Raw genomic sequence first — 72,089 nt, forward strand, 5'->3', positions numbered from 1 at the left:
AATTGAATTGACCGATTGGTTTGAGTATATTTGTTCTCTTCCTCCCATTTCAAATTTGTATGTAATAATTTCAAGCTTTGATGGCTCTCCTTCAACTTCTAGTAATATTATAAAAATTTCTGATTTAGAGTGCATATTAACCATAATGAAGTGGCCTCAACCATATATGATAAATTGTTATATCTAGTACACACCTCTTACAATGTTAATGATAATCATACTAATGAACCATTTTCATAAAGCTTGCAAGAATTTGATAAACAACTACAAGAATAAATCAATAACAAACTTGAAGGACCATCTGCCACGAAATATGAAAATCACTATGAATTAAATTCAGAAAATTAGATTATAAATCAGCAAGTATATGAAAAAATTGAAATTTTCAATAATATGCAATCTACTGCAGAAATGTTTGAATTCTTTTATGCTGATCAAATACAAAATTCAGGACAGCCAGAGAACGTTCTTCGAGAAAGCACAATTAGCCAAGTAAATGATCTAGAATCTAAAATTTGCAATGGAAATAATTTACAAGAATCTGCAAATAGAGATATTTTTAAATTCATTGCTTCTAATTCTCATTTTCACTTCTATCCTCATATTTTTGCTGATAGCAATTTATCCCTTTTTTCTTTAATGTTATTTCAGAAAACAGAGAGGCTAATATAAATGAATTTCCTATTAGTTATTATCAATACAGAGAGATAATTATTGGTCATTCTTCTGGCATTAATGAATATGTTCTCCAAATTCCTTCTTGTTTTAATATATCAGATAGGAATAAAGAGAATACTAGTGAATGTTGTGAAGTCATTTATGATAATGACTTTGACATTGAGGATATTGTTCCTTCACTTATTTTGTTTGATTTCAAATTTGTTTTATGTTTTCATTTTTCAGTTTTTAGATATATTATACTGGCATATTGAGCGGTTTAGTATTGAATACTTAAGGAGATTCATTCCCAATTTCGTTGAGATTTTGAAGATGATTACTAATATGTTGAAGAAAGAAAGTGAAATTAAGTGGAAAACCTCAGCCAAAGAATATTTTGAAGGAATTAAAAATGCTCTAACTCAGGCCCCTATCCTAGTTAGCCCAAACTTTTCAAAAGAATTTTTAGTTTTTTCTTTTGCTTCTAATCATACAATTTCAGGAATTTTACTTCAAAATAATGCAGATGGTTATGAACATCCCATATCTCTTTTTAGCAAGGCACACAGAGACTCCAAGCTAAAGTATGACATAATAGAGAAACAAACTTATGCATTGGTGAAAGCATTAAAGGATTTCTGAGTCTATGTCTTACATTCTCATATTATTGCTTATGTGCCCAACAATATAGTAAAACATATTCTAAGTCATCCTGACAATGATGGAAGAAGGTGGAATTGGATAACTAAATTTTTAGAATATGACTTGGAAATAAAGCCAACTAAGTTGATCAAAGGTCAAGGATTGGCCAAACTCATGACTGAAACAAATTGTGACACTCTTGGAATAAACTTTGTTTTAGAGCTCCCAGATGATGTTGATGATAGAACAAATTTTCCAGTATCTGAATAGTTCAAAAATTCTTCATGGTATAGTGATGTTGTTAATGTATTTCAGAATTTACAAGCCCCACCTGGAACTAGTAAAACTTGAGCCATATTTTTAAAACTTAAGGTTGTAAAATTTTGTATTCTTAGGGGGTATTTGTTTTGGAAGGACCCAGAAGGTATACTTTTGAATTCTTTACTTTAAGATGAAGCAAAACAAATGATGAAGGCGTTCCATCAAGGTATGTGTGGAGATCATCATTATTGGAAGGCCACTATTAATAAGATTCTAAGAGTAGGATTTTATTTTCCTACAGTTTTTTCAGATATTTGAAAGGAGGTTGCATTCTGTCACAAATGTCATATCTTTGAAGGAAAATCCAAAATATTATCTTTACCTTTAAAACCCATTTCTGTAGAGGCACCATTTCAGTAGTGGGGCCTTTATTTTATTCAATAAATTCATCCAACATCTTCAGGACAACATAAATGGAGTCTGATAGGGAAATTTTATTTTACAAAGTGGATTGAAGCTATGCCAACCATGTAAGCTACTGATCTTGTTGGTATTCATTTTCTATAAAATATTCTTTCTAGATTTGGTACCCCAAGGAGAATCATAATTTATGATGTACAAGATTTCAAATCTAAGAGAATGATTCAGCTTTGTGATGATTATAATATAGCCCTCAGTCATTCTAGAACATATTACACTCAAGGTAATAGACTGGCAGCATCTTCAAATAAGAATTTAGTCAGGATAGTCAAGAAATTTCTTGAGGACAACAAGCAAGCTTGGCATGCAAAACTGAAAAATTTGCATTATGGGCAGACAGGATCAACACTAAAAGATCGATTAGGAATACACCTTTCCAACTAGTGTATGGTATAGAAGAAACTTTTCTAGTTTCAATGGGGATACGAGTCATGAAGTATTTGTAGGAAAAATAAGAAGAACCCAGCCATATTCAAAGAAGGATAAATCAGCCTTTTGAGGTTCAGGAAATAAGAGGGAAGGTCTATGATTAGGCTCAGATTTTTCAGGAGAAGATGAAAAAGGTTTTGATTAAAAAAACCCAAGGAGGATAATTTTCAAGTTCTTGACAAAGTTATAAAATGGGATGCTAGGATTAAGGATAAAGGAAAAAATGGTAAATTCGATCATATCTAGAAGTGTCCTTATCGAATTGTTTCATGTCATATCAAAAACACCTTCATTCTTCAAGACTTAAAAGGAGAATTTCTACCTAGAGGTCTAGTAAATGGACGTTTTCTTAAACATTATCTCTCTTGAAAAGATGATAATTCACCATTTCATTGTATATAGTTGTTTCCTTTGAGAAGTTTGAAATTTTGGACAACACTTTGAAGGATTTGAAGCCCGAGGTGAAGGCCATAATATTCTGATAAGTGGTTTTCATGGTTTGAAAAGATTTCAATCTCATTTAGTTGAGTTCAGTTGTTTAGTCTTAGAATATGTCTATTTTTCAATAAGAAAACAAAGATATTTCAACACTTTGAAGTAGTTTTAAAAGTACATATTTAGTCCAATGGATCAGGCACATGTTCAGTGAGTTATTTGTTGCCTCATAGAGAGGACAACATCCCCATTCGAGCCAGTTGTTATTAGTATATTTGTACTTTCAAAAATGGTTAAAATGATTTGAAGAGCAATTAACTCTCTCATTTTATTGTAATGTTTTAAGTATTATTTTGTTGGAAAAGGAAAAGAGTTAAGTGTTGGAAAACATAATATATTTTTTTTGTAAAAAAATAACATAAATTTTAGGACATATCAAAGGGTTTATTAAACAATCCCTAAGCTCATAACCAAGTTTTGGAGCCAATCACATCAAGTTTATTGAATAAAGATAACGCTACAAAAATATTTTGTAGCGCCTATAGGTGGCTCTATGAAAATATTTTCTAGTGCCTACAGGTCGCGCAACAAAAATATTTCGTAGCACCTACATGATGTTTTGAAAACAAATTTTCTAACTGCCACATCAGTGATTTTAAACTCTTAAGCACCTTTTGGAGTAACTTAAGTCATATTGCAAGTTGATGTGATGTGAAGGAGGGTTTCCAAGTGTTTTAAGAGGGTTTTAGAGATAAACCTAAAATATAAACCTGCGCACAAAGTGGCATTTCCAGCAAACCCAAAAAACTTGTTTTGCAACAAATAGTCGATTTTTTTGCTATTTTTGTAATGCAGTGTGGGAAAGAAACCATGTTATCATTTGAAGTATGGGAAAATCTAGGCATATCAGGAATTTTGAACCTGATGGCACTAAATGGTTTCAAACATATGAATATTTAATCCATGTTTTCATAAATGCAAGATGGGAGACATTTTTTCTACATTTCAATGGTTACAATTTGAGTTGGCGCCACGATTTCTTCAATTATTTTAATGAAAGCATAGCTAAGGTAAGATATTTAAAATTTCCAGTCACTAAGGAGTCTATTGCAAAAGCCAAATGATTACCAACTGAAGGGGGGAAATGGTTTAAGAAATAGATGGTACAGGGCATGGATTTGAATTTCTTCTTGAAAGAAGACTCTCAAAACCCTCACTGGAGTGTTGGAATATCCTGGAGCCTGCTAAAGCCCGAATGGAGAAATGATGTAAGGGCACTCCAATTTTTTTTTACTTGTCAAGGAAGGTACTCTAAAATATACCTATATCATTTCAAATTCGTTTTTCATTTGGTTGGTTTTAGTAAGATGAATTTACCATACTTTTTCCATCAAAGCTTGTTAAAAATGACCACAAAGGCCAGAAATAGGAGAGAATTGTATCCTCATGATATTTTTCATCATGGTTTAATTAAGTTATTGTACACCCATGAATTAAGTAAGCACATAGAATAGTTAAGAAAAATAACATGGAATAGCCATGTACCTATAAGACAGAGGAAAGGAAAAACAAAGGACCTTGTTGAAACCCTAGTTACAGAGGTAGAATTTGAGTCCAACCATCAAGATCCTATTGAAAAAAGCACAAAACCCTGCTACATAGATAGATATTAGGGTTTATAAGAGACAAAAGAAGAAACAACAAGAACATGAACAAGAGGGTAAAGAATCAGAACACATGGAGGTAGAAAACAAGAATGGAAAGCATCCAAGCAGTAAAATAGGATAAATTAGCCAAAAGACAGATGAGAAGATACAATACTTTAGAAACCCACATACTATGCCTATAAATAAGCTAATATTGGATTTTATGGAAAATTTTGATCCTAAATTAAAAGAACCCATCATTATTGATGAGAAGAAGAGTGTAGGACCTTCCAAAAACAAGAAAAGCTTTTCAAAAAAGGTGAAAACAAAGTCTTCAAAAAGGACAGAAAATAAAATGATAGCAGCTGAAAGAATCATTCGACAAGAGAGCAAGAGGGTTACAAGGTCCATGTCATGTTAGGATGCGTTAAATATGATTGCACAAGTAGCTCAAATAATGGAGGTTTGAGCAGGTCTACACTTTTCTTTTTGCAAACATTGTATTAATCTAGAAAGAGGGGTGGTTCACTTGTTCTGCAAACCCTAATTTCTTGTCATATACCATGAGACACATCATTGGATAATTTTGACAGTCTCAAGAACAAGTTAGTAAATAGGATTATAAAGACCTTTTTTGTGGTTTAGTCACATAGATGAAGTTTTTGTGGTTTTTCATACAAAGTTAACAAGATAAAGATGCCTTCATAAGTGGAGACAATTGTGATTTCAGTTGCATCATTAGAGGAAATTTTGCAGGTTCATGTATCTCATATACAATAGTAGATGAGGTATACATATTGCAATGATAGTGCACCATGCCTAGAATCCAGTAAGAAGTTTCCAGATCAAAGTTTTCAATGATTTGACTCCAAACTATTTTCTAGAAAAGAAGCAGATATCTTGTGACCAATTTCCATAAATATTTTCTTTTTATGTCTATATTCAAAATTTTAATTCGAATAGAATTATTAGTAGGGATTAAACTTATTTTTTAATGTAAACTATGAAAAGATTCTAATATTTTATAGCTAGCTTTTCCAAATATTGTGGATATCATATTGTGTATATTTTCCTATATAATATATGAAAAAGGAAGGTTGTGGGTTGTAATTTTTTGGATAAACCTTGTGTATTGTAAATACCTTTTGATATTAATAGAACCTGTTGTAAGCAGTGTTACATGTGCAATTTCCAGAGATTCATGTGTGAAATTTTTCCTGTCAGTTTTCTACTATGCTTATTTTCTGCTTAGTTAAAATTTGATCAGTAAATATTCAGTGTTTGAATAAATCATTTATGAATTAGAATTATTAGAAAATTCTCAGATTCATGTTATTCAGATTCATTTTATTTAAATTACTTGTGTTTTTTAGCTTAGATGTCACTTACAAAATTCATATGGTTCCTCTCTTTTTTATGTTTATGTTGGAAACAAATGATAATACTGAGAGGGGTGGTGAATCAGTATTAAGAATAATTTTAAAAATTTTATGCCAATTTACTTTTCTGATTCAAAATTGGCAACCATCCATATAATGAGTAGCAATATGAAATCAACATACAAGCATGCACACCATGAGCATCATACACATGAGACAAAAGGTTTTACGAGGAAACCCTTTCGGGAAAAAACCACCAAGATTGTTTTTGTTATTGATCTAAAATCAGTGCACCTACTTTATTACATCAATCTGTTTTATGAGCACCCACTCACAGGAAGAACCAACTCCCTTTGATTGTTTGCTAGCACTGAATAGCAGGAAGTACCAACTCCCTCTTTTTGTAGGTTCCTGCCCATCTTACCAAGCACCATGTGAGGCACCAACCTCATGGATTTTTTGCAAGCACCAACTTACAGCTCCTTGGATTTTTGAAAGCCAACTTGCAGGAGGCACCAACCCCCAATCTTTGTCAAGCACCCACTAGATATGGAAGCACCAAATTCCTATATGCAAGCACCAACCCACACTCAAATAGGAACTATATGTCCTTTGTAATTTGGCAGCCACTCTGCCTGATATCAACTCACACTGCTCACTCTGTAGCAACCCACTAATCTTCTCAACAATAGTCACTCATCATAGTCCTCAGAGCTCTGTTCTCTACTCTTCATTAGCAGTCACTCAGCTCTCGACCTTTTTCTGTCCAAGGCACACACACAACTCTCGGCCTTCTTTCTCTACACAACACAGGCTCATCTCTCGAGCTTCTTTCTTTTCACAGGAACCTTTGGCCTTTCTCGTAGCACAGGCACTTTGTCTTTTCTTACACAACACAGACGACTTCATCCTTTCTCACAGCATCACAAGAAACTACGCCTTTCACACAATGCATAGGCAACTTTCGACCTTACTCACAACAGCGTAGGTCTTAGGGTCTCTTACCTTTGCATAGGCACTCTCAACCTTTCTCTGCAGAACAAACTCTCTCTCCACCTTACATAGAAGTGAACTCACGCAGAGCTTTTTCCACTTAGATCTCTAGAAACTATAGTTCTTCACCCCCATGTTGCTCATCTGAGCACCTGGGTTTTATTCCTCTGTTGCCCCCCGATCTATGTTGCCACTCTGTCCTGCATTCACACTACTAGAGTGTACCTCAGCATGGCCCTTCATTCTGTTGTTGCCTCTAACTTGGTCACTACCAGTACAATAACAATGAGAATGGGAACTTTGCTAGTTTCTCCATACTGAGAATGAATTCTCAGTCCATCTGTACATTCCATTAGGCACTATCCTCTTTGTGAGAACTCTCCTATCACTAAGGTTATCCATGCTTATTCATGGTTTCACAGTACTTCTTGGATATACTTCAACATGGCTTCTATGTGGACCATTGTCCTTACTTCCTTGTATCAGAGTTTTATGTTGATCTTTGGCAATCACCATTTATTCCAGCGACCAACTCCTATGCGCTCATTTACTCTTAAATTGTCGACTCATCCAACTTTCAATACTCTTTTGTTCTACTGTATCAGAGCTTTTACACCACAGTGCAATATTGGAGCCCAAACATCTCGTAACTCTATTAAGGAATGTTATGATATTACAATATTCTTTTTGGCCTTTAGCCCCTTCTTCTTATCTCCTTGTCGCATCTCCACCATAGTACCACTGCATGTGACCGTCAGTATAGCACTTAGGTGCTAATTCCTTTACTGTTAGGTAAACTTGACTCAGGATAGAGTCAAAGTTGACCAGGTTAAATAGTGATGGTTTTGGGGCACATGGTATTGTGCACCCATAGTATTCTGCCCGTGGTATTATATGTAATGGAGCTTATAAAAAGCTGGAAGGACTTCATTGTAATGCAAGACCTGGAGGTGAGTGGTGAAGGCTCACTTGGTCAGATTGGCCAGGGTTTTGGCCAATGCTAATAAGATCTTATTAGGTTGGGTTTTTCCTCGGATTTGGGGTTTTCTGGATAAACATTTGTGTTTATGTGTTTATGGTTGTTGCTAGCTATTTTTATATTTATTCCTCTTAGTAATTATTTATGTTATGCAGTAAATTTCTTAACAACTGGTATCGGAGCCAGATATTGGCTTCAAAGGGATTCTTTGATGCTAGGGGTTTATAGTGCCTAATGAGATCAATGCAGCCTTTCTTTTACAGATCTAGGTCTGAAAATAATGGTGGAACAATCTTACGCAGAAGAACCTCAAGGAGAATGTGCAGAAGATAGTGCCGGCTAGGGATCGCAGTGCATTTGCGATATTTAATCTACGAGGGCTCGCAGTTGGAGCAGTTTGATAGAAGTTTTTTAGCACATCAAATTGAGAGAGGATGGATCAGAATCGTAGTAGCAATAAACAAAAAAAATTGGTTAATGAAGTCAAAATTATTGCATGTAAATGGGCATACTACTGTAAGACCTGGTAAGGCATGTGTACCCCTCGGTGATCACCGATAAAGTCTGGGTTAGACCTAGGTGATAGGGGGGATGTTAGATTAACAATACCCCGAGTAAAAACTTTGAGGGGGGTAAGAGCTAAAGTGAGCGGGATTGTCTCACTTAGCAAGTTTCGCTAGAGTTAGTCAAGGAACCTCAAGTCAAGTTTAAGGGGGGAATTGTTAGGTAAACTTGACTCAAGATAGAGTCAAAGTTGACCATGTTAAACAGTGATGGTTTTGGGGCACATGGTATTGTGCACCCATAGTATTCTGCCCGTGGTATTATATGTAATGGAGCTTATAAAAAGCTGGAAGGACTTCATTGTAATGCAAGACCTGAAGATGAGTGGTGAAGGTTCACCTGGTCGGATTGGCCAGGGTTTTGGCCAATGCTAATAAGATCTTATTAGGTTGGGTTTTTCCTCGGATTTGGGGTTTTCCGAATAAACATTTGTGTTTATGTGTTTATGGTTGTTTCTGGCTATTTTTATATTTATTCCTCTTAGTAGTTATTTATGTTATGCAGTAAATTTCTTAACATTAGCATCCTGTAGGGGTCTTTCTCCTCATGTTATTTCTCCACGCCCTTGGTTTTCTGGGCTTCGCAACCAAACGCCAACAACATTGGAAGCTATTCTTATTGGAACTTTTTCAATAACTCATTTTAAGCAGAGTTCTGAAATCTCTAACCTCTTATATGCTCCACAGCACTTAGGTGCTATGCCTCGCTCTACGCCCTTGTCTCGCTTAGTTTCTTCTTGACCATGCACTAGCCAAATATCGGAGCCCCTCTCATCGGAAGTTTTTGATCGAGGATTTAAATTTGGAGTTGAGATATTTTCAATCCTTCATTCGCCGACTTCCAATATAACGTCATCACTGCCATGTGGTGACTCCTTTGAGGTGACATGTGCCTCCTGCTTATGGCCCATTAGACCACCCAATATGATTGAATATTCCTACCACGTGTCCTACAGTACTGCCACGTCATGTGGATGTCAACTACCACTGTACCTTATTGGATCCAACCAGACACTGCCATGTGTCCTTATCGAAGCCAATCCCATGATGCCATGTGTCATTATTAAAGCCAATCATATCCTGTCATCTGTCCTACAAGAGGAAAGAGAAAAAGGGTGCACTGACCTTTAGTTTTGTGATGAAATCCTTTGTTAATCCTTACCGACGCTCCCCGATGGTTTTTAATGCTATCAGAACTTTTAACAATATCGCAAATTTTTAAAGGTTTGCACTTCGAGAAGTTCCGATCCTACGATCATCAATGTTTCATCTCCTCCAATATGAGATCGTCAATATCTCTGATGCTTTGACGTTGTGATCGTTGATATTCTTGATGATCTGATGTGCGATCGTCAATATGCCTTATGCTCCAATGTCCAATCGTCAATATTCCTGATGTCATTGGACCTCCAGTATGTGATCTCCAATATTTCGGACCTTCTATATTCCTTCCTAAGGCTTCAGTTCTCGTACCTCAACAGGCCATAACTTTTGAACTAAGAGTCCATTTTTGGACTTTCGTATATTGCTGGAAAGCTCTTCCAGAGGACTTTCCAATGGCGAGTGTATGATGTAGTCTTTCAGCCCATCTACTACCTCTAATATGGCTCCAGGCTCTCTGACATTATTCTGCTCTTTAACTCTCCGGACAGTTGGAATCACACCCACCATGGTGGTCCTTTGCATGAATCCTACAACTATCATGTACTTCCATCTAGTCCATCACTGTAATCATCATTTTATGGTTTTTACAATAATCCTTCTACTCTAGTGATTTTCTACATGAAGCTTGTAGCTACCATGAGATTCCTCCTGGCCAACAAAGTAGTCATCATTTTAAGACTTTTCGACTAAACCTGTTGCTATGATGATTCTATACCTAAAGATTGCAGCTATCATAGGAATCCTTCTCAACCATGAACAACCATGAGATTCCTCCTTGGCCATCACTGCCAATATCTGCTGTGACAAGCATCCAAGCTAGTCAACATCTACTGCGACAAGCATCCAATCTATTTAGGTTGACATCAGTGCCAATAGTTAGGCAATTCCAACTGGCCAATACATCTCCCCAACATGATTGTTGATATCAATGCCAACACACTTGTAGATGCCTTCGCTGGGCCACTGGACATCCAGATAATACCAACTATCCAATAATCTCCCCCTTTGGCATTGGTGGCAACACTCCATCCTTCTCTTCATGTGATGGCCAAACCTCATGATACTTCCACACATCTCATTGCATGAGACACCAATGAACTGGTTTCTTCTACACAGACCATCACACCTTCTCCACAACTTCTCTCCCCCTTTGATATCAATGGAAATGGGCTACAAGCTTACTTTCTCTCCCCATGCAATCACTTGGCTGTGAAGACCAGAGTCTAGTTGTTGAGATGTGCATTCTGGCTCGCAGACATCTCTTCCTGGACTGCCACTATTGCTACTCCATAAAATAGCCATTTGTGATATGCTCCCCCTAAAATTATATTTCCTCTAATTTGAATGCCTCCAGTTTTGGACACCTTATGGCTATTGGATGACCACTCTCTCCACTAATGCATCTTTTGTATCAAACAAATTGATACCCATTAAACTACTCATGGTATTATTGTTGCAGCAAATACCAATTAATGATGATGCATTTTGGTTTTTTCTTATTCATTTTTGTTGCTTCATCTTCTATGCTCACTTCTCCTGAGCATATTTATATTCAACACTGCTCCCCCAGAGTTAAAGCCTCAAAAATATGGACCATTGATTTAAACAATACCAATCGTACCCAAAAAGATATAAATGGAACAATGTACTAGACAAACTATAGTACTTCTTTCTCAAAAAGAAATGTCCATATGCACACAAGGTTACTCAACATGAGCCCAACACAACCAATTGACATAGAAATACCAATTGAGGGTTAAGGGACATGAAAATCTTACACCAATTGTGTTTCATGAACACGAGGTTGTTATGCATAATCAAACTCACAACTTAAATTAAATAAGGGTATTTCACAAAACATGCAAACCTTTCATTTGCTCAACAATCTCTCTTTCTAAGGCTTCCCATTGTTGATTGCTACTTCTTATCAAAGAAATTCCCCCTAAGCCAATGTTCCTTTATCTCCTGCAACAACTTTCTTGCCTCTGTGTGGGGACTGATCCTGTGGACCTGACTTGAATGTGAACTTATTTTCATTCCACACTTCCATTGCAACCTATCTTCTTCCCACAACATAAGATATTGTTGTGTACTCCTCATGTTGGCTGCACTCCACCTTTTCAATGATGATACTTTCAAAATAAACCAATTTATTCTTGTAATCAACAAGAAAACAAAGCCATACCTTCATCATGTAGGTTTTAACCCCGTACAGAAATTACCTTCATATGAATTCTAAAACACAGAAAATAAATAATGCGAGAGCAGAACACATAAAACACATATACACAGAGATTTCCCCTGGATCCCAAAACCGGGACTACCAGCTTGATTTTTCATTATGTTCCTTTCAATGTTATAATACATATTTATACATGTCGAAGCATCCAATGGCATGGACTAAAAAACATCGCGTCCAATACCATGGACCGAAAACTATCACATACAAAAAACATGTGCGAAAATCATGCACAAAACCATAGGTGGGCCCACCCAACCTAACATAGGGTCCAAAAACAAAAAAATTTGGGGCGCTGCCTCAGACCCCATAAAGTGAGGTTACGGGTGCCCCTCAAACCCCCTGTTAACTACATGGAAAGAATATAACACAACCCAACATTCTCCCACTTGTTTTTTTCTTTCCACGGGGGGCCACAAGAGAGCGTAGTCATTTTTTTAGCCCTGAAATGCCCATTGTCTCTCTACACCAAGAGAAATTCTCAGAGCTCACAGATTTTGTCAATGCATCTGTAGTATTCTTCAAAGTGTCCACCTTTACCAGCAACACCTTTTTGTCTTCTAACATATCCCTCACAAAGTGATATTAAACATCAATGTTCTTTGTCTTTGAATTATATGCGGGGTTCTTTCCCAAGAAAATTGGACTTTGGCTGTCACAATATATCCTTATAGCTTCCTGTAATAACCCCATACTTGAACACAATCTCGACAACCAAACTGTTTCCTTGCTTGCATGAGTGGTTGTCATGTATTTTGCCTCTGTAGTTGACAGTGCCACTACAGATTGTTTCTTACTCATCCAACTAACCTCACCTCCAAATAGGTTAAACACATACCCACTTGTAGATCTTCTCTGATCCAAATCTCCAGCCCAGTCTGCATCAACAAAGCCATGAATATCCAACACTCTGTCCAATCCTTGTCTTCCTTGGTAGCACAAACCATAATCACTAATGCCACGCAAATACCTAAAAACCCGCTTCACTGTTGTCCAATGCTCCTTCCTTGGTTTTGACATAAACCTGCTCAATACTCCCACTGCATGTGCAATGTCTGGTCTAGTACAGACCATTGCATACATCAGGCTATCGACTGCACTTACATATGGAACACGGGACATGTCCTCTTCCTCTTCTTGTGTCTTGGGACACTGTTTAGCAGATAACCTCACACCTACAGGAATAGGAACCTTCACCAGTTTACTATCCTGCATATTAAACCTCTACAATATTGTCTCGACATACTTCCTCCGATTTAACCAGAGCTTCCTCTTTGCCCAATCTCTTTTAATTTCCATGCCCAAAATATAGTTTGCAGCACCAAGATCTTTCATGTCGAATTCGGAGGACAATTGGGTCTTCAAATCCTAGATAACTTCTTTGTCATTTCCAACCAACAACATATCATCCACATAAAAGACTAGATAAATAGCACGTCACCAATTAATTTAAAATACACACAGTGATCTGCTTTGCTTCTGGTGAAGCCAAGTCCCCGTATAAATGTATCAAATTTCTGATACCACATCCTTGGTGACTGTTTTAACCCATATAGATACTTCTTTAACTTACATACCAGTTCTTTCTTACCCTTCACCGCAAAGCCTTCAGGTTTCTTCATGTAGATCTCCTCTTACAGATCCCCGTGAAGAAATGTTGTCTTCACATCAATCTATTCTACCTCAAAATCAAAAGTAGCAGCAATAGATAAAATTAATCCAATAGAAGTTACCTTGGCAATAGGAGAAAAAATATCACCAAAATCAATTCCGGCACCTGGGAATAACCTTTTGCTACCAACCGAGCTTTGTATTTCTCCACTTTTCCTTCTGCATTTGTCTTCTTTTTGAACACCCATTTGTTGCCAATGGGTTTCCTTCCAGCTGGCAACTCCACCAGATCCCAAGCCTCATTTTTGTGCAAAGATGCGATTTCATCAACCATGACCTCTTTCTAGAGTTTTCCATCCTCTGAATCCACTACTTCCTTCACAGTTCTAGGATCATCATCAGTAACAGACAAAGCAAAATTTGAATAGAAAGTAGATGGAATATACCTTTCTGGTTGCCTTCTTTCTCGAACTGATCTTCTCACAGCCGGAGTTTGTGGCTCTTCATCTTCTGATTCCTCCTCTGTTGTAGAGTTTGATTCTTCCTCCTTTGGCTCAAACTCTATCTTCTCAGGTTCCTTTGGTTGGACTTGGTGTGTAATAACATCTTTCACCTCTCTGAACAGCACATCTCAGCTGTACATAACCTTCCTTATTACTGGGTTCCAAAGCTTATAACGCTTTAAACCATCCTTATACCCAATAAAGATGCACTTTTCAGATTTACTATCCAACTTTGTTCTTTTCTCCTTTGGAACATGTACATATGCATCAGATCCAAATATCCTCAGATGTGAAAGAGAGGGTTTCTTACCAGTCCATACCTCTTGTGGAGTCTTATCCTCCAATGCTGATGAAGGTGACCTGTTGACCAGGTAACATGCAGTATCCATCGCCTCGGCCCAAAATTCCTGTCCTAACTCGGCACCACTGAGCATGCTTCTTGCCCTTTCCATCAACATCTTGTTCATTCTTCCTACAACTCCATTTTGCTAAGGTGTATATGGAGTAGTCTTCTGTCATGCTATACCACACTTCTTGCAGAAATCTTCAAATTCCTTACTACAAAACTCTCCACCATTATCTGTCACTCAGCACCTTTATCTTCTTCTCTATCTGGTTTTCCACTAGAGCCTTAAATTCTTTAAACCTATCAAAGACTTTAGATTTCTTCTTAAGGAAACATATCCTTGTATTCCTTGAGAAGTCATCTATAAATGATACATAGTACACAGACTTACCCAGTGATGGAACCTTCACAGGTCCAAACACATCACTGTGCACAAGCTATAATATATGTTTCACCCTCTTACCACCAGAGGGGAAACTCACCCGATTCTGCTTCCTGTATACACAATTTTCATAGAAATCAAAATCCCAAGAGATATTACTCATACCTTCTACCATACCTTTACCATGAAGTATTCGAAGGCCCTTCTCTCCAATATGTCCAAGCCTTTAATGGCACAGCATGGTCTTTTCTCCAGAGACCACTGGATTTTCTACTCCACTTTCAGGAACCACGGAATTGTTGCACCCATCAACAACAGTGCTACCTTGTAGCTTGTACAAAGTTCCAATCCGAACTCCCTGCATCAATACTAGTGCTCCCCAAACCATCTTGCAGGTATCCTTCTTGAACACTATTTTTACACCTGCATCATCCAGCTTACTAACAGAAATCAAATTTTTGGCTAAAGCAGGAATATGCAGAACACCCGGAAGTGTTCTAACCCTTCCACCTTGCAGCTCCACGACCAATTATTCTAGCCTTCCTGTCATCCCCCAAGAAGACATCACCACCATCATATTTCTCATACTCACAGAACCACTCTCTATGGGGAGTGAAGTGAAAGGATGCACCCGAGTCAATCAACCATGCCTCATGATCTACATGTGTACTTGAAGAAGACAAGTACACATCCCCACCTTCATCTGAGGTGGTTTTCGCCTCTGTAGAAAGAGCCTCATTAGATCCCTTTCCTTTGTCAGGAGCTTTAGATTTACAATCCCTTTTGAAGTGGCCTTCCTTTCTACATTTCCAGCACACCACCTTTACAGGTTTTCCTGGAGATTTAGATCTCTCTCTAGATTTAGATCTCCCACTCGATGACTTATTTTTGTTTCTGTTCTGGGACCGTCCTCGTACAGACAAGGCATCACCATTTTGGCTCTCCATATTTTTCCGTCTCATCTCCTCTATCAGCAAGGTTGATACTATTTCATCAAACTACAAGGCAGTTGCATTGCTACCTATTGCAATAACCAGACTACACGACAAATCTGGTAGAGAACACAACAAACTGATGCACTTATCTTCATCTGAAATTTTAATATCAACAGATGCCAATTGACTTACCACAGTATTAAATGCATTCAAATGCTCTGTCACCGAGTCTCCATCTTTCATCCTCAGGTTATACAGCTTTTTCCGCAAGAACAGTTTATTCACCAGAGACTTAGATTGGTACAAAGTCCCTAACTTGTCCCAAAAAACCTTTGTTTTGGCTTCCCCTGATACATTCAGCAATACTAAATCTGAGACACACAATCGTATTGTGCTCTTTGCCTTTCGATCCAAATTCTTCCATTCTTCATCGGACACTCCCATTGGTTTAGTACCCAGATCTACCGCAATCCACTGATCTTTATCCACCAACAGATCCTCCATCTTGAGTTTCCACAACTCAAAACTTTGACCATTAAATTTCTCGATCTCTATCTTTCCACTACTCGCCATCTTCTTTCACCACCAGAATTGATCTCGCAGATCTCCCACTGAACAGGGTCTACCACAGGCCCGAGTGAAACCCCTTAGCAACAAAGGCATCCCCTTGAATCCAAATCTGCTCTGATACCAAATGTAGGTTTTAACCCCATACAGAAATTACCTGCATACGAATTCTAAAACACAGAAAATAGATAATGCGAGAGCAGAACACATAAAACACATATACACATAGATTTTCCCCTGGATCCCAAAACCGGGGCTACCAGCTTGATTTTTCATTATGTTCCTCTCAATGTTATAATACATATTTATACATGTCGAAGGATCCAATACCATGGACCGAAAAACCATCGCATCCAATACCATGGACCGAAAACCATCGTGTCCAAAAAACATGTGTAAAATCATGCACAAAACCATAGGTGGGTCTGCCCAGCCTAACATAGGGTCCAAAACCAAAATTTTCTGGGGCGCTACTCCGGACCCCATAAAGTGGGGTTACGAGTGCCCCTCAAACCCCCTGTTAACTACATGGAAAGAATATAACACAACCCAACACATCAATCAGACGCACCTCTCTATTTTTCCTTCTTGGCTTCCTGCATCTGACTTATTCAGCCTCCCTTGAATCCATTCTCTTCCTTCACTGAAGAAAAATAGAGGATATACTCCCCCTGAGTATATCATCCTCCTTCTTCCTCCAAACCTTCAATGTTCAAGTCCTGACAGAAGCATTGCTCTCCAACTTCTTCTTTGCTCCTGTTTTGGCTTCTTCTCGACTTCACATGGGTAGAGGAAACTTCCACTTTACCCCCTATTTCTTCACCCAAATCCTTTTGATGCCTGTCTGCCTTACATAGAGGTCCATCACACGAGTAAGAGGTTCATTCTTCTTATTTCTTCCTCCTATTTTCATCTTTCCCTTTTGACACAGAGCATTGAAGACAAACTTGTATTCATTTTCTATTTTCTCCCTTTTTGTCTTCAAATCCTAAGCTACTACATTTGCATGCATATGCTAAGGACCCTTACTTTTCTTCTCATTTCTAGAACAAGCTCTCTTGTCCCAAAATTTGCCACAATTGTAGCATTTTATTTGGCCTAAGAACGGGCCAAAGGAGTTACTATTTTTGACAATGTTTTTGTCAAAACTCCTATCGTGGCCAACATGCCTTCTTCTAGCCTTTTTATGTATTCTTGGGTTGCTGCTACCCAGCACATCTTATTTCCTTGCATGCCATCTATAGTCTATGGATTTATGCCCAAAATTATTGCAAGAAAAACAATATTCATGAAAAGGCTTTTGATGACAGAGGTTACCTTTTCTTTGTAGGCTTTGTCCTTGAGTAGGAAAGGACCTATGTTGGTTGTTCATGTGCCTTCCATAGTAGTTTTCATTATTGCCTTGCACTTTTCCTTTCGTCTTCCCTACCCTCTTTTTTTGTACTACTGGTTGTTGCTTCTTAGCCTTCTACTGCACTACTTGTTGTTGTTTCTTAGCCTTCTATTGTTGCCTTTCCTTCTCTCATTATTGTTGCATTCCATGCTGATGCTATTTTCCAACAACCTTTATTTATTTTTTGTTATTGGAATCTTTAACTCCCTTTACATGAGAAGTCGACCCTTCAACCTTCACAATCTTGTAGCTTAGTTTTTCCTTGAAACTCAAACTAACCTTGATAAGTTGGGATCTTCTCTTAACAAGAGTCTCATCCAAGGTCTTTGTGCTCCCCTCAAGATTTTGATATTGAGACAATGTTTTGTTTGAATTTTCTAAGTCATGTCTCAATCAGATTGCTTCATTTTGTAGTCTCTCAAAGTAAGCTTCCTTCTCACCCAACTAATTGGTTAACTTTCCATTCAGTCTGCTAGCCTCCTCTTATTGAGCATTTAGATCAACTAATATTTTTCTCAACCTTTCATTCTCAAGCTCATAAATTTTCAGTTGCTCCTCTTCCTTGAGATTTTCCTTTGATAGGTCCTTGATCTCCTTTAGAGCAGAGATCAACCTCTTTCTAAAAAATATCCTTTCATTTAGGTTTATTTCTTCACTATCAGAGGTGCTAGTTGAGTTATCATAGAGACCTAAGCCCATTTCTGTGTCCATGGAGTCTTCCATAGGTCTAAGGTGATACCCCTATTCTCTCCATGGGATATAATCTCTTCTCCTTCAGGGGATCCCTTATTTTATATTGTTACTAAAATAGATCTATCTTCATTACAACTACTAGATGCATGGCTATCTCTATCTTCAAGTGATTCACATTAACATCTAGATAATGAATGAATTATTTCTTTACATTTTTCAAAAATAAATAGCATACCTTCTTAGCAGCGTGGTCTCTCCTTTGAGACATCTTCATCATCAACATGAGTGTGATAAGCAACAGCTTATCCATCTTCTAGTTCATTGTTATAGTAGCAGGGCTCCTGAGACTTTTCTTGACCCACATGGCTATCTCCAGCATACAAACATTGGACACTGCCTTTATTGACTGAAAATGCCTCACTTTATCAGCATTTGTCTATATATCCCTTTCATGATGACCTCCTTGGATTTTTCATTATGCTTATTCTTTTCTCTATACGCCACAGAGAAACACATCTCAGTGTCCACATACATCAAATAGGCTTCCATTCTAACCTTCTAGATTTCATACCAGAGCTCATGGCCTGATCTGTATAGAAATGGAACTCCTTATGTTGTTAGACAAGGTCAATTATCCATTATTTCCCTTTGATCTAACTTCTAGCAATTAATCTATTCCTGAAGGAACTTGGCTCTAATACTAATTGTTGGAAACAAATGATAATACTAAAAAGGGGGGTGAATTAGTATTAAGGCTAATTTTAAACTTTTTATTCCAATTAACATTTCTGATTCAAACTTGGAAACCATCCATATAATGAGAAGCAATATGAAATCAACATACAAGCATACACACCATGAGAATCATACACATGAGACACAAAGTCTTACATGGAAACCCTTTCGGGAAAAAAATACCAAGCTTGTTGTTGTTATTGATGTAAAATAATAGTACCTACTTTATTACATCAATATATTTTGTGAGCACCCACTCACAAAAAGCACCAACTCCCTTTTATTGTTTGATAGCACCAACTAGCAAGAAGCACCAACTCCCTCTTTTTGTAGACACCTATCCTTCTTATCAGAAGCACCATGTGATGAACCAACCTCACTAATTTTTTGCAAGTACCAACTTGCAGGAGGCACCAACCCCCAATATTTCTCAAGATCCCACTAGAGATGGAAGCGCCAACTTCCTATATGCAAGCTCCAACCCACACTCAAATAGGAACTATATGTTCTCTGTAATTTGGCAACCACTTTGGCTAATATCAACTCTATTCTCTCTACTCACATTGCTCACTCTACAGCAAGGCACTGATCTGCTCAACAATAGTCACTCATCGTAGTCCTCACAACTCTATTCTCTACTCTTCATCAGCAATCATTATGCTCTCGACCTTTTTCTCTCCAAGGAACGCACACAGCTTTCAAACTTCTTTCTCTGTACAGCACAAGCTCAACTCTCTGCACAAGCACCTTCAACCTTTCTCATAGCATAGACACTTTCAACCTTTCTTACACATCACAAGAGACTTCAGCCTTGCTCACAACAGCACATGCAACTACGCCTTTCACACAATGCACAAGAAAATTTTTCCCTTACTCATAGCAACGCAGGTCTTGATGTCTCTTACCTCTTCATAAGCAGTCTTAGCCTTTCTCTATAGAACAGGTTATCTCTCAACCTTACATAGTAGTGCACTCACAGAGAGATTTTTCCACTTATCTTTTTATAAACTATACTACTTTCCCCCCACATTTCTCATCTCAGCTCCTGGGTTTTGTTCCTCTACTGCCCCCAGATCTATCCTGTCACTTTGTCCTACATTCACACTATGTGAGTGTACCTCGACATGGCCCTTCATTCTACTGGTGCGTCCGACTTGGACACTACCACTACATTAACCATGATAATGGGAACTTTGACAGTTTCCCCATGCTGAGAATGAATTCTCAATCCACCTGCACATTCCATCAGCAACAATCCTCTCTATGATCAACTCACCTATCACTTAGGCTCTCCATGCTTATTCATGGTTTCACAGTACTGCCTGGATGTATTTTGGCATGGCTTCTCTAAGGACCATTATCCTTGTTGCCGTGTATCATAGTTTTCTGTTGATCTTTAACAGTCGCCATTTATTCCAACGACCAACTCCTCTGCACTCATTTACTCTTCAGTTATCAACTCATCCAACCTTCAATACTCCTATGTGCTACTATATCAGAGCTTTTACACCATAGTGCAATATCAGAGCCCAAACATCTCATAACTCTATTAAGAATATGTTATGATATTACAATATTTTGATTGGCCTTTAGCCCCTTCTTCTTAGCTCCTTATCGCATCTGTTAGAAAATTATATATTACAGAGCAACGGAACACATAAAATATTGTAGAAAAATAAGCACATAAAACACATAAAAAAAGGGAGACACAGATATTCATGGTTCGCCCAATTTGGGCTTCTTCCACGGAGAAACAACCAGTCCTTCCTTTTATATTATCCAGGAAAATGAAGAGATACAACCTACAACAGATCCGTTGAAATTCCCTCTTCACTCTCACACAATCTCCTCTCTCTTTCTCGCTCCTAATATAGATCTACATAGACGCAATACAATTCCCTCATATATAGCGAGAGGTTGCCTTCTAGGGAAAAAAACCTTAAATTAAACATAATTTCTATATTCATACTTCCACCTAATGAACGTCCCAGATTGACTATGAAATTACAACATTTTACAAGGCAATTTTACATCTATTTTTAGCTTCAGGGGTGCTGCCCCTGATCCCCCACTGAGGGGGCTCCAAATAATCATCGTCACCCCCCCTGGACCCCCTTGGCGATGCACATAGATGAGCAACGTTTCCACCACATTACAAAATGGGGTCGAATGTGTCGATGCCTCTGAATAAAGAAGATAATCAGGCTCCACACCCAACAACATTTCCACCATAGGACCGTTGCCTTTGTCCATCGGTATAACACTTAGGTGCTAAGTCCTTTAGCATCCTGTCATAGGGCTTTCTCCTTGTGTTATTGCTCTGCGCCCTTGGTTTTCTGGGGTCCATGACGAAGCACCAACAACATCGAAAGCTTTTCTTATTGGAACTCTTTCAATAACTCATTTAAGGCAGAGTTCCAAAATCTACAACTTCCAATCTACTCCACAACACTTAGGTGCTAAGCCTCACTCTACGCCCTTGGCTCTATTAGTTTCTTCTTGACCATGTGCTAGCCAAATATCAAAGCCCCTCTCATCGAAAGTTTAAGATCAGAGATTTAGCTTTGGAGTTGTGATATTTTCAATCCTTCGATCATCGACTTCCAATATGACGCCATCACTGCCACATTGCGAATCCTTAGAGATGACACGTGTCATCCAGTTATAGCCCATTAGACCACCTAATATGATTGAATATGTCTGCACGTGTCCTACCATACTACCACATCATGTTGATGTCAACTGCCACTTTACCTTATCAAAACCAACCAGATGTTTCCATTTCTCCTTATCGGAGTCAATCACATGTTCCCATGTGTCCTTATGAGAGACAATCATATCCTTCCATGTGTCCTACTAGAGGAGATAAAAAAAGGGCTCGCCCACCTTTGGTTTTGCGATGAAATCCTTTGTTAATCCTTATCTGCGCTCCCTGACAATTTTTAACATTATTGGAACTTTTAACAATATCACAACCTTTTAAAGGTTTTCACTTCTAGAAGTTCCGATCCTCCGATAGCTAATGTTTCGATCTCCTCTGATATGCAATCGTCAATATCTCTGATGCTCTGATGTTGTGATCGCTAATATGCTTGATGCTCCGATGTGCAATCGTCGATATGTCTGATGCTCCGATGTGTGATCGCCGATATGCCTGATGTTACTGGACCTCCAATGTTGCCAGACCTCCGATATGCGATCTCTGATATATCAAACCTCTGATATTCCTTCCTATGGCTTCAGCCATTGGACTTCATCATGCCATAACTTTTGAACTAGGAGTCAATTTTTGGAATTCCACATATCGTTAGAAAGATCTTCCAGAGAAATTTCCAATGGAGAGGGTCTGATGTAGTCTTTGAGCCCATCGCTACCTCTAATATGCTTCCAATATATCTAACATTATTCTGCTCCTTAACTCTCCAGACAACTGGAATCACACCCACCATGGTGGTCCTTTGCATGAAGCCTGCAACTATCATGTACTTCCATCTGTTCCATCACTATAATCAACATTTTATCGCTTCTCCAATAATCCTGCTACTGTGATGATTTCCTACATGAAGCTTTTAGCTACCATGAGATTCCTCTTGGCCAACATAGTATTCATCATTTTTATGGATTTTCCACTAAGCCTGATGCTATGATGGTTCTCTACCTAAATCTTGCAACTATCATAGGAATCCTTCTAAGCCATGAACATCCATAGGATTCCTCCTAGGACATCATTGCCAACATCTGATGCTACAAGCATCCAAGCTAGTCAACATCTATTGCGACAAGCTTCCAATCTATTCAACATCTGTTGTGACAAGTTTCTAAGCTAGTCTGATTAACATCAATGCCAACACTCCTACCAACATTTAGGAAATGCCCACTTCCCAACACATCTCCACAGCATGACTATTGACATCAATGACAACACACTTGTAGATGCCTTCACTAGGCCACCATCCATCCAGATAATGGCAACTATCCAATAGTTTACTCTCTACTATATTCTATAATATCTTAGTTATGATTTTTCTAAGAAACCTAAAGTTAACTTTCCTCTGTCAAATGTGTTCATACAACTTGTAGTTAGGATATTTTTATGTCAAAAACTCAATGTCCAATGGTCCCTTACATTTCTTTCCAAACCAAATCTGGCCAATGAGCTTAATGACCTACTACTAGAGGGACCTTGAGTGGTAGAGTTAAGGAAAAATCCCTCTCAAGATTGAAGGGCCAACTTTTAATCTCGAAGTTGTCTGGAGGTTTCCTCAGTGAGTTTCCTTTCACAACCAAGGAAAACTTTTGAGTGATAACAGGGCCCTCTAGCAGTAAAGGTGGCCATGTCAATAGCCACAGTGTCGCACCACCTCCTAGCAAAGAGTGCAACCAGTGATGTCCGATCAGCGTACTTCCATGGGGAACCTCGTTCCTGATGAAAAATATTATTATGAGCCTTGCCCAATTGTTTGGGAACTTAACCCTCCAAAGCACTCATCAGGCAAAGCACTACTCTCAAGGTAGTTTTCTATGTAGCCACTAGACAATGTCTTAGTTCTTTTTAGGTTCCTTTCCCTTTGATTTTTTATGTAATGATGAAAATATTTTCTACATCTAGTTTCCCTTTTTTAGGAAAATGTTTCCTCCTATGTTTTCACTTTCTTGACTTAGTTGGGCCTCAGAGCTCCCCTACATGTAATTTTTGTACAAGTGTATTACAAAGGCTTATAACTTAGCAAAAAAAGGTATTAACATTTTTTCATAATATATTTTTAAATATTTTAATAATTATTATTAACATCTAATATATGGAAACCATCCATATAATGAGAAGAATTATGAAATCAACATACAAGCATACACACCATGAGAATCATATACATGAGACACAAAGTCTTACATGGAAACCCTTTCGGGAAAAAACTACCAAGCTTGTTATTGTTATTGATGTAAAATAAGAGTACCTACTTTATTACATCAATCTATTTTGTGAGCACCCACTCACAAAAAGCACCAACTCCCTTTTATTGTTTAATAGTATCGACTAGCAGGAAGCACCAACTCCCTCTTTTTGTAGACACCTGTCCTTCTTATTAGAAGCACCATGTGACGAACCAACCTCACTGATTTTTTGCAAGTACCAACTTGTAGCTCCTTAGATTTTTTCAAACCAACTTGCAGGAGGCACCAACCCCCAATATTTCTCAAGATCCCACTAGAGATGGAAGCGCCAACTTCCTATATGCAAGCACCAACCCACACTCAAATAGGAACTATATGTTCTCTGTAATTTGGCAGCCACTCTGCCTAATATCAACTTTGTTCTCTCTGCTCACATTGCTCACTCTGCAGCAGCCCACTGATCTGCTCAACAACAGTCACTCATCGCAGTCCTCACAACTCTGTTCTCTTCTCTTCATAAGAAATCATTAAGCTCTCGGCCTTTTTCTCTCCAAGGAACACACACAACTCTCGAACTTCTTTCTCTGTACAACACAGGCTCAACTCTCTGCACAAGCACCTTCGGCCTTTCTCACAGCACAAACACTTTCGACCTTTCTTACACATCACAAGTGACTTCAACCTTACTCACAGCAGCACATGCAACTACACCTTTCACACAACGCACAAGAAAAAAATTTCCTTACTCACAGCAACGCAGGTCTTGATGTCTCTTACCTCTTCATAAGCACTCTCAGCCTTTCTCTATAGAATAGGTTATCTCTCAACCTTACTCAGTAGTGCACTCACATAGAGATTTTTCCACTTATCTCTTTATAAACTATACTACTTTCCCCCCACATTTCTCATCTCAGCTCTTGGGTTTTGTTCCTCTACTACCCCCAAATCTATCCTGTCACTTTGTCCTACATTCACACTATGTGAGTGTACCTTGACATGGCCCTTCATTCTACTATTGCGTCTGACTTGGATACTACCACTACATTAACCATGAGAATGGGCACTTTGACAGTTTCCCCATACTAAGAATGAATTCTCACTCCACCTACACATTCCATCAACAACAATCCTCTCTGTGAGCAACTCTCCTATCACTTAGGCTCTCCATGCTTATTCATGGTTTCACAGTACTGCCTGGTTGTAATTTGGCATGGCTTCTCTGTGGACCATTGTCCTTGTTGCCTTGTATCATAGTTTTCTGTTGATCTTTGACAGTCGCCATTTATTCCAGCGACCAACTCCTTTGCACTCATTTACTCTTCAGTTGTCAACTCATCCAACCTTCAATACTCCTTTGTGCTACTATATCAGAGCTTTTACACCATAGTGCAATATCGGAGCCCAAACATCTCGTAACTCTATTAAGAAGATGTTACGATATTACAATATTCTGATTGCCCTTTAGCCCCTTCTTCTTAGCTCCTTATTGCATCTGTTAGAAAATTATATATTACAGAGCAATGGAAAACATAAAATATTGTAGTAAAATAAGCACATAAAAAAAGAGAGACACAGATATACGTGGTTCGCCCAATTTGGGCTTCTTCCACGGAGAAACAGCCAATCCTTCCTTTTATATTATCCAGCAAAATGAAGAGATACAACCTACAGCAGATCCGTTGTAATTCCCTCTTCGCTCTCACACAATCTCCTCTCTCTTTCTCACTCCTAATACAGATCTACATGGATGCAATACAATTCCCTCATATATAGCAAGAGGTTGCCTTCTAGGGCAAAAAACTTAAATTAAACATAATTTCTATGGTCAGATTTCCACCTAATGAACGGCCCATATTGACTATGAAATTACAACATTTTACAAGGAAATTTTACATTTATTTTTAGCTTCAGGGGCGCTGCGCCTGATCCCCCATCGGGGGGGCTCCAAATAATTATCATCACCCCCCTGGACCCCCTTGGCGGTGCACACAGATGAGTGACGTTTCCACCACATTACGAAATTGGGTCCAACATGGTGATACCTCTGAATAAAGAAGATAATCAGGCTCCACACCCAACAACATCTCCACCATAGGACCGTTGCCTTTGTCCGTCGATATAACACTTAGGTGCTAAGTCCTTTAGCATCCTGTCGGAGGGCTTTCTCCTTGTGTTATTGCTTTGCGCCCTTGGTTTTCTGGGGTTCATGACGAAGCACCAACAACATCGGAAGCTTTTCTTATTGGAACTCTTTCAATAACTCATTTAAGGCAGAGTTCCAAAATCTACAACCTCCAATATGCTCCACAACACTTAGGTGCTAAGCCTTGCTCTACGCCCTTGGCTCTATTAGTTTCTTCATGACCATGTGCTAGCCAAATATCAGAGCCCCTCTCATCGAAAGTTAAAGATCGGGGATTTAGCTTTGGAGTTCTGATATTTTCAATCCTTCGATCGTCGACTTCCAATATCACGTCATCACTGCCACATTGCGACTCCTTAGAGATGACACGTGTCACCTAGTTATAGTCCATTAGACCACCCAATATGGTTGAATATGTTTGCACGTGTCCTACCATACTACCACATCATGTTGACGTCAACTGCCACTTACCTTATCAGAACCAACTAGACGTTTCCATTTCTCCTTATCAGAGCCAATCACATGTTGCCATGTGTCCTGATCAGAGCCAATCATATCCTTCCATGTGTCCTACTAGAGGAGATAAAAAAAAGGGCTCGCCCACCTTTTTTTTGCGATGAAATCCTTTGTTAATCCTTATCGGTGCTCCCCGGCAGTTTTTAACACTATTGGAACTTTTAACAATATCACAACTTTTTAAAGGTTTTCACTTCTAGAAGTTTTGATCCTCCGATGGCTGATGTTTCGATCTCCTCTGATATGCAATCATCGATATCTCTAATGCTCTGATGTTGCAATTGCTAATATGCTTGATTCTCCGATGTGCGATCGTCGATATGCCTGATGCTCCGATGTGTGATCACCAATATGCCCGATGTTGTCGGACCTCCGATGTCGCCGGACCTCCGATATGCAATCTCCATATATCAGACCTCTGATATTCCTTCCTAAGGCTTCAGCCATTGGACTTCATCATGCCATAACTTTTGAACCAGGAGTCCATTTTTGGAATTCCACATATCGTTAGAAAGCTCTTCCAGAGAAATTTCCAATGGAGAGGGTCTGATGTAGTCTTTGAGCCCATTTGCCTCCTCTAATATTCCTCCAATATATCTGACATTATTTTGCTCCTTGACTCTCCAGACAACTGGAATCACACCCACCATGGTGGTCCTTTGCATGAAGCCTGCAACTATCATGTACTTCCATCTGTTCCATCACTCTAATCATCATTTTATCGCTTCTCCAATAATCCTGCTACTGTGATGATTTCCTACATGAAGCTTGCAGCTACCATGAGATTCCTCCTAGCTAACACAGTAGTCATCATTTTATGGATTTTCCACTAAGTCTGATGCTATGATGGTTCTCTACCTAAATCTTGCAGCTATCATAGGAATCCTTCTAAGCCATCAACATCCATAGGATTCCTCCTAGGACATCACTGCCAACATCTGTTGCTACAAGCATACAAGCTAGTCAACATCTGTTGCGACAAGCTTCCAATCTATTCAACATCTGCTGCGACAAGCTTCCAAGCTAGTCTGATTGAAATCAATGCCAACACTCCTGCCAACATTTAGGAAATTCCCACTTCCCAAAACATCTCCCCATCATGACTATTGACATCAATGACAACACACTTGCAGATGCCTTCACTAGGCCACCGTCCATCCAGATAATGGCAACTATCCAATAGTTTACTCTCTACTATATTCTACAATATCTTAGTTATGATTGGTCTAAGAAACCTAAAGTTATCTTTCCTCTATCAAATGTGTTCATACAACTTGTAGTTAGGATATTTTTATGTCAAAAACTCCATGTCGAATGGTCCCTTACATTTCTTTCCAAACCAAATCTGGCCAATGAGCTTAATGAACTACTGCTAGCGGGACCTTGAGTGGCAGAGTTAAGGAAAAATCCCTCTCAAGATTGAAGGGCCAAATTTTAATCTCGAAGCGGTCTGGAGGTTTCCTCAGTGAGTTTCATTTCACAACCAAGGGAAACTTTTGAGTGATAACAGGTCCCTCAAGTAGTAAAGGTGGCTATGTCAATAGCCATAGTGTCGCACCACCTCCCAGCAAAGAGTGCAACCAGTGATGTCCGATCAGCATACTTCCATGGGGAACCTCCTTCTTGATGAAAAATATTATTATGAGCCTTTCCCAATTGTTTGGGAACTTAACCCTCCAAAGCATTCGTCAAGCAAAGCACTACTCTCAGGTAGTTTTATATGTAGCCACCAGAGAGTGTCTTAGTTCTCTTTAGGTTCCTTTCCCTTTGATTTTGTATGTAATGATGCAAATATTTTCTACATCTGGTTTCCCCTTTTTAGGAAAATGTTTCCTCCTATGTTTTCACTTTCTTGACTTAGTTGGGCCTCAGAGCTCCCCTGCATGTAATTTTTGTACAAGTGTATTACAAAGGCTTATAACTTAGCAAAAAAAGGTATTAACATTTTTTCATAATATATTTTTAAATATTTTAATAATTATTATTAACATCTATTAAAATAAGAGGTTTATCAAATTTTAAAAAATATTTAAAGTAACTATTTCGACTTTCTAAAAAAAATCGCGTGCATGAAAAATATTGAGAAAATGGTTTTAATGTCACTATAATTTTGATGACTTATAAGATTATGAAGGTTAATATTGTGACACATATTTTGAAATTTTGATTTACTTTAAGTTCCCCCAAGAAACTTTAAAAGTGAAACCTTCTCATCTTCAACCCTCTTAATATCACAAAAAGGACATATTCTTTCATCTCAAGATATTTTGAGAATTTTACAATGTTGATTTTTGTTATGCAACTTGTGAGAGTTTATTATTATTTTAGCAATATTGATCCACTTCTTTGGGCTAGTCAAACCTGAGATATACTTTTGATTTTCTATATTAGTGTTGACCAATTGATGCAAGCCAATATTATAAATTATATGTATGTGGTTGTTTTAATTGTTAAACCCAACGTTGGCTCCTTAGTCTTATTCCTTCAGACCGAGTCTAAAACCCCCAAATTATAGGCCTGAATTATGTTTCGCTTGGCAGCTTCGGTGCTATCCCTAACTCTGGTGGGACAAGCATATGACTCAGGCTTACGTCCACATGCTCAAATCTTGGTCTTAGCCTTTTCTAACAAGACAACCCTTGCAACCTTTAAAATTTCACGACACCGATATTCGAGATACATATTTCAATCAACGAAAATTAATTCTAGTTATCGCCCTATCAACTAACGAGTCTCATCCTTTTCAAACCCTTGAGCTGGAGATTCAATTTACAACAATTGTTTGGATTGGGTCTGTCTTAGCCTCCAGTAAGAAATTATTTCATCCTTTTTCCTCGATCATTTTCTTCTTTTTTTTCAGAGAAAATTTCACAGGGGATTACGAGAATTAGATAAGAAACACAGGTCATGCTGCAAATGTTAATGACCCACAAAATACAACCTTCATTAACACTCAAATCTAACATAAACACATACTTGGGTTTGTTCATATCCATGGAAACTCGATCGAATGGCCCCATTTTGGCTTTAAGATTGAATTCTTTGAGACTTTTCAAACTCATTAACAAAAATGATTAAAACTTAATTTTATTCCTCATAATATACACACAACAAAATGAGAAAATTGGGCAACCAACACCTCTTGTAAAGATTCTTTTGACTTCCTAGAAATCTAAGTAAAAATTTGATTGATGCCCCTACATCACTGCATCTTTTTATTATCTTAATTTATTTAATCCTCTAATATTTTCTAGCATAATAGATTTTCTTCAGTTAGATATAATAAAATATTTTTAATACTATTGGTATCATACGAAATGACACCTTCTTACATTCCCTAATGATTTAGGGGAGATTTAGTATCCTTGTATTATACTCTGAGTTATTGGTGATTTTGACTAGAGTTTAAAGCAATTTTGGAGAGCTTCTTGTTTTCCATGTTGTTTACCTTGCTCTTGTAAAATAAGCACCTAAGCATAGTTGTGATCTCAATGGTGGAAATGTTTTTTTTATGAGGATATGAGAAAGTGTATTGACTTTAATTTTGGGGTTATTACGTTATAAAAAAATTTTGAAACTCTTTCATTTTTCCCATGATTTTCTAGAAATATTGTAATCTGGATTGGATCACTACATTGTTTTTCATCCATATTGATGCTTTTAGAGTGGAAAAAGTGGTGGAATTAGCTCATAGGACCGTTTTTACCAACGGGACCCAGTGTGGAAAATTGGGGTATGAAACCTTTCGGCAACATTTTGAGGCATCAAACGACATTTTTTGGGGGTAAAAATTTCCCAATTTAGTGCCACACCTTTTTCTCATAATCTACACACATAGACCTTTCCAACAATGAAATAATCACATCAATTGAGTATGTACACAAAAGTTATGTCACTCAGAGGTTGACCTTCTTGTTTTCACCACCATAACTAGAGAGGATGTCATGTCAGCCCCCCTTATTCATGAAAAAAGGGCTAGTCACATGATTATGATGTAGAAGAATCTATATTGTAGCTTTAGTTAAGAGTTTAGGTAGTCAAAACTAACCACTACTAGGCTATTGGGTTGTGTTATAACTAGGCCACTATGAAGAAAAAAGGTTCCATTATTTCGAGTGCATTTTTTCCATAGCTGAGTAAAACTAGTCAAGAGGGAAAGGAGATAGAGCACATAGAAAGGATTTATGTATTCTAGTAGCCCACAGGCCACATGCCATGCTTATTTGTACTCAAAAATTTTATACCTAGAGAAAGAGAGTATAGAAGCCTCACCTTCTCATTGGGTTTTTATCTCAAAAGGGTTTCGCAGGTCATATCTTGTGTCAAGTATGTGTGTGATATTTTATTTCATTATTCTCTAATTTTCTTCATAATTTTAAATCACATGCATACTTTATTAACAATAATCTATATATCTATATATCTAAATAGAAATGCAATTGTAATAGTGTAGATTCTAGATTTTTACGATTTGTTGCGATGAACTATCTAGTGGAATATCCACGATAGTTTACAAATCATATTGGTATCAGAGCTAGATTTTCTTTGGGTATATCATGGATATTTGCAGGGTATCTATATTAACTGGGCCAAAATTCATAAAAGTATAATTGTGGCCAACAAATATATGAATAACCCTTACGATCTTGCAAAGGAGAGATTTTTGCAACTAGAATAACAAGAAGTGGATATAAATCATAATGTAAATATCCTCGTGACAACCCTGAGAAATAAGCGTAGGATATTTAGAGAAGATGGGCATTCTAATGCAAAGGAGAAATCATAGTGGGGATCGGGATATTAGGAAGAAATATAGAACCAGGCAAAGAAAGGACCTGAAAAAGATCAACCTAGTTCGAGTATCATGAATCCTTCGCAATCCCTGTTTAAAATGGAAGTGAAGGTTGATATCAAGTTGTACCACAATGAGATCAATGCTCTAATTATAAATCACCAGTTGCAGCAACTGGAAGTGAATTTTAGTGTCCACCACATTAAGGAAGAACATAAGATTTCATTTATGCGGCTGAAATTAGAGGGTCATTCCTTGACTTGGTGGGAAAGCCACACAGAGACCCTGAGGTTGGAGTGAGATCCTCTAATGGCTAAGAGGGAGGAATTTAAAACTCTCATTAATTCATAGTTTTACCTTATTGGGTATGTAGAGGAACAATGGATTTGGTGGCACTACTTCAGGAAAAAGTTGGGGAAAATCGTGTAGGAGTACATGACAAAGTTCAAAAAGATGGTCATATTGTTTGGTATCTCCCTAAAGAACTCAAATGTATTTTGGGGTCTACACTACCATATGCGATGGCAACTGATGTTGTTCAAGCCAAGATTAGTGGGTAAGGCTTATGTACAAACACAGTACTTGGAGAACATAGGCCTAAAGAAATCACAACTAAGTGCATTGAAGTAGAAGGAGCAACAAGGCACTTCAAAGGAGGGGAAGAAGAAGAAGAAAGGGGGAAAAGATAAAAATATGATAGTCATCGCACATCAGTGAAAAGATCCTAGCAACCACTACGATATTTACGACCATACAAAGGATAAGTGTTGGCAGTTGCATCCATAGGTTAACCCGGGAACAAAAACAAGGACAATAAGAAGAATAATATCATGGCCATTGTTTAGAGCAACCAATTTGAAACCATATTAGAAATGGATGAGAAGATTGTTTATACGTCAATGTAGAAGGAGGTGAATCTGAGTAGCCTTCAACAATAGGAAGAGAAAGAAATGACTAAACTCTTTCATATAAAGATACAAGTCAAGAAGGCATACTGATGCTTTGTTTGAATCAGTATCGCAGGAAAGTTGGTCAACAAATTGGGATTGGAAGTTCATGATCATCCAATCCCATATCCACCGGTATGGGTAAAAAAGGATCCAAAGCTGGAGGTAACTAACCAAATTTAGATTTGTTGTCAGTGTTTATTTTATTGATAAGGTAGAACTAGATGTGGTTCCCTTTGATGTATGTGGATTCGTGTTTCGGAGTCCCTACATGTACATGTGAGATGAAATATTCATGCATAGAGGCAAACAATATCAGCTCGTTAAGGATGGAAAATTGGTCACCATCAATGTGCACAAAGGAAAATCAAAAATTTCGCTAGTAAGTACCAACCAATCCAAGAAATTGATCAATTCCAGTAAGAAGTATGTTTTATTTTTTTTAAGATAAAATTAATATGTAGACGAGTCAGTAAGAGGTAAGGAATCCTTGAAGGGGTGTACTAAGAAATAGAAACAACAATTGGAAGAGTTTCTATGCGCATGCAAGGATTTGTTCTGAGAGCCTAAAGGGTTACCACCTAAGAGGGAAGTGGAGCACTAGATCTACCTATTATTGGACTCCCAATTTCCAAAAATTGGGTTGTACATGAAGTTTTTAATAGAAGTAAGTGAGGTGAAGAAATAGGTTGCAACAACTACTAAATAGGGTGTCATTCAACTGAGTACATCACCATGTGTGTGACCCATCATAATTGTGCCAAAGAAGGATGGAACTTGGTGGATGTGTATAGATTACATGGAATTGAAAAAAATCACACTCAAGAATAGGTATCCCCTTCCAAGGATAGATGATCTACTGGATCAGTTACAACAAGAAAAATACTTCACCAAATTGGAATTAAAGTCTAGATATCACTAGGTTTGAGCTAGAGAAGAAAATGCCTGGAAGACTGGATTCAAAACTAGGAAAGGTTTGTACGAGTTGTTAGTCATGCCATTTGGCCTATGTAATGAGCCAACTACATTTATACAATTAATGAATGATGTATTTCTCCCCTTTATATATTCATTTATTATTTACTATTTGGATTATATAGTGGTATACGATGCTACCTGGGAGGAGCAAATATCACATTTGACATAGATGTTGGAGACATTAAAGAAGGACTAACTACTAGCAAATATTAAGAAGTGTGAGTTTTCATAATAGTATTTAGTGTATTTGGGGTATGTTCTAGGTGGAGGAGAGATAAATATAGATACCACCAAGATGGAGGCCATCATGAAATGGTCGGTGCCTACTAAGGTTTTTGAGGTTAGGAGTTTCTTTGAGGAACCATTGTACTTGAGGAAATTTATAGCCTAATTTTCAGTGGTAGAAGCACTGTTCCATGTCATAACAACAAGTGGTAAGAATTTCCAGTGGGGAAAGGGTCAGCAGAGTGCCTTCGAGGATATAAAGAAGAATACCATTCAAGCACTAGTTCTAATATCACCAAACTTGCAGCAACCCTTGAATTGGAGACAAATGTGAGTGGGTATGTTATGGGAGTGGTCTTAATGTAGGGAGGAAGTCTTGTATGCAACCATTCTAAAGTATTTCATGGGGCAACTCTTAACTACCCTACTTATGAAAGGAGTTATATGCCCTGATGAAAGTTGTGGAGAAGTGGAAGCACTATCTGATGGGAAAGGAGAAAATAATCCAGATAGATCATCGGCCACTACAGTACCTGTAGGCCTAGATTAAGCTACAAAAGACCAGGAATTACAAGTGGATGGGGTTTCTACAACAATTCCATTTGGTGATCAAGTATAGGAAGGGCAACACAAAAGGGTTGGTAAACATTCTTTCAATGACACCCACATCAAAGATCACATCTTTGGGGACTCTTATGCGCATGGATCCATTCACCCATGATGGATACAGGAGGCATATTCAGAGGATGAGGACTTCAAGGAAGTGTTTCAATAGTTTCAAAGTCATAGGCATGAACATGATGACGACAACATTGTTGACTAAGATCTCCAAGATGGGTTACTCTATAGGTTGGATAAGCTATGTGTTTTTAAAGGTGAATGATTGCGGTTGATTAGAGAGGCTCACACCTCCAAGGCTGCAGGGCACTTTGGTGTAGGGAAGACCATCGCCAACTTGCAAAGGTATGTGTATTAGCCCAAGATGCAAGAGCAGGTAGCTAGGTTCATAAGAGGATGCATGATTTGTTGTACCAACAAGCCTAGCAATAGGAAATAGGGTCTATATCATCTCTTACATGTACCCATTCATCCTTGGGAAAGCATTTCCATGGACTTTGTGGGAGGTTTACCAACATCCAATAAGGGACGTGACTACATGTTCGTGGTAGTTGATAGGTTCAATAAGATGGGTGTTCTAATGCCTTCTAAAAATACCATCAGTGGGAAAGAAGCAGTGAAACTTATTCTTTGGACATGTTTGGGTGCACTTTGGGATACCAAGGAGCATCATTTCGAACAGGGACACAATATTTCTATGTTCACTATGGATTTACATTGTGGGAGGAGATGGACACAAAGTTGAATAGATCTACAAAATTCTATCCACAAATAGATGAGCAGACATAAGTAGTCAATAGGATTTTTTCCTCTTCATTCATTAGCCTCTTAAGATTATAATTATCTTCTCTTGTCACTAGCTTAGGAATGTGCTTTGTGAAGTCCTTGATAAATTGAGATCTATCTATGTGGGGCTCCTCAGCTATGCCTTGGAAGTGCTAAACCAGAACAATTTCTATTTCTTGGCATGTAGTGAGTTGTTTTCCGTGAGTATCTTTGATTTTTGAAATCCTATTTTGCGACCTATGATCCATGGTAGATTTGTGAAAAAACCTTGTATTTCTTTCTCCTTATTTTAACCATTGTACCCTCGATTTTTGTTTCCAGAAAATCTCCTCTTGCTTGCATAAGCCTTCCCATTCTTGTTGAACATAATCAGCTTTTTCCTTACTCTCCTCGGTGAAGCCCTCTGTAATGAGGGTTTGGTTAATTTCCTATAGTTTCCGTTCTGCTGCTTTTTTGGCTTTGAATATATTGCCAAATTCATTCTTATTCCAATCTTTTAGCCTTTGTTTGACATGTTTCAATCTCTGATGCAGAAGGAACATTTTAGTACCCTGAATTTGCATATCCTGTGTCCACCATCTTGCAATATTGCTGATGAAGTCAGGATGGGTAAGCCAAATGTTTTCAAACCGGAAAGGTCTGTTTCTTGGAGTTCCTATAAAGGACGCTTCAAGTTGAATAGGCCAGTGGTCCGAGCCTCCAAAAGGAAGTATCATTGCTGCTAAGTTATGGCCTATGAGGATGAGGTCCTCCGAGATAATGAATCTATCAAGTTTAGAGGCCACTTGAGACGCTCCTCCCCTCTTATTATTCCAGGTAAAGATGCCATTACTTGTTTCTGTATCTACAAGCTTCATGTTATTTATGAAATTCTGAAATGCTATAGAATCTCTGCCTAGTGATCTGGTTCCCCCTTTTTTTTCCGTTAGAGATCTGATCATATTGAAGTCCCCTCCCAGAATCTAGGGGATACACAAATGTCTTACTCTTAACTCCTCCAAAGAGGTTAAAAGTCTGAGTTTATCTTCCAGCTTTTGTGGACCATAAACATTAGCGAGCAAATAAACTTCCTTGTCCCCCAAAGGTTGGATGACCACTGATAAATAGTTCCTGGATGCTTCAGCATCTAGGATACCAAGTTTCTAAGGGTTCCAGAGTGTGAGAATCCCTCCTGCTGCTTTGTCTGCTTTAACTTCTAGATATTCATATTTGATAAGCCATTTGCTATGTATCTCTCTTATTTTTTCTACTGAACATTTTGTTTCCTAGATGAAAATCATATCTGGTTTTTCTTCTTTCATTCTATTGCTAAGATTCCTTTGTTTCCTTTTACTTCCTAGACCCCTAATATTCCATGTTGTGAGCTTCATTAAGAAATATTTGTAAATGAGTAACTAGTTAGGTATTTCATCTTACCTGAATCGATCATGAGTTTTCCACACTCTATCAGTAGCTCATTCTGTTTTTTCCTACCTCTTTTCCTGCCTGGGTTCCTAGGAGCTAGTCTCGATGTTGCCTTCATTGTTTTCACCCCTTTGTTGTCCTGACTATCATGGTTTCTTTTGACTCTCGAACCTTTTGCCTAAGTTCTCCATAAGAATAGTTGTTTCACTCTATTAAACTCCTCTTGTGGTAGCGAATCCATTCCTTTGGTGGTTCCCTGCTCCAAGAACTTTTCCAGATCTAGATGCTCCCTATCAAGAATATCCTGCAGTTCATGATCCTCTGTTCCCACCTCGCTCGGGGTCATCTCTTGGTCCCTATCAAGTTCCATAGTGTTCAGCAGATCCTCCTTTTTTTGGTTGTTTTCATGTGTATCCTCCATGCTCTCTTCCTTTTCCTTCTCTACAAGGTTGTCCTCCAGTGTCTAGTTTGCTTTATCGTGCTCCTCTTCTTCTTCTAATACCTTGTACCTATTCTGACTTAACTGTTTTTCCTCGTTGCTTTTCTTTTGGTACTTTCTCCCTCCTTTACCTCTGCTCCCCACTTTGTTAAAGCTTTCAGTTTCTTTCCCTAAGGTAGCTTTAGTTCTTCTTTCCATTTTGTTTAAGGGGCAGTCTCTGAATAGATGCCCATGTTCATGGCATTTACGACATCTGAAAGGAACATGCTCATAGTCCACCGCTTGCACCCATTCTTCATAAAAAACTTCCAGAATTATTTCATCCGGTAGAGCTCCATGGAGGTCCATCTCTACGCATATATGGGCAAAGGAGGTATACTTTCCCCGCTTAGTGGCCTCTGATATTTTTACAAAATGCCCTAGTTTATTTCCTATTGCTTTTAATGATTCTGGCTGCCAATAATCCAGAGGTAGGGAATAGAGCCTTACCCAAACCAGGACCGAAGTGAATGTCTCACGCTCCAGGACAAAATTCATCACCCAAGGCTGCATATAGAGGCTTGCAGCAGCATAGAAGTAGGGCCCTCCTTCAAACACCCTGTCTTTATCCTCTATGTTTGTAAAGACTATAGTAAAGAAACCCTTGGATCCAAGGTGTAGATCTATATCCCCCTTAGGTTTCCAATGATTCTTTATCCATGCCTATAAAGCCTTCTCTGTTGGCCATAACCCCATGAATTTACAAATGACTGCATAAGTCTCCATGTGTTCCCTATGCGCCTGTAGCGTTGGATCACCTAACACCACTTGGGGTGTGATGTTTTCCTTAGGCTTACAAGGTCCAATCTGATTTCTAGTGTCAGCATTCTGATTTTCTCCTTCTATTCGCTTTTCTCTTTTGACTTCTTCTTGTGTATTTTCCTGCCCATGTGAGCTTCTATTTTTTGGTTTCCCTCCTCCTAAAACCACCGTTTTAGCCTCCAGAGGTTTCTTGTATCAATTAGCTACTGCCCGACTGTAGGAGGGAGTAGAACTCCCCCCCTCTCACCTCTCCATGGTGCCCAACACTGAACTTCTGCTACAAACCCTAGCTCTACATGTTTTCTCGCGCTCCCTCAGTTTCGGTAACTCTTTCGATTGTAGGTCCTAGACGCATTGATTTCAATGTAGATGTTGATTTCTAATAATATTTGGTTGCTTGCACTAGATGCAATGATTTTAATGTAGATGACTTCTAATACTATTTTATTGCTTTCACTAAATGCATTGATTTTAGTGTAGATGGTGATTTCTAATCCTATTTGATTGCTTGCACTAGATGCATAGATTTTAGTGTAGATGTTGGTTTATTATCCTATTTTCTTACTTGTACTAGATGCATTAACTTCAGTGTAGATGTTGATTTATAATCCTATTTTCTTACTTACACTAGATGCATTGAATTGAGTGTAAATGCTTATTTCTAATCCTATTTGATTGCTTGCATTAGATGCACTAATTGCAGTGTAAATGTTGGTTTCTAATCTTATTTGATTGCTTTTATTAAATGCATTGATTTTAGTGTAGATGTTGATTTTTGATTTGATGTAATTGGATATATGATGATACATTAATTTTAAAGTGATTGAATTAACATTGTGCATTGATTTCAATGTAAGCACAAAAAATTATTGACAATGTACATTGACTTATTTTTTTCCAAAGAAAAAATCAAACTTTTTATTAAGATAATAAAAAGTTACATAGTATATGCACTTAAGCATTCAGTAAACTGTACGACTTTGTTCAAATCATAGAGTTGTTCTGAGATGGTGATTTGAGTGTCTTCAAACTCTACCATCTCATTTTTCTAAAACAAATTCGTTGATCAATTTATCCCAGGCCTCCTCAATGAGGAAAACAACCGAAATAAGATATTAATCAGCTTTCAGTATTTGATCTCCAAAAAGAGCAAAAGCAAAATTCAGAGAACTGGTATATACCCGAGTCTCAAAAGATATGTCTTGAACCATTCTCGGGCCTCCTCATTGAGGAAAACAGCCCAAACAGGAATGAGCTCAGTTGACAATTTTAAAAAAGTTTTTTAACCGAGTCGATGATATTGTTTTTTAGTTACAAATAATATAAGGAAAATATTGTTTACTGCTGTAAACTAGAAACTGAGACAGGAATCAAGAAAATGACATAAGAAAATATTGTATGCCGAATTCAGTTTTGTGAGTCAACATTATGAATATGGTGGTTGATCTGACACACGGATCTCATCCCGGTCTGCTTCCTCTATCCTCCAACTGTCCATATATTGTTGTAGACTCGCTTTAGAAAGCTGGTTTGTTGTGCTATTACGTTCCCTGTATATATAACACAGAGAAAAATCATTAAAAAAAGACTTTTAATATTTTGCTTCTTCTAATAACAGGGATAATATGTAGTTCTAGCATCTACTCACACTGTTGAACCATTTAATGATATTCATCAAATCCCCAAAGATCTAAACCGAATGAATGCCCAGGTGGGTAAGCCAACAAAGGAAAAGTTTTAAGGCAAGAAGTTCTATGAAATTATTGGTTCCAATCCCCAATCTAACCAAGGCTTTGAGGCTTATGTGCTCATTTAGGTGGATCACTAATCCTGCCCCACATTTGTTATTTTTATCGGATGCCCCATTAAAATAAGCCCATGGGGTTCCTTCCTTTATTTGTTCCTCTCTTACGGGTCTTGGGTTTGCATCCCGAATTGGTTGAGGAATACTTGAGTAAATTGTTGTGTATACTACAACGATATGCCCTGTCAAGGGGTTCTTTTCTTTAAAAATAATGTTGTTACGAGCAATCCAGACACCCCAGGCTATGATTAGGGGTAGATTCCTCAAATTTCCTTCAAGATAATCCTTCCACCATTTATTCCATACTTCTGCTAGTGACTCCCCTTCCCAAGTCATCCTGATCTAAATCGGTCTCCCTGATTCCATCCATATCTCCTTTATGAACGGGCATTTTAAAAAGAGATATTGGATCATTTCCACTTCATTTTACATAAAGTGCACCTCCTTGGGCCTGACTTGTATCTCCTCTGTAATATATCCCAAGTTGGCACTTTATTCCTGAGAATGTACCAGAAGAACATCCGATCTTTGGTTGGGCATTTTAGCTTCCAAATGAGGCTAACCCACCATTCCTGAGTCCCCCATCCTATTCTTGACATAAGAAATTTATATCCTTGTTTTGGAGAGTAAGAGCCCGTGGGACCATGTGCCCATACTAGCTGATTTGGTCTATCTCTTAGCCTGACATTAGACCTGGTCAGTTCCTTGGTGAAGTTGTGCCACTCCTCCCTCCATTAGTGATTAAGGTTTAAGTCAGTCCCAGACAGCCAGGCTTGTTCCCATATGGTGGAGTGACCATTTTTCTAGATCTAGCTTATGTGTTGAATGCCTCTGATGCCTTGATGGTTTATAAGACCCGGGGAAAGTGAAAATCATTCATTGCACCCCACCCATGGATCCTTCCCTATCTTGACTTGTTCTCTGTTCCCTACTTTCCAGGAAAGGCCTTGTTCTATGATATTGAAGGTGTCTAGGGTAGTTTTCCACACCACTGAAGCACTCCCCTTCTTCTTATTTGGCTTCGTGATCCAATCATCCAAAGGAATGGGATCGATGTACTTCCATTTGACTACTATTATCCACAGGTTCTCCATCTTTATTAATATCCATCCCAGCTTAGTCGCTAGATATGGTCCAAAAGCAGTTATTCTTTTATTCCCCATCCTCATCGCTCCTTTGGCCTTGCCACCTTATCCCATGCCACCTAGGTCAACACTGACTCCTCCTTCGAACCTACCCAGAGAAACCGACTACATACTCATCTGATTATTTCCAAGATTCCTTTTAGAACCCATGTTAATGCCGCCCAATAAACAAGTATGGCCAAAAGGATTGGTTTAATGAGTGATCCCAGATTCTATTTTTGCTACTATCCAGAACCAATCTTGTTTCTTATATGAGTGTGGATTTAGGAAGAATCCCAGATACTTGAAGCTATCTTCTAACTTCCATTCTTCGAAGGGAAAGTCTTCAGCTATATTCAATGCTTCCATTCTATTGAATCCTTCCAACAACATATGGAATTTTTCCTTATTCACTTGCATGCTCGTTGCCTTGAGGAAGAGTTCCAATATCCTTTTTAGCTCCTTTGTTTCACTCCTTCTCCCATTGCTGAAGAGAAGTATGTTGTCCACAAACAATAAATGAGTTTTGTATAGGTTGACAACTACTTCCACTCCATGAATATCTCCTTTTATTTTGGCTTCTAGAAGTAGCTGACTGAGTCCTTCTGCTGCAAGGAGGAAAAGGGGAGGAGATAGGGGGCAACTTTGTCTCAACCCTCTTTGTCCTTGAAAAAAGGGGGATGCCGCTCCGTTGATTAGCGCCACAAATCTGACACTTGTCAAGCACCCCAGGACCCAATTTATAAAGTCCACTTGAAACCCTAGATGGGTGAGTAGCATACAGAGGTACATCCAACTGATTTTGTCATAAGCTTTAGATAGGTCAGTTTTCACTACTGCTCCTTTGCTTTTTTTTTTGTTTAATACTATGAATAGTTTCCTGAACCATGCCTATCGCCTCATGAATCTATCTCTCATCCAAGAATCCAAATTGTTCTTTTGAAATATGCATGGATAACAAAGGCTTCAATCTAACTGCAATCACCTTTGCTATAATTTTGTAGATACAGTTGCATAAGGAGATTGGTCTAAAATCCTCGAAAGAGGCTAGGTCTTCCTTCTTGGGAGTGAGGGATATGAAGGTGGCATTAAAAGGGGCATAAATTGCACCTTTTCTTATGGATTATTCAACCACTTTAGTCAATTCATTGCCTATTGTCTTGAAGAAATGTTGAAACAGCTCCACTATCCAACCATATGGTTCGGGACTCTTATCCTTTGGCATTGATTTTATGATTCTTTTGACCTCCCCCCTTGTGACTTCCCCCTTAAGCTCATCATATTCCTCCTCATTCGCGTAGCGAGGGAAAGCTTGCGCTGTCCGGATCACCTCAGCTAGTGACACTTCCGAAGGAGCTGTAAAGAGATTTTGGAAGTGTCTTATTCCCATTGATGGTAATTCCTCAAAAGTTCTTGCATGCCTTCCCTCTTCTAATTTTAAAGACCAAATGGTGTTTGAGTTTTTTCTTCCTTTTGCATAATTTTCGAAGAATTTAGTGTTTTCATCCCCATCCCTTAACGAGATGGCCCTACTTTTCAATTTCCATTGTTCTTCTCTTGGTAAAATGATTTTGCTCCTTTCGGTTTCCAGCAGCTTGATCCTATCCCTTTTTTCCGGTGTCTCATATCCATCAGCTTCTGGGCTTTCGAGCTCATTGAGTTCCTTCCCTATTTGAATTAGGTCTTCATCTTCTTTCATTTTCTTGGCTCTGGCCCCTTCCGTCATGGCCTTCTTAAGTCGTTTTAGGTTCTTCATAAAGTGATAAGCTTTGTCCCTAGTCCCATTGAACCTCACAAGTCTCCAGGTTTCTTTAAATAGAGTGTTATATGAATCCTCCAATAGCCAAGTTGGATTAAATTTGAAGGGAGTTGCCGGCCTTTTGGGGTGCCTTTTAAGTTCTAACAAGACTGGAAGATGATCAGAATCACCTTCCTCCCCAACCCACTGACAGAAAGCTGGGATCTTTGTCGCTACCTCCTCTATCATGAGAAACCGATCCAGTAATTCAACGTATTAATATTGGAGAGAAAGAGAGACAAGTTATGTACATTGACTTTTGTGTTATAGTAATTCAACCTATTAATATTGGAGAGAAAGAGACACAAGTTATGTACATTGACTTTTGTTTTATTGTAATTCAACCTATTAATATTAGAGAGAAAGAGAGACAAGTTATGATGTTTACTAAAATAGCTTGAGCTAAAGATTTAAATGGTTTACAATTTAACCTGTCCTTTTCATATAATCGATATGAAAAGATGACAAAATAGCAAGGGCGACAATAAAAATAGTAGAAGAAAATAGTTTGAGATTAATCATAATGAGATTATTTCTAATTGACAATATTCTTATTATTCACATTTTCTATCATTCAACACTATTACAATGTCACTTTACATTCAAATTTTTTATTTCATCATTTTTCATCATTAAAGTTATTAAAAATATTTATCATCTCAACAAACTGAGGTAACTAAGCAAATTTAAAAGTAAATTGACCGGATTAATCCGAGACATATTTAGCATATTTAAAATGATTATATTAATATTAGATGAATTTACATCTTATTGATAAAATTAATCATATGTTCGTTAGACTTTCTTTGGCCACACACAACTAAAACCAACTTAGATCCATCTTAACTCCAGATCTATCAAGCGCCGAGAGGGATCAAATCTCTTGAGGTTCAAACATTTCCTCAAGTTTTGCACTCAAAAAATAGGCTTGCACCTCGAGAGATTTGATCCCTCTGGGCACTTGATAGATATAGAGTTAAGATGGATCTAGGCTGGTGGATAACCAACTATGAATCTCTTAACACCACCAAATCTTTGATGTTTACTTCTTTGCCCATAAAGAGCCTTTGCATTAATTCATATGCTTATGTTGCATTATTTGCGCAATTGGCTAACCCCCAACTATACTCAATTTCAATTTTCCCATCGACATTGGGAGTAACTCCTCCCCGCTCCTACCACCTCAAAAAAAAGCTATATTAGAAAATCATTATAAAGTTAATTTCATATTGAAAAATAAAAAAAATTATATATAATATTTAATAAAAACACAAATTCAATATAATAAAAAATTGTTTAATAATTTTATTTTTATTATATTTAATATTTTTATTAAAAAACATCTCATATCCAAATAACTTTTATCATCATTAAACATGATATATTTCAAAAATATTTAAATATTCAATAAGGTTATATAGAAACAATGTTTATGATTTTTAATGTGATTTTGCTGAAATTATTTTCTCAAATGTTTATGATGTTTTCTACCGAGACGGAAACGGAAGCATTGAACATACCGTCAAAAGTGATCGGAATCTGGCCAAAAAAATTTCAAAAAATCTCCATGTTTCTTAAATATCCAAAATCTTGATTTTATCAAAATCTTACATAAATTTTCACGATTTTCAAAGTAAATATGTAGACTAGTTAAACTACAATATTTATCATCTACAATATTAAAGGAAGATATATTCTAAGAATATTTCAAAGTTCAATTAGTTATTATAAAGAATAATATATTCTAAAAATATTTCAAAGTTCAATAAGTTCTAGAGTAATCATGATTATCGTCTAGAATATTAATTAATAATACAATTTACTACGAAATTAAATTTTGAATTAATCCAATTTGTAATGAAATTGTATTTTGTTTATGTGTAAATTGTATTTTTAAAAATATAAAATAAAATTTTGATAAAATTGATTAGAATATATATTTTTAATTTTAATTAATACAATTTGTAATGAAATTGAATTTTGTTTATGGTTAAATTGTATTTTTTAAAGTATAAAATAAAACTTTGATAAAATTGATTAGAATATATATTTTTAAAAGTTAAATATAAATTAAAAAAAAAAATATATAATATTGAACAATAATATATTAGAAAAATATTTGAATATCTAATAACATTTATCATTTAACAAGTTTAGGATTTTGTGATTCATATCAATTTAGAAAAAAATTTGGTGAAAAATTATATAGAAATATTTTAGTCAATGCATTTCGAACCAACCAATGTTTATAAGTCACTTTGAAAATCACTATTTTTCATGGTCCACTGACTCTTTCTCTCTTCCATGGTGAGTAGAGATAACGTTGAAATTTTGCACTGGTATTTTCTATTGTAAAGTCGTTGTCAATGTGAATCAAAAACATTTGGCAGACGGGGTGGATAGGAGGAATCAAATACCAAGTCTTCAGGTAATACATGTGAGTTAATGTGCTCTAGCCGGGCCGGCCGCGGCATGTTTAGTGCGTGGATACTTTATCCGTTCACACCATTTTCCTGCTTTATGTGCCTCTCTATCCGTTATGGACCTATGGCTGCTGTGACTGATTTTGTTGGTTGCCCTGGTTTACTTCACAGATAAAGTTGATAGCAAATTGGAAATCTAGGAATGTGGACCTGCCTAATAAGAGTACCTATGCCAAGTCTAGATGAGGAAACTATCCCATTCGAGCTTTTATGGACCTTGTTTGTGAAAGGGCGACAAGTAGCAGCGCCAATAAAGGTAATGGCCATCACGTAGGTCCACTACTAAATGTAGGATTTCCTGTACGTTAGGTGTTGATTTGCACACTAGGATTCAGATCCCATTTTTGAGCCGTTTTGTATATTCCTAGAACCCATTTCCGACTGGGCTGATTCTGTAGAGGATGGCGGGCGGTTCTCTGCATGCAGTGGGAGTGTCACGGGAAAGGGCACAGCAATACCAGGGCCGAGTAACGCTCTATGTTGTTGTTGCATGCATTATTGGTGCTATTGGGGGTTCCATATTCGGCTATGATGTCGGCATATCTGGTATTTGTGCCCAATGTTTTCAAAGAATTTTCAGTTTCAGTTTATATTTTGAATTAGCAAATAATGCTATGAACTGATAATGATGAGAAGACAATAATTGAAGCTTATCTGCTTCGATGGATTTATTGAATTCTGTGCTGTGTTGTGAATAACAGGTGGAGTGACATCCATGGATCCATTTCTTAAGAAATTCTTCCCTGTAGTCTACCGCAATAAACATCAAAACACCCACCAAAGCGATTATTGCAAGTACAACAACCAGGGTCTGGCCATGTTCACCTCGTCCCTCTACATTGCAGGCCTCGTTGCTTCGCTGTTTGCGTCTCCTGTGACTAGGAAATATGGGCGCAGGGCCAGTATTATCAGCGGAGGTATCAGTTTTATCATAGGCGCATCTCTGAACGCCAGTGCCGTGAATTTGGCCATGCTCATTATTGGGCGCATTATGCTTGGAGTCGGAATTGGCTTTGGCAATCAGGTAGGCCTGTATGGATTTTGGGGATTTTGAAAGCGTTTTGTTCACCGAAAAAATTGCGGGTAACCAATGGTTTAGTCGTTTGGGTTTAACAGTTATTTTTATGGATTTCAATGACTCGGGATTACAGAATTTTTAATTCTACTTATAATGATTTGGTTACAAAGCTTATGTTTGACTTTGAGCGAATTGGGTTTGCAGGCCTTTAATCTGGATCTGAATTACTAGGGTTTGCAGACCTTTTTGGTAGTTTGGACGCCAGAGGGCTTCGGTTTACAAAGTTTTTCGGTTGAATTTGAACGAATTGGTTAACAATTTTTTTTGTTTGAATTTGTGTCAAGGCCGTTCCTCTGTACCTCTCAGAACTGGCTCCTCCAAAACTCCGTGGAGGACTTAATATGTTGTTCCAGTTGGCCACAACACTTGGGATTTTCACAGCAAATATGGTTAATTACGGTACTCAGAACATAACACCGTGGGGATGGCGCCTTTCTCTGGGTTTGGCTGCAGTTCCTGCACTTTTCATGACAATTGGAGGGATCCTCCTTCCCGAGACTCCCAACAGTCTGATAGAACGCGGGCATCTAGAGAAAGGCCGCGCTATCCTGGAGAAGACCAGGGGCACCAAGCATGTAGATGCAGAGTATGAGGATATGCTGGATGCAAGTGCATTGGCTAACGCCATCGAACATCCATTCAGGAATATTTTGGAGAGGAGGAATCGGCCACAGCTAGTGATGGCCATCTGCCTGCCCATGTTTCAGATCTTGACTGGAATCAATTCCATATTGTTCTATGCCCCTGTTCTTTTCGGCAGTTTGGGCTTTGGTTCAAATGCTTCCCTGTATTCGTCTGTTTTAACCGGAGCTGTTCTTGTACTTTCCACCCTGGTATCAATTGCAACTGTTGACAGGTTGGGCCGCAGAACCTTGTTTTTTGGTGGTGGTATTGTGATGATATCATGTCAGGTAAGAGCAAAGCTGACACACGGCAGACCTTTCTTAATTTTGTTGCATCTTGTTTTCAAGCATGTCAGCATACATCCTCGATGTATGTGGCTTTTCAGATGGTGAAACCCAGGGTTATTAGACACCCATGTTTTCACCATAGCTAGGGATGCCCGCATGAAGGAAAACTATATTTTTGGAGGATTCCTGTGTTTCAACTCTAGGAGCCAAATGCACTTGATGATTTTTAATCGAATATTAGTTCAAAATAAGGCTTGAACTGTGGGAAGTGCATCAGTCCCTCACTTTTACACCAGGGAAACAAAGTTCCCGATATTATGCTTTCTCTTTTAAGGGTTGGTTGAAACCATTGTTGCTATCTGTGCTTGAGTGCTTTTGTGGCCTGTTCCACTTACATTTGCAGAGTTGAATCGGAATCCTGAGTTTTTGCCTACATGAGCAGAGTAAGTGAGAGGAAAGCTAGAATAAATATGCTTCAATTGTATTCCTGGTTTCTTTTATTCGGCATGGAAGCCTGTATGACTTCTTAAAAGGATAGGGATTGCTGTAAGTGTTAGGGGGAAATTGGTTGTAAAATCTCTCTAATTAAATTAGTAGTTGTGACCACATCCATTAAGTAGCTTGTAAAGAGGGATTTTGTAGTGACTCCAAGTTCATATGCCATGCCATGTGTAACAGGGACATGCGAACCTGTTTTCAAAGTTCCAAATTCCAAACCCCTTCTTTAATCTCAACAACTGGTTGCACTGGGAAGAAAAGCCCTCGAATTACTATTGTCTGTTTAAGAAAAGTTTAGTAGCAGCTTATGGAAAGTTTTTTTGGCCTTTCTTTTCGGGTTGCTTCCTGTTGGACCCGTCAGTAACAATATTGTCCTATCTTTTGACAGGTTGCTGTTGGCATAATCTTGAGCGTAAAGTTCGGAGGAAACAAACAACTATCCAAAGGCTTCTCAGCATTGGTGGTAACAGTTATCTGTTTATTTGTGGCTGGATTTGGGTGGTCATGGGGTTCTCTTGGATGGACTGTGCCAAGTGAAATTTTCCCACTAGAAACCCGTTCTGCTGGACAGGCCATAACAGTCTCTGTGAACTTTCTTTTCACATTTGCAATTGCACAGGCCTTCCTATCTCTTTTATGTACTTTCAAGTATGGGATTTTCCTATTCTTTGCAGGCTGGATCTGTATCATGACTGTCTTTGTATACCTCTTCTTGCCAGAAACTAAGGGTGTACCCATTGAAGAAATGATTTTTCAATGGAGAAAACATTGGTTTTGGAAGAATATAGTTCCACCCGTGGTTGAGGGGGCACAGACTTTGAAGGAACCAGATCTGTGATTGATGTAAAGACCAATTTAGGTTCTGTCTTTGTATACCTCTTCTTGCCAGAAACTAAGGGTGTAACTAAGGGTGTACCCATTGAAGAAATGATTTTTCAATGGAGAAAGCATTGGTTTTGGAAGAATATAGTTCCACCCGTGGATGAGGCGGCACAGACTTTGAAGCAACCACATCTGTGATTGATGTAACGACTAATTTAGGTTCTGTGATTGATGTAAAGAGTAATTTAGTTTATGAGTTTGCTCCACTCTTTATTGTAACTTGCAATTGTATGTGTATTTAAGTAGGATTTATCTCCATATATATAGAAGGGTATATGTACAGTGTTTCCATACATGGATATATAATGAATCACATAGAAATTGTTTCCTCCGCACATGTAAAAAGCACTCCCATATATGTGTATGCACATATAAGTAGTTTCTCATGGATATGTAAAAAACACTCATGCACTTCCACTCGTATACAGAGGTGTTTGACACATATATAGAAGCTTCATGTCGTTTCATATAAATGCATATGCAGAAAGTGATTTAATATAAGAATATATACAGAAGTCATACACAGAAATGTACATAGGTATGTACTTTTGTATACATAAGTTTCCATATGTATGTGGATATATGGAATTTTTTGTATATATAGTATATATAGTTGTAGTCTAGTTAGTTTTCAAATTTGTCCAGAAAATCATGGAAATTTTGGTAAGATTTTGATATAATCTGGCAGGAATTTTTGTAAATCCAGGTTACAAATATCAAACTTTGAGATTTTGGGTGCTGAGAAGTTTTTGATAGTGCTGAATCCATTTTTGCCACTAAAAACAAGATTCAAACACTCCTATTCAGAGATTTTTTGAAAAAAAAAATTGCCGAATTCCAGCCATTGTGACTGTTTGGGCAAATCTACTGCCTCAGTAGATGATGCCGTATACATATGCAAAAATGCATACATATGCATGACTATGGAAGCATTTCTATATATTCGTATATGGAATTGGTTTTGTATATGTATGAAGCATTTCTATATGTGGAAAAAATTCTTTAATATAAAAGTATATGAAAAAAACGCTACATCTATGTGTATATAGGGAAAACGAAAACATTTTTGTATATACACAAAGCACTTTTGTATATGCACATATATAGAAACACTTCTATATTTATAGAAATATAAAATTGTTTCATGTAATATGAAAGCCCTTTTATACATGCACATATATGAGAGCACTTCTCATATATTTCTTTATACAAAAACACTTTGTATATTTATGAAAACACTCTTATATATATATAGATGTATGAAAGTGCTTTTGTATATGCGCACATAGTATATACATGGAAGCACTTGTATGTGTGTAGATATGGAAGTGCTTCCATATATGTGGATATGTAAAAGTACGTACATATGTTTAGATACATAAGCATTTTCATATATTTGTAAGGAAACACTATACATATGCCCTTCTATATATGTGGAGATAAATACACTTCCAAGTTACAATAAAGAGTGGAGCAAACTCATATACTAAATTAGTCTTTACATCAATCACGCATCAATCACGCATCTGGTTGCTTCCAAGTCTGTGCCCCCTCATCCATGGGTGGAACTATATTCTTCCAAAACCAATGCTTTCTCCATTGAAAAATCATTTCTTCAATGGGTAGACCCTTAGTTTCTGGCAAGAAGAGGTATACAAAGACAATCAGATACAGATTCACCCTGCAAAGAATAGGAGAATCCCATACTTGAAAGTACATAAAAAATATAGGAAGGCCTGTGCAATTGCAAATGTGAAAAGAAAATTCATAGAGACAATTATGGCTTGTCCAGCAGAACGGGTTTCTAGTGGGAAAATTTCATTGGCACAGTCCATCCAAGAGAACCCCATCACCACCCAAATCCAGCCACAAATAAACAGATAACTGTTACCACCAATGCTGAGAAGCCTTTGGATAGTTGTTTGTTTCCTCCCAACTTTACGCTCAAGATTATGCCAACAGCAACCTGTCAAAAGATAGGACAATATTGTTATTGACGGGTCCAACAGGAAGCAACCCAAAAAGAAAGGCCAAAAACACTTTCCATAAGCTGCTACTAAACTTTTCTTAAACAGACAATAGTAATTCGAATAAGGGCTTTTCTTCCCAGTGCAACCAGTTGTTGAGATTAAAGAAGGGGTTTGGAATTTGGAACTTTGAAAACAGGTTCGCATGTCCCTGTTACACATGGCATGGCATATGAACTTGGAGTCACTACAAAATCCCTCTTTACAAGCTACTTAATGGATGTGGTCACAACTACTACTAATTTAATTAGAGAGATTTTATAACCAATTTCCCCCTAACACTCACAGCAATTCCTATCCTTTTAAGAAGTAATACGGACTTCCATGCAGAATAAAAGAAATCAAGAATACAATTGAAGCATATTTATTATAGATTTCCTCTCACTTACTCAGCTCATGTAGGCAAAAACTTAGGATTCCGATTCAACTCTGCAAATGTAAGTGAAATAGGCCACAAAAGCACTCAACCAGAGATAGCATCAATGGTTGCCACCAACCCTATAAAAGAGAAAGCAGAATATCTGGAGCTTTGTTTTCCTGGTGCAAAAGTAAGGGACTGATGCAATTCCCACAGTTCAAACCTTATTTTGAACTAATATTCGATGAGAAATCATGAAGTGCATTTGGCTCCTAGAGTTGAAGCACAGGAATCCTCCAAAAATATGGTTTTTCTTTATGGGGGACTCCCTATCCATGGTGAAAACATGGGTGTCTAATAAGGAATGAGTTATGTTTGAACCCTGGGTTTCACCAGCTGAAAATCCATATCTAAGATGTATGCTGACATGCTTGAAAACAAGATGCAACAAAATTAAAAAAGGCCCGTCGTCTCTCAGTTTTTCTCTTACCTGACATGATATCATTAGAATACAACCACCAAAAAACAAGGGTCTATGGCCCCACCTGTCAACAGTTACAATTGATACCAGGGTGGAAAGTACAACAACAGCTGCGGTCAAAACAGAGGAATACAAGGAAGCATTTGAACCAAACTGCCGAAAATAACAAGGGCATAAAACAATATGGAATTGATTCCAGTCAAGATATGAAACATGGCAGGGAGATGGCCATCACTAGCTGTGGTTGATTCCTTCTCTCCAAAATATTCTTGAATGGATGTTCAATGGTGTTAGCCAATGCACTTGCATTCAGCATATCCTCATACTCTGTATCTACATGCTTGGTGCCCCTAGTCTTCTCCAGGATAGCGCGACCTTTCTCTAGATGCCCGCATTCTATCAGACTGTTGGGAGTCTCGGGAAGGAGGATCCCTCCAATTGCCATCAAAAGAGCAAGAATTGAAGCCAAACCCAGGGAAAGATGCCATCCCCACGATGTTATGTCTTGAGTACCGTAATTAACCATATTTGCTATGAAAATCCCAAGTGTTGCGTCGAACTGGAACAACATAGTAAGTCCTCCACGGAGTTTCGGAGGAGCCAGTTCTGAGAGGTACAGGGGAACGACCTTGACACAAATTCAAACAAAAAAAATTGTTAACCAATTCGTTCAAATTCCAACCAAAAACTTTGTAAACCGAAGCCCTTTTATGTCCAAACTACCAAAAAACCCTGCAAACCCAATTCGTTCAAAGTCAAACATAAGCTTTGTAACCAAGTCATTATAAGTGGATTAAAAATTATGTAATCCCAAGTCATTGAATTCCATAGAAATAACTGTTAAAGCCAAAAGACTATAACCGTTGGTTCCCCACAATTTTTTCAGTGAAGAAAACCGCTTTCAAAATCCCCAAAATCCATACAAACCTACTTGATTTCCAAAGCCAATTCCGACTCCAAGCATAACGTGCCTAATAATAAGCATGGCCAAATTCACAACACTGACATTCGGAGATGCACCTATGATAAAACGGATACCTTCACTGATAACACTGACCCTGCGCCCATATTTCCTAGTCACGGGAGACACAAACAACGAAGCAACGAGGCCTGCAATCTAGAGGGACGAGGTGAACATGGCCAGGCCCTAGTTGTTGTACTTGGAATAATCACTTTTGTGGTTTATTGCGATAGACTAGAGGGAAGAATTTCTCAAGAAATGGATCCATGGATGTCACCCCACTTGTTATTCACAACATAACACATAATTCAATAAATTCATCGAAGTAGATAGGCTTCAATTATTGTCTTCTTATCATTATCAATTCATAGCATTATTTTCCAACTCAAAATATAAATTGAAACCGACTTTTTTTTAAACATTGGTCACAAATACCAGATATGTCGATATCATAGCCGAATATGGAACCCCCAATAGCACCAATAATGCATGCAACAACAACATAGAACGTTACTCGGCCCTGGTATTGTTGTGCCCTTCTTCATGACACTCCCACTACATGCAGAGAACCCCCTGCCATCCTCTACAGAATCAACCCAGGTGGAAATGGGTTCTAGGAATATACAGGCTCAAAAGTGGGATATGAATCCTAGTGTGTAAATTCAGCATCTCATGTATAGGAAATCCTACATTTAGTAGTGGACCTACATGATGGTGACTAACGTTATCAGCGCTGCTACTTGTCGTCCTTTCACAACCATGGACAATAAAAGCTTGAATGGGATAGTTTCCTCTTCTAGACTTAGTGGAGGTACCCTTATTAGGCAAGTCGACATTACTAGATTTCCAATTTGCTATCAACGTTATGTGTCAAGTAAACCAGTTAACCTAACAAGATCAATCACAGCAGCCATAGTTCCATAATGGATAGAGAGGCATATAAGTCAGAAAGGTTGTGTGAATGGATAAATTATCCACGCACTAAACATGTTGCGGTCGGCCCGGCTAGAGTACATTAACTCACATGTATGACCTTGTTGTAGCTTTTTCTATCACTTGTCGCGCAATTGCTTCAAAACATATAGAAGTCTCCTAGAGATAGCCTCTGGGTTGAAACCATACTAGTGCCTAGGGCATCCGAGAGGAGTGCTTTTGAAGATTATCTAAGGGATTTCTGCTGCATTACATATGTCACATAATTTGGAAATATATAATTCATGGGATTGGTTCAATAGTCCTTCATCAAGGTAAACTCAAGCAAATACATAGATCTAAATACTCAGGGGGTAAATATGGCTAATTTGAAAGAGAAATGTCTTGGTTCTAGTCGCTGACACACAACAATAGGTAGTTTAATATTGGCATTGTACTAAAAATGAAGAGGGGGAATGAAATGAGGGAATTCGATGCAGAGGGTTGGCTACAACACAAAATCCTAAGCAACAAGTTCCAGCAGAAGTATGGAAGAATGAAGAGGTGAAAATGCGTAAATAGAGGAGTGCAAATTAAGGTCTCATGCTCTATGCCTCATGGACACAGTTATCACCAAACAACAATTAGTAAATCTGTGCACACATAGGTACTATAAGCTATAAACTAACACAAGTAAATTTTTCATTTCCACAGGTATTGTTCACTACTTAGCACCATAGATACATCCATCAATCAGAGTGAAACCGATAGCTTCATTACACAATTTTAGAAGAGGAAAGACATATGTGAAATGATATACAGAGGGGAAAACATACTGCACATTGCTCTGATTGGAATCAACAAAAAATTTCATTAATCCTTCAAGATGGCGTCCAAATCACTGGTCCATTTAGATTCAACAATTGAATCGCTCAATTCACTCATGAACAGGGAAAATAGAACGAATGTGGAAACACAGAAATTGAGCCTCTTGGACGCAGAATTCAAGAACCTCGCTTAAGTGTTTCTTCCCTCTATTTATAAGGAGAGGGGAAGCTTTGAACAACAGTTACAAAATATCTCAGTCGAGCTTTGACTATTTAATCGACTAGTTGTATCAACGTGCGAAGGTATGCTGCCGAAATCATTGCAATCAAATTTGATTTCGTTCTTTAAAATGCAGAAATTACAGAATAAAAGAAAAAGGAAAACTGAATGATGATTTGAGGAAAATATATCCACACCATTCTTGTTATGGCCTCTGATTATTCCAAGTCTCTGCCACAATGTTCCTCTTCTGTCACTCCGTCGGTTCACATGTCGCTTTCGCCTTAACAGCATGAATCTCCCGCTTTCTAGAGCCGAGAGCAATCCACTATAGTTTCTTGTCACAGAGCAGAAGTGGAGATTGACCTGGCAGTATTTCATTGCCTAACTGCGTGGAGCTCCATGTTGAGAAATTACTACTCCCTGAGTCTGATACCTCCATTTACCTCACTAAAGACGTGCACGCGAAACAGTAGACTTCATTTCTGCGGCCACTGTTGTCCTTGATTTCTTGTTATAGGGTCTTCCACAGGATTAGACCTTTTCAATCACCAACTCCTTTGCGCCTTCATTCAATATCGCAGCTACCGGCCCATAGGCCCTTAAAGCTCTGTACTTCCTTATAGGAGCGATTCCATATCGCAAACTTCACGGTGGTGCAATATTATAATATTCTGATTACCGACCTCCGATATGACAAGCCCCTTTCTGCTTAACCCTTCTTGCATTTCTCACCATAGGACCATGGGTCATGACCTGTTGCCTAGCCTTGAGGCGCTAGAGAGTTTAAATTCTCGTCAGGGGCCATTCTCCTTTTGTTAACTGCTTAGCACCCAAGGTTCTTTAACTTCTTATAGACCATGCACTAGACAAATGTCAGAGCCCCTCTCATCGGAGGTTTCCAATCAAGCAAATAAATTTGGAGTTGCGATATTCTGATATGTCGATAAAACTTGATGCTCAGCCCCTGCCTTTATGCCTTTTTTTTCTTTAAGTCCTTGTGACTGTGGTGCCAGCCTATTATCAGCCCCCTTATTGGAAGTTTCCAATTGAAAACTGTTATAAAGTGTTGACATCCTTAACCTATGATATGATGTTATCACTTCCATGTGGCACCTCATGAGTGGTGACACGTGTCACCCAGATCTATCCCCTTAGGCCCCCTCAAAATGCCAAAAATGCCTACCATGTGTCCTGTCGTACCACCACGTCAGATGTCACTTTAGCTTTATTGGAACCAATCCTATGTCTCCATGTGTCCGGCTAGAGGAGAGAGAAAAAAGACCACTCACCTTTGGTTTTACGATTAAATCCCTTGGTAATATTTTTCGGCACTCCCCGGTGGTTTTTTATGCTATCATAACTTTTCCATGTCGCAAGTTATAAAAGATTGTCACCTTCAAAAGCTTTGATTCTTCGATTATCGATCTGTTTGATGCTCTGACGTGTCGATCTCCTCCAAGCTCTGATACTTCCTACTCCGATGGATTGGACCTCCAACATGCGGGACCTCTGATATGCCAGGACCTACGATATGCGATCGCCGATATGTGATGCTCTATTGTTGCAATGTGGTGGTATGCTTGACCTCCGATATGCGATTGACGATACTATGATGTTGCGATCGTCGATATCCCTGATGTCGCTGGACCTCTAATATTGCAATTTTCGATATTCTGATATACCTTCACAAGGCTTCAATCCTTGAAACTTGAGAAGACCATAACTTTTGATCTAGGAGTCCATTTTTGGATTTTTACATATTGTTGGAAAGCTTGTTTAGAGAACTTTCCAATGGAGAGAGTTTGATTTGGGCTTTGAGTCTTTTTGGGGCTTGGAAGATGAATGCAAACTTCTCTACTCATTTACTCTTTGGGCAACGGAAAACACATTTTGTAGTGAGTGACAACATTGGTTCCATTTGGGGATAGTGCCTTGTTGGAAGGGTGTTGAGAACCTGCAGACTAGTAATCTTCACCATTGGGCATGGAGTCAAAAAATATATTGAACCTATAAAACTAGAAAATCTCCATGGAAATTTATCTATTAGGAGTCCTTTCCTCATAATACTGAAATGCAAAAATATAAACTCTAACAACTAGAAATTAAATGCTCAACTAATGAGCTTATTTATATACAAATCCTTCTTAGACATAGGGCTCAATGCACCCAAGTGAGGTCAACCTTCCAATGGTACCAAGTCATCATTTGGGTGTTGGACCTAATACCTCCATGCTGTTGAAATTTAAAAATCAAAACAAACATGCACCATGAAAAATCTTCAGACAAAAAGTTTGATACATACCCCATAAACAACCTCTGCTATTGACCAAAGAATGTTGTCATGTAGTCAGCTACTGGGTCATAGAACTGACAGGAGAAAATTGCAGCTGCCTTATTTTCTTGAAAAGTCTGCTGACCAATATCTTCTTGGTTAGGGCAGCCACAAACACTACTTGGCTCTTTTTCTTTTTCATAGATGGGCCTAGAGGGGGGAGGTGACTTCTCTTCTTTGAGGACTTTGAGCTTAAAGAAGTTTGGATCTGAGGACTCCTTCTTTTTTTGAATAATTGGATCTAAAGGCCCCTTCCCCTTGTCAGTTGGCTTAGGAGGCTCTTGGGAGGAAGTTCCTTCGTTTTGGTCGTGTCCCCTTGATCTCTTTCTAGATGACTGAAAATCATATTTCTTGTGCAGCTAAGCCATCATGAAATCAACGAACTACTTGCAATAATGATCAATCTCACCATCGTTTAGTGGTGCATCAAGATCATCCTCCTTTTCTTCATGCGTTCTGACTTCTTGTTCTTCATCAGAGATAAAGGAATATAGGTTCCCCTGGACTTCGTTGGCATCTTGTATCTGCTCCTCTGGATCATATTTTATATATAATGGAGGATGGTTGTGGTCTTATTGTTGTTTCCTCTCCCTTTGCAATATATATAGGGGAGGCCTTCTGTATTGGGGATTTAAACCTCGATTAGTAGCCTGGGAGTTTTGCCATCGAATGTTTCTATTTTCTAGCCCGAGTTTTATCAATTTAATTAAGGAGTTCTTTATTGACCTCTCCATATCATCCATCATTTCTTGCATGACTTGACAGTGAAGTCGCCAGGTTGTTTACCATAAGATTGAAATAGTGGAGTCACCAAGGTGAGATGTCTTCAACCCACACTTCCCTTGCTCACCCAATAGAGGGAATGTAAAAATTTTCATACCCAGGGAAAAATATTCTAATCTATTCCCCGACAATGGCGCCAGAAATATGTTGTCGTTGTCGGATATTTAAAATAAGATTCAGACAGTGGAGTCGCTAGGGTGGGAGATCTTAAATCCACATTTCCCTTTCTAACCTAACTGAGGGAATGTAAAAAATTGTCATACCTAGGGAAAAGTATTTCAAATTCGTCCCCAGCAACGGCGCCAGAAAGATGTTGTAGCTTTTTCTATCACATGTCACACAATTGCTTCAAAAGATGTAGAAGGCTCCTAGAGACATCCTCTAGATTGAAAGAAGACCAATGCCTAGGGCATCCAAGAGGAGTGCTTTTGAAGATTATCTGAGGGATTTCTGTTGCACTCCATAGGTCACATAATTTGGAAAGATATAATTCAGGGGCTTGGTTCAATATTCCTTCATCAAGGTAAACTCAAGCAAATACATAGATCTAAATACTTAGGGGGTAAATATGGCTAATCTGAAGGAGAAATGTCTTGGTTTTGGTGGCTGACACACAACAATAGGAAGCTCAATATTGGCGTTGCAGTAAAAATGAAGAGGAGGAAAGAAAAGAGGGAATTCAATGCAGAGGGTTGGATAGAACACTGAATCCTACGAAATAAGTTCCAACAGAGGTATGTAAGAATGAAGAGGTGAAAACATAGAAATAGTGGAGCGCAAATGAAGGTCTCATGCTCTATGCCTCCTGGACACATTTATCACCAGACAACAATTAGTAAATCCGTGCACACACATGTACTACAGGATATAAACTAAAACAAGTAAATATGTCATTTTCACAGGTACTGTTCACTACTTAGCAGCATAGATACATCCATAAATGAGAGTGAAACTGATAGCTTCATTACACAATTTCAAAAGAGGAAAGACATACGTGAAATGATATACACAGGGGAAAACATAATGTGCACTCCTATGATTCAAATCAACAAAATAGTTTCATTAATCCTTCAAGATGGAGTCCAAATCACCAATCCATTTACATTCAATAATTGTATCACTCAAGTCCCTTAGGAAGGGGAAAATATAACCAATATGGAACCACAGAATTCGAGCCTCTTAGATGCAGAATTCAGGAACCTCTCTTAAGTGTTTCTTCCCTCTATTTATAAGGAGAGGGGAAGCTTTAAACAACAGTTACAAAATATCTCAGCCGAGCTCCAGTTGTCTAATCGACTCGCTGTCTCGGTATACGAAGGTCTGCTGCCCAAGTCATTGCAATCAGATTTGATTATGTTCTTTAAAATGCAGAATTTACAGAATAAAAGAAAAAGGAAAATTGAATGATGATTTGAGGAAAATATCTCAACGCCATTCCTATTATGGCCTCTGATCAGGCCATGTCTCTGCTACAATGTTCCTCTTCAGCGACTCGGTTGGTTCACCTATTGCTTTCACCTTAACAACTTCAATCTACCACTTTCTAGAGCCGGGAGCGATCAAATGTGATTTCCTGTCACAGAACAGAACTGGGGATTGACCTGACAATATTTCATTGCCTGACAACGTGGATCTCCATGCTGAGAAATAACTGCTTCCTTAGTCCCATACCTCCATTTAGCACGCTGAAGACATGCACGTGAAGCAATAGACTTCATTTTTGTTGCCAATGTTTTCCTTGGTTTCTTGTTACATGGTCTTCCACATGATTAGACATTTTCAATCACCAACTCCTCTGTGCCTTCATTAAATATTGTAGCTACTGACCCATACACCCTTAAAGTTCTATACTTTCTTATCAGAGTGATTCCATATTGTAGACTTTACAGTGGTGCAGAATTATAATATGTCGATTGCCGACCTCTAATATGACAAGCCCCTTCTGCTTAGCCCTTCTTGCATTTTTCACCATAGGACCACGGACCATGACCTACTACCCAGCCTTGAGGCATTAAAGCATTTAAACTCCTGCCAGGGGCCATTCTCCGTTTGTTAACTGCTCAGTGCCCGAGGTTCTTTAACTTTTTATAGACCATTTCTTAGGCAAATATCATATCTCCTATCATCAGAGGTTTCCAATTGGGGAAATAACTTTGGAGTTGTGATATTCTGATACGCTGATAGCTCTTGGTGCTCAACCCATACCTTTACGCCTTTGGTTCTTTAAGTCCTTGCGACCATGGTGCTAGCCCAATATCAGAACGCCCTTATCGGAAGTTTCCAATTGCAAACTATTATAAAGTGCCAACATCTTAACCTTTGATGTGCGACCTACGATATGATGTCATCACTTCCACGTGGCACCTCATGAGTGGTGATACGTGTCACCCATATTTGCCCCCTTGGGCCCCCTCAAACTGCCAAAACGACCTGCCACATGTCCTGTCATACTGCCATGTAAGATGCCACTATAGATTTACCGGAACCAATGCTATTTCGCCACGTGTCCGGTTAGAGGAGAGATAAAAGGGTTTTCTCACCTTGGTTTTTGTGATGAAATCCTTGGTTAATCCTTTTTGGCACTCCTCAACGGTTTTTAACGCTATCAGAACTTTTCCATGTCGCAACTTTTACAAGGTTGTCAGCTTCAAAAGCTCTGATTCTCCGATTTTTGATCTGCTTGATGCTTTGATGTGTCCATCTCCTCCAAGCTTTGATATTGCCTACTCTATTGTATTGGACCTCCGACATGCGGGACCTCCGATATGCGATTGCCTATATGCCAGGACCTCTGATATGCGATCGTCGATATACTGATGCTCTGATGTTGCGGTGCGCTAGTATCTCCGACCTCTAATATGCGATCGCCGATATATCTGATGTTGCGATTGTTGATATGCCTGATGTCACTAGACCTCCGATATTGCGATTTTCGATATTCTGATATGCCTTCACAAGGCTTCAATCCTTGAAACTTCAGAAGACCATAACTTTTGATCCAGGAGTCCATTTTTGGACTTCCACATATCGTTGGAAAGCTTGTTCATAGAAATTTCCAATGGAGAGGGTCTGATTTGGGCTTTGAGTCCTTTTGAGGCTTAGAAGATGACTACAAACTTCTCTGCTCATTTACTCTTTGGACAACTGAAAACACATTTTGCAGTAAGTGACAACAGACCTGAAGACTTGGTATTTGATTCGTCCTATCCACCCTCTTTCTGCCAAATGTTTTTGATTCACATTGACAACGACTTTACAATAGAAAATAATAGTGCAATTTTCAATGTTAGCTCTTCTCAGCATGGAAGAGAGAAAGAGCCATTTTTCAGCGTGAAAAAGAGTGATTTCGATAAAAAATTATATTTGAAATTTTGATAAATTGATTCCCTCATTATATTATATCTCCTCAAATTTTATAAATGATAAATGTTATTAAATATTCAAATATTTTTCTAATATATTATTGTTGAATATTATAGAGGATAAACATTATTTTATATATTTATTAAACATTTAGATTTTAATAAAAAAATTATATCAAACTTTTTAAAATATATATTCTAATCAATTTTATTTTGTATTTTAAAAAATAAAATTTAAACATAAACAAAATTCCATTTCATCACAAATTGTATTATTAATTAATATCCTAGACGATAAACATGATTAGTCTAGAACTTATTGAACTTTGAAATATTCTTTCGAATGTATCTTTCTTTAATATTGTAGATAATAAACATTGTCGTAATTTAACTAGGCTACAAATTTGCTCTGAAAATCATAGAAATTCCGACAAGATTTTGATAAAATCCGACAGGGATTTTTGTAAATCCAGGTTACAACTGTCAAACTTCAATATTTTGGGTGCCCTGGATTTTTGTAAATCCAGGTTACAACTGTCAAACTTCAAGATTTTGGGTTGCCCAGAAATATGATTCAAACAGTGCTACTGTGAGATTTCTTGAATTTTTTTTGGCCGGAATCCAGGCAATTCCTCCACCTCGGTGGATGACACCATAAACATTGTTTCTATATAAGCTTATTGTATATTTAAATATTTTTTAAATGTATCATCGTTTAATGATGATAAAATTTGTTTCGATATGAGATGCTTTTTAATACATTTATTAAATATAATAAAATTAAAATTATTAAACAATTTTTTATTATATTGAATTTGTGTTTTTAATAAAGATTACATATAATGTTTTATTTTTCAATATGAAATTAAATTTAAAATGATTTTCTAATATAGTTTTGTTTTTGGGGTGGTAGGAGCTGGAGGGGTTACTCTCAATGTCGATGGGAAAATTGAAATTGACTACAGTTTGGGGTTAGCCAAATGTGCAAATAATGCAACAAAAGCATATGAATTACTGCAAATGCTCCTTATGAGCAAATAAGTAAACATCAAAGATTTGGCGGTGTTAGGAGATTCACAGTTGGTTATCCATCAACTTGTTCATGGATCTTTTCCCAAGGATTGCAAGTTGTGAAGCATTATTGATCGAATCAAGAATGTGAAACTAGCCTTCTCTACTATTAGCTTCTTTCAGGTTTCAAAAATAAATAACTCTTGTCAGATGATCCCACCAATAAAGGTGTAAAATTGGACATAGGAGTCTTAATGAGAAATGGTATTCCTTCCCTCACAACTATTCCTTAACAATCGGCCTACTATGCGATGTAAATTTTGTCTGTATCTACAAGTCTTTTGGAGAATTTACACCTCCAAGTCCATGTATCCTTTAGGATAGTAATACGACAAATATATTTTGAGAATAAAGTCCACCCTAAAGTTACATGTATAGCTGGCCTCGAAGGATTATTATTGTACTCACTTGCTATACAGTGTGTGACCTAGGCATGGATTTTGATTTAATACAATATTCTCATTAGGGATATATGTGTGTGTGTGTGTGTGTGTGTTTGTTTGTTTGTTTCTGATAATAATAGTTTCAAGGAAGTGTCTTTATACAATTATTTAGGAATTGATATGCATAATAAATTGAATTGGAACTATATCATTGAGAAAATGATAAATGAAGAGTCAAAAGCTTATTATTGAGTTGAAAGAAAATGCAAATTAGCAAACATTTAACTATGAGAGAAGAAAAAATATCCTCTCGGAGACTCTCATCACTCATGATATCTTATATAGATGTAAAGTTTTTTGTATGCAATATGACTCGTAAACTGTCTTGGATATTCCACTGGATAGTTCATCACAACAGATCTTAAAAAAATAAAAAATCTATGCTAATACAATTTCATTTCTCTTTAGATTTATAGATTTATAGATTATTGTTAAGAGTGTATGCATGCAAATTAAAATTATTCGGAAAAATAAAGAACAATGTAATAAAAGATGACACACACACACACACATTTGACACAAGATATGACCTGGGAAACCGTTTCAATATAAAAAAAACCCAGTTGGAAGGTGAGGCTTCTTTGTTCTCTTTCTTTGAGTAGAAAATGTCTACAAGTACAAAGAAGTATGGCCTGTGGCATGTGGGCTACTACAATGCACAAATCCTCTCTATGTGCTCTACCTTTTTCCATCTTAGTTATTTTTTCTCAACTATGGAACAAATGCACTCGAAATAATGGAACCCATATTCCTCTTAGTGGCTTGGTTATAACGCAACTCGATAGCCTACTATTCGTTAGGTTTGATTGCCTCAACTCTTAACCAGAGTTATAATATAGAATCTTCTAGAGTCTTCTACATCAAAATCACATGGCTAGCCCCTTTTTTTATAAATAACGGGAGTTGACATGGCATCCTCTCAAAGTATGGTGGTGAAAACATGAAGGTCAACTTTTGAGTGACATAACTTTCGCATACAGACTTTGATTGACGTGATTCTTGCATTGTCGGAAAGACGTGTGTAAAATATGAAAAAAAGGTGTGGTGCTAAAGAGGAAAAGTTTTACCCAAAAAAATGTCATTTGATGCCTGAAAATGCTCTCGGAAGGTTTTAAACCCCAATTTTCCAAACAGGGCCCCACTTGTAAAAAAAATTCCCATGAACTAATTACTCCACTTTTTCCACTACGAAATCATGAAGATGGATGACAAGAAATATAATGATCTAATTTGGATCACACCTCCCCATTTTCGGAGGCTTTTGGTTGCCAAAAGCTTCTATTGAATGAGGTAAGGAAATTTGTCCTCCACCTTTTCTCGAGTGTATAATTTATCTTTGTTTGGAAGTTGTCCTTTCAACCCAATCTACCAAAGGTCATGCTCTCTTGTCTTCTAGTTTTGTACCTCTTTTTCAAAACTATATCTTTTGTTAACACTGCCTAAGCATTTATTGACAAATCTGTCATACAAGGTAGGACCTATTCCTCTTCTTGATCTACCATGGAAGGGTCATATATTTTTATATTCTCTAGATTCACAACAGAGCAAATGCACATATATGGTGGTAAACTAAGTTGATAAGCATTATCACCCACCTTTTCTATTATCTCGAAGGGACCATACTACTGAGCCTTGATTTTCTACTAGGCCCTTGTAGCCTCTCCTTGTTCAACTATAACCATACACTATCTTCCACCTTGAACAATTTCTTTGTTCTATGCCAATCATGCATGGCCTTATATACCTCTCGTGACTTTTGTAGTGTTACTTATACCTATATATGTATCTACCTAATCTTCTTTTTAATTTTTTCATCCCTCAAGGTGTATCCTATAAGATCTTCCCTCACTCCTACTTAATGCCCATATGTAATGTCTAAAGGTGAAAGAAACAAATATCCAAAACAAGTTTAAAATGGGGAATGTCTAATATAAGTGTGGACTACTTTATTGTAAGAATGTTCCATATATACCATATTTTGATCCCAAGTATTTGGATGCTTTTGGTTGTATCTCCTCAAAAGTTGCACCAAAATCCTATTGACTACTTATGTCTTCCCATCTATTTGCGAATATAATGTTGCACATCTCTTCAACTTTTTGTCCATATTCTCCCACAATGTAATCCATAATGCACATAGAAATTTTATGTCCATATTTGAAATGATGTTCCTTGGTATCCGAAAGTGCACCCAAACATGTCCAAAGAACAATATTTACTGCTTCTTTCCCACTGATGGTATTTTTACGACATTAGAAAACACATCTTACTAAACCTATCAACTACCACGAACATGTAGCCATGTCGCTTACTGGTTGTTGGTAAACCTCCCACAAAGTCCATGGAAATGTTTTCCCAAGGACGAGTGGGTACATGTAAGGGATGATATACACCATGTTTCATGTTTCTAGGATTGTTTGTAAAACAAAGCATGTGCATCCTCTTATGAACATATCTACCTACTCTTGCATCTTGGGCTAATACACATACCTTTGCAAGTTGGCAATGGTCTTCCCTACACCAAAGTGCCCTACAACCTTGTAGGTGTGAGCTTCTCTAATCAACTAAAATCACTCACCTTTAAGAACACATAGCTTATGCAACCTATAGAGTAACCCATCTTGGAGATGGTATTCAACGGTGTTGTCACCATCATGCACATGCCTATGACTTTGAAACTTTTGAAACACCTCCTTTAAGTCCTCATCCTTTGAATATGCCTCCTTGTGTCCATCATGGGTGAATGGCTCCATGTGCATAAGAGTCTCCAATGCTGTAAAATTTGATGTGGGTGGCCTTGAAAGCATGTTTACCAACTTGTTCGTGTTTCCATTCTTATACTTGATCACTAAATGGAATTGTTGTAGAAACCCCATCGAATTGTAATTCCTGGTCTATTATAGCTTACTCTAGGCCTACAGGTACTGTAGTGGCTGGTGGCCTATCTGTATTATTTTCTCCTTTCCTATTAGATAGTGCTTCCACTTCTTCACATCTTGCACTCGGGCATAGAGTTCCTTGTCATAAGTAGGGTAGTAAAGAGTTTCCCCATGAAATACTTTAGAATGGTAGGATACAAGCCTTCCTCCCATAACATGCCCACTCACATTTTTTTCCACTTCAAAAGGTTGCTACAATTTTGGTAATGCTAGAACGCGTGCTTGATTGATCTTATTCTTTATCTCCTCGAAGGCACTCTGTTGACCCTTTCCGCACTTGAAACTCTTACCACTTGTTGTTATGGTGTGGAATAATGTTGCTACCACTAAAAACGAGGCTATGCATTTCCTCAGGTACAATTTTGCCCCAAAGAAACTCCTAACCTCAAAAACATTAGTAGGAATTGACATTTCATGATGGCCTCCATCTTGGAGGGATCTATCTTCATCTCTCATTCACCTATCACACACCCCAGATACACTAAAGACTATTATGAAAACTCACACTTTTTAAGATTTGCTAGAAGCTGTTGATTCTTTAATGTCTCCAACATCTGTGTTAAATGTGATATGTGCTCCTCCCAGGTAGCATTGTATACCACTATATCATCCAAATAGGAAATAATAAATGAATCTATAAAAGGGCGCAATACATCATTCATTAATCTTATAAATGCAGTTGGTGCATTACATAGGCCAGATGGCATGACTAACAACTCATACAAACCTTGCCTATTTTTAAGGAAGTCTTCCAGGTATTTTATTCTTTGACTCGAACCAGGTGATATGAAGACTTTAAGTCCAACTTAGTGAACTATTTTTCTTGCTACAACTGACCCAGTAGATCATCTATCCTTGCCAGGGGATACTCATTCTTTAGTGTGATTTTTTTCAATGCCATGTAATCTGTACACATCCTCCAAGTCCCATCCTTCTTTGGCACAATTATAATGGGTCACCCACATGGTGATGTACTTGGTCGAATGAAACCCTATTCAATAGTTGTTGCAACTTGTTTATTCACCTCACTTACTTATATGACAAACTTCCTATGCAACCCAATGTTTGGAAATTGGGAGTCCAGTAAAAGGTATCTCTCGTGCTCCACTTCCCCCTTAGGTGGTATCCCTTTAGGCTCTTAAAACACATCCTTGTATGCCCATAGTAACTCTTCCAAGTATTGTTTCTATTTCTTAGTACACCCCTTCAGGGATGCCTTAGATCTTACTAAATTTTCTACAGATTCATTTTCTCTTAAAAAAATAAACATACTTCTTCCTGGAACTAATCAATTTCTTGGCTTGGTTAGCACTTACTAGTGAAATTTTAGATTTTTCTTTTTCACATTTATGGTGAACAATTTTCCATCCTTCACGAGTTGATATTGTTTGCCTCTTTGCATGAATATTGCATCTCACATGTACATGTAGGGACTCCCTAAAAGCACGACTCTGCATACATCAAGGGGAACCACATCTAGTTCTACTTCATCAATAAAATGAACACTGATGGAAAATCTAATTTTGTTTTGTTATCTTTAGCTATGAATCCTTATTTACCCATACTGGTGGATATGGGTTTGGATGATCATGAACTTCAATTTCTTGAACAAATTTGTTGCAATTATATTCGCATGCGATCTTGATTCAAACAAAGCATCAATATTGGCCTTCTTGACTTATATCTTTATATGAAAGAGTTTGGTCATTTATTTCTCATCCTATTGCTGAAGGCTACTTAGATTCACCTCCTTCTAAATTTACGTATAGAGAATCTTCTCATCCACGTCTAATCTGCTTCAACTTGGTTGCTCGAAACAGTGGCCATGAGATTCTTCTTCTTATTGTCCTTGTTTCTGTTCTTCAGGTTAAGCTCTGGATGCAACTTCTAACACTTGTCCTCTGTATGGTCGTCAATATCACACTAATTGTAGTGGTTGATAGGATATTTTCACTGATGTGCAATGTATGTCATATTTTTATCTTTTCCCCTTTCTGCTTCTTCTTCCCCTCCTTAGAAGTGCCATGTTTCTCCTTTTATTTTGATCCACTTGCTTGTGCTTTCTTCAAGCCTATGTTCTCCAAGTACTGTGCATGTACATAAGACTCACCCACTAATATTGGCTTGAAAAACATCACTTGCCACCATATATGGTAGTGTATACCCTCAAAATACTTGAGGAGTATATTTGGGTTCTTTGGGGGACACCTAACAATATGACCATCTTTTATAACTTTGTCATGTACTCCTACATGCTTTTCCTCTACTTTTTCCTGAAGTAGTGCCACCAAATCCACTGGTCCTCTACATACCCAATAGGGTAAAACTGTGACTTAATGAGAGTTTAAAATTCCTCCCACTTAGTCATTGGAGGATCTCCCTCCAACCTCAAGGTCTCTGTGTGGTTTTCCCACCAAGCCAAGGCATGGCCCTCTAATTTCATTCGCACAAATAAAATCACATGTTCTTCCTCAATGTTATGGACACTAAAATACACTTCTAGTTGTTGCAACCGGTGATATAGCTTCAGAGCATTTATCTCATTGTGGTATAACTTGATATCAACCTTTGCTTCCGTTTTGAACAGGGACTGTGAAGGATTCACGATACTTGAACTAGGTTGATCTTTTTTAGGTCCTTTCTTTGACTGGTTCTATATTTCTTCCTCATCTCCTGATCCCCCCTCTGATTTTTCCTCTACATTAGAAAACTCATCTTCTCCAAATATCCTAAAATTATTGGTCAGGGTTGCCATGAGGATATTTACATTATGATTTATATCCACTACTTGTTGTTCCAGTCACAAAAACCTCTCCTCTTCAAGATCGTGAGGGTTATTCATAGATTTGTGGCCACGATTACGCTTTTACAACTTTTGGCCCAAATAATATAGATCCCCTGCAAATCTCCATGATATACCTAGAGAAAATCTAGTTCTGATACCAATATGATCTGTAAACTATCGTGGATATTCCACTAGACAATTTGTCATAACAAATCGTAAAAATCTAGAATCTACACTATTACAATTTAATTTCTCTTTATATATGTGCGTGTGTGTGTGTGTATAGATAGAGAGAGAGAGAGAGAGAGATTACTATTAATAACATATGCATGCGAATTAAAATCATGCCGAAAATTAGAGAACAACGAAATAAATCTCACACACATATTTGACACAAGATATGACCTGTGAAACCCTTTTGGGAGAAAAATCCAACTAGAAAGTCAAGCTTCTTTACTCTCTCCTCTTAGTAGAAAATGTCTGTGAGTACAAAGAAGTATGTCCTATGGCCTGTGGGCTAATACAGTACACAAGTCCTATCTACGTGCTCTATTTCCTTTCCCTCTCAGCTAGTTTTACTCAACTATGGAAAAAATGCACTCAAAAGAATGGAACCTCTTTTCTTTGTAGTGTCCCAGTTATAACACAACCCAATAGCCTAGTAGTGGCCAAGGTTTGAATACCTAAACTATTAAATAGAGTTACAATATATACTCGTCTAGAGTCTTCTACATTATAATCAAGCGACTGGCCCCTTTTTCATGAATAATGGGGGCTGATGTGGCATCCTCTCTAATTATGGTGGTGAAAACAGGAAGGTCAACTTCTGAGTGGCATAACTTTTGCATACATACTTGATTGATGTGATTATTTCATTGTTGCAAAGGTCTCTTTGTGTAGAATATGAGAAAAAGGTGTGGGTCTAAGTTGGAAAAGTTTTACCCCCAAAAAATGTCTTTTGATGCCTCAAACCACTGCTAGTAGGTTTCATACCCCAATTTGACCAATTGGGTCCCGTTGGTAAAAAGGGTCCTATGAGCTAATTTCACCACTTTTTCCACTCTAAAAGAATCAATAAGGATGAAAAACAATGTAATGATCCAATCTAGATTATAATATTTGAAGAAACTCATGGGAAAAATCAAAGAGTTTCAAAATAATTTTACAACTCAATAACCCCAAAATTAAAGTCAATACACCTTCTCTTATTGTCATAAAAAAAATTTCCACCATTGAGATCACAACTATGCTTAGCTGCTTAATTTACAAGAGCAAGATAAACAACATAGATGACAAGAGGCTCTCCAAAATTTCTTTAAAATCTAGTCAAAATTACCAATAGCTCAAGGAGTATGGTATAAGGATACTAAATCTCCCCTAAATCATTAGGGAATGTAAGAAGATGTCATTTTGTACAATACCAATAATATTAAAAATATTATTATATCTAATTGAAGAAAATCTATTATGCTAGAAAATATTAGAGGATTAAATAAAATTAAGATAATACAAAGAGGTAGTGGTGTAGGGGCACCAATCAAAGTTTTACTTGGACTTCTAGGAAGTCAAAATAATATTTACTAGAGGAGTTGGTTGCTCAATTTTCTCATTTTGTTTTGTGTATATTATAAGGAATAAAATTGAGTTTTCCATGTAATATGATCATTTTTGTTAATTAGTTTGAAAAGGCTCAAAGAATTCGATCTTAAGCCAAAATTGGACCATTCGATCCAATTTCCATGGATATGATCAAACCCGAGTATGTGTTTATGTTAGATTTGAGTGTTAATGAAGGTCGTATTTTTTGTCATTAACATTTGCAGGGTGACCTATGTTTCTTATCTAATTCTCGTAATCCACTGTGTGAAATTATTGTTCTCTATGTTTTATTACCTACAGTGGCATGATAAGAATCCCTAATTTCCTATGTTAATTGAATCGAGGTATGTTGGAATAAGTTTGTGAGATCTAATGAGAATTGAACAAATTCCTTTCCAGAGATTATCCTGAGTGTTGTTGTTTTTGTTTTCTTTCTTGGTGTAAGTGAGTTAAAGGCATTTTTAAGTCTCCAGAGGAACCTCTGTAGAAAATAAATCTTATTTCCTACTCATAGATTTGGAGATTTTTTCCTTTGATTTTATAAGTGTAGAACTATGTGAAGAAACCATCAAAGGTTGATTCAAAAAAATTTTAGTATGCCCCACTATTTAATGGAGGACTATTCACATTCATTGTCAGATTAGAATCTCAAAGGAGATTCACAGGAGGAGATTTTAAGTCATTTCTTAATGGAGGCCGAGACAGACCCAATCCAGATAATTGTTGTAAATTGAATCTCCATCTCGGGGCCTTAAAAAGGGTGAGACCCGTTAGTTGATAGGGCAAGAACCATAATTAATTTTTGTTGATTGAAATATCTGTCTCGGATATCGATCTCAGGAAATTTTAAAGGTTGCAAGGGTGGTCTCGTTAGGAAAGGCCAAGACCAAGATTTGAGACCGTGGACATAAGACTGGGTCATATGCTTGTCCCACCAAATCTAGGGCTGGCACCGAAGCTGCCAATCGAAATATAATTAAGGCCTATAATTTGGGCGTTTTAGACTCAATCTGAAGGAATAAGACTAAGGAGCCAACGTTGGGTTTAACGATTAAAACAAGGAAATACATATAACTTATAATATTGGCTTGCATCAAGTAGTCAAATCTAACATAGAAAATCAAAAGTATATCTCAGGTTTGACTAGGGCAAAGAAGTGGATCAATATTGCTAAAATAATAATAAACTCTCACAAGTTGCATAATGAAAATGAACATTGTAAAATTTTCAAAACATCTTGAGATGAAAGAATATTTCCTCTTTGTGATATTAAGAGGGTTGAAGATGAGAGGGATTCTCTTTTGAAGTGTCAAAATTTCAAAATATGTGTCATAATATTAACCTTCATAATCTTATAAGTCATCAACATTACAGTGATATTAAGACCATTTTCTCAATATTTTTCATGCATGAGATTTTTTTAGAAAGTCCAAATAATTTCTTTAAATCTTTTTAAAAATTTTATAAACCTATTATTTTAATAGATGTTAACCATCATTATTAAAATATTTAATTTTTTTTTAAGAAAATATTTTAATATATCTTTTTGGTAAGTTATAAGCCTTTGTAATACACTTGTTGTACAAAAATTAGATGCAGGGGAGCTCTGAGGCCCGACTGAGAGTCAAGAAAGTGAAAAACTAGGAGGAAACATAACCCCAAAAGGAGAAACTATATGTTCTCCTAGAATATATTTGCATCATTACATACAAAATCAAAAGGGAAAGGAACCTAAAAAGCACTAAGAAACTATGTGGTGGCTACATAAAAAACTACCTTGATAGTCGTGCTTTACCTAGATAGTGCTCTCGAGGTTCAAGTTCCTAGAAAACTAGGTAGGGCTCATAATAGTATTTGTCATTAGGAAGGAGGTTCCCCATGGAAGCAGGTTGATCAAACATCACTAGTTGGATTGTTTGTTGAGGAGGTGGTGCAACACTGTGGCTATTGACATGGCCACCTTTACTGCTTTTTATGCAACCAACTCACAAAATAGAAGAAGAGATAGCTCAACGACTTCAAAATTAGCCTCTTTGAGGGGGAAACCTCCTTTAAATTACACAAATGAACAATTCTTGGATGATTCAAATGACAAAACCTCCTTTCTATATATAGGAGTCTAATGGGTCACAATATAATTAGAGCTGACATAACAATAATAATGTAAGGGAACAACAAGAACAATAGTGGGCTTCTATGGGGCATAATAATAACAATATGGGGACTACATGGGTACAACAATAATAATAAGGGGGCTACACTGACAATAAAAATGAGGGAATACACTAGTATTATAGGGACCTAACATGCCCCTCTCCTTCCAAAAAAGTGTTTTCCTCAACGCTTGAGTAGTTCTGGATATTTCTGTATAAAATTCTCATCCTCCCAAGTGGAATCTTCCATGGGTAAGTTCTTCCACTTGATGAGATACTCTGAAATTGATCGATTTCGTAGTTGTCATGTTCTTGTTTCCGAGACTACTTCAGGTTCCAATATGAGTTTTCCTTCCTCATCAAGTTTTGGCAATATTGTTTGAATTGGGAGCTTGTCACCCATAATCTTCTTTAAGTATGAAACATGGAAAACTAGGTGCACTCGGGAAGATGTAGGCAGATCCAATTTATATGTCATAGTACCAATATTTTGCAACACCTTGTAAGGACCATAATACTTTGGTGATAATTTATTATCCTTCTTAGCTTTCTTGAGGGACATTTGTTTGTATGGTTGTAGCTGTAAAAATACCCAGCCACCTACATCAAAATTTCTTTCACTACGATGTTTATCTACATGTTGTTTTATTCTATTTTGCGCCAAAGTGAGGTTATCCTTTA

General features: G+C 37.6%; 1 protein-coding gene and 1 pseudogene across 1 annotated transcript; one reads left to right on the forward strand and one right to left on the reverse strand.

Annotated features, from left to right (window-relative positions):
* The first annotated feature begins 44,762 nt into the window (after positions 1–44,762).
* LOC149145132 (sugar transport protein 7-like) lies at positions 44,763–48,371 on the forward strand. The gene is made up of 4 exons (XM_089453005.1): positions 44,763–45,329; positions 45,485–45,807; positions 46,146–46,772; positions 47,659–48,371. Exons 1-4 carry the CDS (start codon positions 45,185–45,187, stop codon positions 48,106–48,108), a joined length of 1,545 nt encoding a protein of 514 aa, XP_089309131.1. The 5' UTR covers positions 44,763–45,184; the 3' UTR covers positions 48,109–48,371.
* Positions 48,372–49,626: 1,255 nt separating this feature from the next.
* Positions 49,627–52,247, reverse strand: LOC149145133 (sugar carrier protein A-like; annotated as a pseudogene).
* Positions 52,248–72,089: the final 19,842 nt, after the last annotated feature.

This window comes from Pinus tabuliformis, chromosome X (assembly GCF_031772625.1).
Source record: "Pinus tabuliformis cultivar Carrire ecotype Pingquan chromosome X, CPIR1, whole genome shotgun sequence".
Classification (NCBI taxonomy): Eukaryota; Viridiplantae; Streptophyta; class Pinopsida; order Pinales; family Pinaceae; genus Pinus; species Pinus tabuliformis.

What these genes read in the sequence shown, in the direction of transcription:
- LOC149145132 (XM_089453005.1), top strand. Translation starts at nt 45,185, where the DNA reads ATGGCGGGCGGTTCTCTGCATGCAGTGGGAGTGTCACGGGAAAGGGCA. An exon ending in CTATGATGTCGGCATATCTG is followed by an intron (nt 45,330 to 45,484) that starts GTATTTGTGCCC and finishes TGTGAATAACAG; the next exon opens with GTGGAGTGACATCCATGGAT. An exon ending in GAATTGGCTTTGGCAATCAG is followed by an intron (nt 45,808 to 46,145) that starts GTAGGCCTGTAT and finishes ATTTGTGTCAAG; the next exon opens with GCCGTTCCTCTGTACCTCTC.